We start from the raw sequence: 72,089 nt of genomic DNA on the forward strand, positions 1-72,089 counted from the left end.
GCATGAGTAATTCTACGCAGTAAAACTTGTATACGTAAACAGTAACAAAAACATTACTTAATTTTTACATAGTTTTACGTGTTAAATGAAGTGTTCAAAAAACTAAGATATATTTAAAAAAATAACTTACCCCTTATGGAGAAATGGTAACCATACACAAAAGCTAACTATACATATTGGACTGTATCTCAAGTATGTAGAATGTATGAGAATGTGCCCCCCACCCCTTCTCCCAGCTACGTGGTCAGCAATGTAGCAATTTGATTACCCCTTATACAATAGACCGTAACTGATCAATGCCTGCAAATTCTAAACTTGAGGTTCATTAAAGAACATAAAGAAGTCCAGTGAAGGAAAATAAGTAAAATCATAAACATATCTAAAACAATCATACTTAAATATTGATTGTGATAATATATAACTTTTTAAAAATATAAATAAAGACTCAAAGTATTTTGTTTTCATTTGTTTTGTTCTTTCGTGACTTTTTAGCCTTTTCTATGTCCCGAGAAAGGGAGAGGGTGTCCCGAAAATTAGATAATATTTATTGCTTGTTTTTAAACTGATTCCATACGCTAGAGTCTGCGCAAGTGAGTTAAGGATAAGTATAGACGTTTCTATGCAACTGAACTAATTAAAACGCATAAGGGTTATACATGTGCCTATTGTACAGAAAAAGCTAAAACTTGTTATCTAATACAAACTTGGTACCAACGAAATGTGACAGCCAGTGCAAGTTATGACGCCATATTATGACGTCATTGTTCTCCACTACACAAGTGTATAAGGAACATCGACAAAATAGCTTCGGCGCAAGGGCAAATCTTATTTTGTTTTACAGAAAGAGGTATAAATAGAAGCTGGATATTCCAAGGATTTATGATATTGCTGCAGAAATGTCGGCAGTGCAATTGTTTAGTTACTATTCGTAAAGTTTTGAGTTGAAATAGGGCAAAAATTCACAGTCCGGTGTAAGTTTCCTTATTTTTTTTTTTATCAAATGAGAATGTACACAGGATCAGCAATTGTATCATTTTTTCAAAATATTCTCTTAATATTATACATTATTTCTTAAAAGTTAAATAGGATATGCCCATGCGCCGACGCATAATATGACGTCATAATGTGCACTAGCTTTAAAATGTTGTGGGTAGTAAATACATATAAGAAAATAAATTCAGATTTTCTCTGTATAAAAAACATACATCTTATGCATTTTTTATTAGCTAATTCGCATAGAAAGGCCTATACCTAGCCTTAACTCACTTGTGTGCTCTTAGTGCCATCCAATTTAAAACTGAGGCAAGCTACTGACAAAAACGTTCTTCTTACAAGGAGTTCAAAAAGTCATTTAAAGTCAGCTTTCGAAAAAATTTATGGTCGTTTTTTAAAACCTTGTTTACAAATAAATAAAATTCCTTGGACATATTTTGTTTGGCTTCACTACGATTGATAGGTTGTTTTCTCTATCGAGACAGGGGATGTTAACTCCTCCATGGCACTTGATCCCATCTCTAATGATTTATATGCCATCGTTTGCTCTGATACTCATTTGTATTGTTTAAATTGTTTTCTGAGCAATATAACTATTTTATATCTAAATTCATTTTGCAAAATTTTACTTCAGATAGCTTTGTCTTCATGATGAATAAATGAAGCTCACGCCCTTTAAGTCCTGTCGACAAGGGAAGCTTTAACCTGATTCTACCTCTGGTGTTTCAAGGTGTCCGTGTTGAATACCTTTTAAAGACTGATACTCCTTCTGGATTTTTTTATTTTGATTTCTGTTCTCTATTTACGACGTTTCGCCCTTAAGTCCCAGATATATATTATTTTCTAGGACTTGTATTCCCGTCAGGACAAAATAGAAAAGAACAATGATTTTTATGCGTCAATGGTGTCGGTAAATAAACAAAAATGGAAGAAATATACAAATCTTGCAAAAGAATTGTATTACTTAATATATTTTGTTTGTAGGCTAATTTGCATTTCTGCAATGCATTTCTGATAGAATTTGGGTGTAAAGATTTCTCATCAACAATACTTCATTTTTTATGGTACATAAAGTCATTTACCTCTTATCATTTGAATAAATTCCGGAGTTACAAAAAAGAGATTTTCTCACAAACATATAAGTTGTTTCCGTTAAGGAATTTGTCTAAGAATCGATACCACAATTGGGGAGTGTGTAATCTTGTGTAAACTCATGTAAGCAAACCAAAAATTTGATTTCTTTTTTTTTAATTCTTTTGAATAAAATAAATAAACTCAATGCCCAGTTGAGTACATGGTCTTATCAAAAAAAGCATCTGCATCTTCTTCTTCTCCACCCACAGGGGATACAAAATCCAAAACGGCGTCCCATGCGTCTACAAGATCTGTTGCATCCCCAATTGCTGCAACTTCTAGAACATCCACTTTGACTGACAACAGGATCAACAACTCCCATTGAGAGAACACACAACACAAGAATCAATATGCATGCCCTCATCTGAAACATAATGCACATAGATTTTACATTTAATCTAGTCTTTGTCATTCTACATGAATAATACTAATACGCTTTATTTTAGTTTACAAGTAGGATTTTTATCATTTGGCTGCCACTCTTTTTTGTTACACTTTTGCACAAAAACATGTAAAGATCCATGAGAAGTATAAGAATGTTATGTTAGTGATAAAAGAAGGTTCGCATTCTTTTTCATTAATGAAAAACGGTGAAGATTACGAACTATAATTGATTTTTTTAATAATTAAAAATTGTGAACGGGGCATAATTCACATATTCTTGAAAATTTCAGAGGTAAAATTAGGTGCTTAGAAAGAGTAAGCGCCCCCCCCCCCCTCCCCGTCCGCCGGTCACACCCGCCATGAACCCTATGTTATGATCCGTTAGAAAGGAATAATCCGTAGGGAAATTTTGTTACATTGTAAGGACGAAAGGCATGGAAATGCAGAATAAATTTTATCAGTTTTTGTATAGCACACTTAAATGATTAAACTCTACATGAAAACCAGAAAATTGTTGTATCTTTAAATTTGTGAATACGTTCGATCGTTTAATAGTACTTATTTTCGTTCACATACTAATTGTATTAATCGCGTTGACCTAAAGAAGGACAATCAAGCCTTGCTGTAACTATGTCATGTTCTAATGTTTTACTAGAGAGAGCCATTGATGGATGTCTTTTAGCTAAAATTTATTACGAACGTAATGAGTTCAACTTTTAATCGTCAACTTATTTTATATATGTGACAATATTTGTATAATATCTGCTTTACTCAGGGCAGCTGAGCTGTGCTGGGTTTTTTATCATGCCAAAAGTATACCTCAGTTTCAAGGTCTCATTCAAAAGACCCATGACATTCACTTCTATGCCGAGTGATTGCTAGGAAACAGTCATACCTATGAATGCATCTTGAGTTTGAAGTGGCGCGGCAAGCAAAGATCAAACCTAGGGTAACCGATTACGGAAACAGTATACTATTAAGACATTGCGTCTTTTAAGCTATGACTTAGAAACTGCGCTTAAAAAACTTTCAACAGAAAGAAAACAGGATTTGAGTTATTTAGATACTCAAAATAAAAAGAGACATAATGCACAATAACGTCATGTTTCCAGTTAGAATAGGCATTGCCTGTTAAGCGTAATATTTAGAAACGTGTTCATAATTGTTAATCTTAATTTATTTATTTGAAAGAAAGTTTCTCCGTGTATACATTAATTAAAAAAAATCAACGTCTGACAAAAAAGTTTAATATACACGTTCTAATTTCTGCAAGCAGAAGTTTTCCTATCAATATGATTTATGCATATTATGTATAAATCAAAAGACAGAAAGTTGTTATTTTTTTCGAAAGAGACAAGGTATATAAGTTTTATTTTATAACTGCCACAAAAAACTAATTGTTCAATCAATCTCTAAAATCGGATTCCTCACCTTTATTTATCTATTTACGCCGGTTCAAAGATCAAGACTATTTCAGGGCAGTATCTTTTTTCTCGGTCTTCAAAGGCATAATATAGAGAAAAATCTCAGATTAAGGGAGAAAAATTGGGTTAAATGGGGTTTTATGTATTGAAACTCAACCTAGCAAAAAAAAAAAATAATTTGAGAATGTTTACAGTTAAATATAACAAAGTTAACGTTCCTTTTTTTTTAATGTTTCATGAACCTAACTTTTGTTTGTTCACTATTTGTGTGCCTTTCAAAGCATTTAAACATATAGATTTAAAATAAAACGTTCTTAAAATTATTTCTCAATAATTCAGTAATTAGAGAATGTTTACAGTTAAATAATTATATTAATATTTAAAACAAACTAAACGTTCCTGTTTTGAATGTTTCATGAAACTTGCTTTTGTTTATTCACTATTTATGTGCCTTTCGAAGCATTTGAACATATAAATTTAAAATAAAATGTTCTTAACATTATTTTCAATAAATTTCAATTTCATTATACTGTAGCATTCAAAGTAATCTTAACTTTCAATAGACTTGGTATTGAGATAAAAATATTTACCTTCTAAGTCGAACAATTTCAGATACAAGTGATATAGCAAAGATAATTTCTGTGAACATCTAGCTGTGCGTAATCTTTTTATACGTTTGGTCCATATATTTTATTGGCTAGTCAAAAGAAGAGGAAATTCCATTTAAATTCCTGATTGGAAATCACATTTCGACACCCCCTTTTCTTGCACTTTTTTACAAAAAGATATTATTTTTAAACTAATGAAAAAAATAAAGATGAATGATTGAATACAAATGTTAGTCATTTTTAAGTTTGTTTATATTTTTCAATCTGAAAATTCTGTTGCGATTTCCGTAATGTAAATATGTCATTCTGTTGAATAAGTTCAATTATTTATTTTTTTTTATACAACACAAACGACATGAAAATTTTTAGGCGTCTGAAATTATTTTCATATTTGTAACTTTATCAAATGAATTATTTGTGTTTTCATTAAACAATATTTTGTTGGAATGTTTCAAAATGCAAAGAAAAATGAAAATTAAAAAGCGTAAGATATCGAACAAAAGAAATAAAAAAAAAAAACACAATCAGTTTGATATAACTTAACCTAAATTTATTAAAGACATAAGTAATAAAACTAATATGGTATCACAAAAGACAATACAATTGTGTCATTATCTTTGTTCTTACTCTTGAGCAAGGAATAATAAATAAAAAAGGGTAAATATAACGGACAACGATCGATCTAATAAAAGACATATACAATACCAATTTGTTATGAGGAAATAAACACTGACCCTGGAAATTCCAGAGGTTGGACTAGGTGCCTAAAAGAAGTAAGCATCCCCTGTCGACCGGTCACACCCACTGTGAGCATCATGTATTGACCAGGAAGACGGAACACTCCGTAGTCAAACATGGTGATTAAGAGGGACATTGCTACATTAATAAGAGAAGTTGCGATGGAAAAGCTGAAATCATTTTGTGTGTCATAAAAATATCAAGTTGCCTTTGCTTATGTATAATTATTTATTCCTTAATTACTTTCGAAAACATACCAATTCTATTCGTTAATTTTGTCATTCGTGTTTGATAATTTTGTCATTCTTATTCGATAATTATGTGATTTATATGCAATAAACGTGTTCTTCTTATTCGAAAAATGTTATTCCTATTCAAAACAATACGATTCCTTTTCGATAATCTTGTTATTTTTATGCGATAACAATTTATCGACAACGAAATAACAAGTTATCGAATAGGAATCACAATTTATGGAATAGAAAATATATGTTTTAGAAAAAGAATAACAAGTTCTTTATAGAATAATAACAAAAAGTATAATAATGCAATTTTTTTTTACGCCATGTTCAAATATTTAATGAAATTAATTAATAAAGCTGTACTTTGAAGCTACGAAACGTAATTACATGTATATTTCCAAAAAAATAAAAAATAAAAAAAATTAAAAAAACATTGAACGATTTTTTAAAAAAAATATTTTTTAAATAAAAAAAGATAATGCGAGAGGTTTTATTTCTATAGCGGTTAATCACGGGCTTTTTGATGACCTCCTAAATAATGCTTAATTTTAAAATACTTTTTTTTATTAATAAATGGAAATTGCTATGGTTTATATAAGTTTTTCCTTGGACAGGCTGACATAAATAACATGTTTTATTGTTTTATTGATATCAAAAGTACATGTATAAATCAAACGCAGATGCATAAAATCTGACCTCATATTTCCTGATTGAATGAATTTGTGGTTGACAATGAAATGACTCTGATGTTTACCGTAAAACCTATAAACAAAAATTGGTCAGGCGGGAAAAAAGTAAAACAGTTTTTTTTTTCTTTTGTAAGTTTGTTTAAATGTAATACAGGCATCAGAATGTACAAATAAGATCATTGTTTTGAAGTACTCTGACCTAGATTGAATGAGTCACGTCTGAAAGGCTTTTCCTTTTCAACAATTCAAATATTAAAACAAATGTAATCTTTAAACACTGATAGTTGTCGTGTCTTCTTCAATTACCGTTAAAGGCACTTAACCTAAAGCTTAAATAGCTAATAATTTAAAGTTTATCAACCTTTAATCAATTTTAAGTCACATTTTAAAACAAAATACCATATTATATTAAGACATTCCACATGTTGAAATGTTTTTACAGTAATTAATGAAGGAAGCTAGAAACAAATCCACTGATGAGAATAAGGTTTTATTTTTAATGAGAATGAAATAATCTTGGGATGTACATAATTCTTAATTTCCTTTCTATTATAAGTTGCCTATTCCCCCATCATATGACATTAAAAAACTTTGTTTCAATTTTTGCCTTTGACATCCTTCAAAAGGCACAAATTAAAAAAAAATTAACCTTTTTAAAAATTTTGCAAGTTGTTTCAGCGGGGCCACATGGCTAAAACAAGATTTTGTGTCAGTCACCAATGTTTCAGACTTAATTTATATTTTTACATTAGATGTATTTTTTATGGCAATCTTTCATCATACAGAAATGATATGTGAGAATATTGAACAGTCTGTATATTTCAAAATTAGGCAGGAGTGGGTAGGAACACATCTTTATTCCCCGTACCTAAATGTCGCATCTGTGTTCATATGATTTTTATTGTACAGCGGAAATGCTGAGAAGTTTTAAATGTTGACTTAGCGCCAGTGTTGATATTCATAAAAATTACTACAAAAAAATTACATAATGAAGATATAAAAATAATCGTAAATTACTTTAAATGGAAGTCAAAAGATGAACAGATGCCAGAAAAAGGGAAAATGCCTTGTCTGTGCACTTCTCTCAAATCGGACGCTCCGATCCTTCTTTTACGCAGAGAAATAAATTAAAGTGCAAATATTTTAATGTAATAGCTCAAGAGTTGACGCCACAGCACCTGTTTAGATATTTATACACTTATTGGGATATTAAACAACATATATGTGAGAGAGTTCATGCATTCATAAATGAACTGAAAATCATTCAAAAATATATAATAACACCAGTACATTTCTGTCGTGCGGTGACAAACAAGACATAACACACGACGGGTGTGACCGGTCGGCAGAAGATGCTCACTCCTCCATGGCACCTGACCCCACCTATGATGATTTTGGAGGTCCGTGTTTGCTCCGCTCGCGACTTGTATTATTAATTGTTATCTGTATTGTTATTTGACTTTGAGCTTGAATAATGTTCGTTATCTCCATATTTCATATACACATGTGTTTATGTATGGTGGCATGATGCCAAATAAATTTTGCTCTCGATTTGTTAATAGACTTTGAGCTTGAATACTGTTCGTTATCTCTATATTTCATACACATATATGTTTATTATGGTGGCATGATGCCAAATAAATTTTTGTAATGCCCATTTATGAACATAAACATTAATGGGTGACCCTAACAATACATCTTATTAACCACAAAAATTTCTGATTCTACCGGGCATATTAACCTAATTTCTGGAGATTCTATTTTTATATGTAATACTTCCATCAATCATCACTTACAACTAATTTTTTTTCTGAGAAAAAAAAATACATTAATGGTTTAAAGGAATGGCCTAGTATGTATATATATATATATATATATATATATATATATATATATATATATATATATATATATATATATATATATATATATATATATATATATATATATATATATCTTAGCCTCAAAAATACACTTTGTCCATTTATCTTGAGCAAAGTCTATTACTGTATGATATTTTTCAAAAGAGTAAGTGCTGAAACCTGCTTGTTTAATTAAGCACTAGAACCTCTTTGTTCAAACCTATAAAAATTGGTATATAGTACACGTATTAGGGTTTTTGGAGTTTTGTTCAATTTTAGGAGTATTGTATCTGGCTGTATAATGGCAATATTTTTTGACTCGTGAATTTTTTTAATACAAATGTCAATTTACAACAAATTTGCAAAACTTGGAAAATGTTTCGTCCTCATGCAGTATTTTTTTTCTGATTATTTTTTCTTTCTGGATTCAAGCAACTTATTAATTTCTTCATTGGTTACAGTTTTGAATTTGAATAAATTAGGATGATTTCAAAGGAAAGAATTTATAAACTACAAAAGGAGTTTGGTCTTTATAAAATTGGAAATATTCACTAATATTTACTTTCCCATCAAGCGAAAATAAATGGGTTTTTTTTTTTTTTTTTTTTTTTTTTTTTTTTTTTTTTTTGGGTTTTGTCTTGTTTTTTGTTTTGTTTTGTTTTGTTTTTTTTTTTGTTTGTTTGTTTGTTTGTTTTTTTGTTTTTTTGTTTTTTTTTTGTTTTTGTTTTTTTTTTAAATGACTACATGTACAAAAGAAAAAGATTTGCGATTTTTACATGTAACTATCGGAGGAATTGTAACTGTTTTCTCAATGAAATTTAAATATTACAAACAGTAATCAAGCGCAAAAGCCATTGAAAACAAAATAAATTTGAAGCAAAGCAAACACGGAGCTCTTAAACATCAGAGATGGAATCAGATGCCATTAAGGAGAATGTATTCCTCGTCAACCGATTACACTCACCATGTGTTCCTTGTCATGATTGGTCAATCGAAAAAATCTGCATATAGTTCAGCGCGTAAACAAAGGCCAAATAACTTTATGAAAAACGTCAGTCAACATTCGAAAAGACGATAGATCCTTTCTTCCGACAAGTCATCATTTCACCTATAAACGAGACTGTGCTCTTGTGTCATCAACTTTTTTGTCGATTTTTGCTTCGTTTTAGAGCATGTTCTTGCGTATCGAAGAGACTTTTTTCATGTAACCATATTTTGCGCAATATCTTAACATCCGACGCAGTTTTTATGCAAGTTGAGGCTGATCATTTTCATTCCAGAGGTGGGATCAGGTGTCTTGGAGAAGAGACCATCAATGACACAGATATCACAGACTCTGTAAAGTTTTTTGTTTTTTTTTTTTTTAAATTTTAGATTTACTATGATATATCGATTCGAAATAAAAATAAAAGTAACCATTGGAAATGGATAAAATGTCATCGATATATCTGAATTTTTGTTTGAAGACTGCAACAAGTATTTTCTTTTTCTCATGTAGTAGATTCAGCTTCACTAGAATATTAAAACAAGTCGGCTAATAAAGGAGCAAAATTAGTGCCCGACGGAATTTATAGTTATTGTTTAAAAACCTTGGTCTCCAAAGACTACATAGATGTCATGAAGGAATCTTGCATCCCTTTATTATATAACTTTGAGTAATTAAGTATAGAATTAGTGGCATTTTTCAAAGTGTTTTGAAGATAACCAACCATATGCTAAAAAAAAAAAAATCCGATTTCCACTTTTATTAAATAAGCAATTATTTTTCACTGAAGAAGCCTATTATGTATATTTATCGTTAGAAATTGTTTGAAAAGTGGATTAAATAAATGTAAATAAAAAGTTAGTGACTTTCGGTAAAAAAAAAGGTGATTTTAAATTTTCTAAAAACTTGTTGAGATTCTTTTTATAAAGTTACATTTACATCAATCCTCGGGCAGTCCCGAAGCAAAGTACACCTGAAAGTTCTCCTTTTCAGCAGCTCAAATTTTTGTGAGGAGCTAAGTGGGGACATGGCAAAGCAATATGGCCTGAATTCATTGCAAAGAAAGATTAGTTGTTGCTTCACACCGGCAAAGAAAGACAAAACCATTTCAAAAATATTTATTATTTGATTGTTCAACAGATTCTTTTTTTTTTTTTTTTTTTTTGCTTAGAAAGTCTTTATCGTATTAACATCTACCGTGGGACATTGACGTTTTTAATGATATAATTATCCTATGGTTACGATAGAACATTAATGTCACTGTCTAATAAAAGAATCTTTTTCAGAGCAAGTAATGTGTATTTTTTTTTTTTTTATCAAATCGTAGTATTCATGTAAACATTTAAGTATTTTATATAACTGAAAAATACATTTTATCACTCAAACCAATACTTAATTTAATTAAAGTGATTGAAGAGGTTTCATAATAAATAGCATTTTGGTGTATTTTGTATGTCTGGAAAACAACTTAATTTTAATTAAACAAACATGATGACAAATTTTCAATCTAGAAAGCACAATTCTATTTTTAACTAGCAGAAAAAAAATTAAATAAGTCTGATTTTAATGTTTTAGTCTCATCATTAATCTTGATATATAATTATTGCTTTAGAAATAAAATAAAAATAGCATATGCATTTTCTTAATAAAAAATAAAGAAGATCCTTTTTCTTTGCCCAACCAATGAAATATCCGGACTATACATATATAAAGAATGAAAACTGTATGTTGTATACAGGGTCTTAATTTGCTCCATCATTTTCATCTTAGATTCACCAGGACTTTCAAGGTAAGATTCTTTTTTCTAAGATGGACAATTTAAACTCAAATTGAAAATTTTTAATGCCGTTGATTTTAAATTTATATTTATGTTCTATTTAGACAATAACTAATGTCAGGCAATTGAGTAACATGTAGTTTTTTTTTATTGATTTAATAATATAATTGTACTGAATTTGAACTTTTCTTTAATCTTTAAACTTCATAACAATTGTTTTGTGGTAGGATTTACGGTTCGTAATCGGAAGGCCCGAGTTTCATTCTTATATGTCGCTCTCCGTCAAACTTAAGACGTAAACATAAGTAGGGACTACATGTAATCCTTCACCAAGGGCCCGGAATTCGTAGTGAAAGTCACGGGTCTTTCGGATAAGACCTTAACACCGAGGTCCTTTGTCAGGTTTTCTCGATAAAGAACCCTCACTGATTAATGGCGTAGAACCTAATTAAAGTTCAAAGAACTTAATTTTAAACCGTTAATTGGAATTCGGTTGACGTCGCTATTTGAATATTTTCGAATGGGACGTTATATAAAACACAATCAATCAACCAAAAATCAATTCCTAATATAACTGCATCTTCGGAATTTTTAACACATTTAATAAAGTTTCAACTCCTATAATACCATTCATAACTGTGGTTTTTTTTTTTAATTTCAATTTTTCTATCATACAAAAATAAGAATTTGAATAATTATGATTGAAACAAAAGTGTTTATATTCTGATGACATCAAATATTGATTTTATTGTGTGTCTTTATCTTATATTTATTTTGTTTTAATTTAACATAACTTCACAAATTTATCCTATAAAATATGCATGAAAGACACATGAAAAGCACTATTATTATTAATCAATGTTATCATGTCTTCAAATACGTAACACGAATGATACATACAGAATATGGAAAGCTAGAGCAGACATGAGATCCCTATTCGCTATATTTTAGATGAGGACTTGTGTCTTGGTTCTTGTGCTGTGTGTTCTCTCACTGGGAGTGGTGGATCCCGTTGTCAGTCAAAACTTCCATTGTACGAGCAGTTGCTCTTTATTCCAGTGCACCAGGAATTGTAGGCGCACAGGGTTCCGTTTTGGACTTTGTTTTCCTTGCTTGTTCAGAAGACGTAGATGCATATGCTTTTAGAAAGGGAATTTGTTTTGGTGACGTTTGAAAAGTTGTCTCTTAAATGAAAGACCAACATGCATAATTTTTATTGACTTCATTGAATAGAAATAAAAGATAGAAATGATGTTTTTCGTTTTGTTCTTTTTAACGAATTTAAAGATGTTTGTATAGAACAGGAAAATAATTATGTTGAAAATGAAATTTAACTGATAGTCCAAATGTGTTGAATTATCTGAAAGAAATACTTTAATAATCATTTAAAGATAAAATGGACATAAATGATTTTAAACTATTATCAGATTAACTTATCTAGATCGTAGCAAATAATGATTATTTCATACTCCGTGACTATTACCCGTAATTGATTATGAGTGTACTATTTATCCTGCACAAAATGTCATTATCACCCACACAGGGAGCTTGGTCTTGGAGTGTATCAAATTATTTGTTATCGCCAAAAACCGTGTTTGAGATGTGTAATATATACTAATGCTGAATTTGTTCAGGCCATTGAACATTTTATGGTTTTATATTAAAGTACAGGGAAACCTCGTTATCTCGAACTCAATTGACCAAGAATCAGTTCAATTGTGCCTTTGTACCATAATATATAAGCTCATGTTCTCTTGTTCTCATCACAAACAAAATTCCTAACATATTAATGTATAAAATTACATAGTATGTCTTGATGCCCCCTTAATATACTGGAGAGCTTCCTTCTCTTTGAAGCAATATTGTAACGTGGTTGAGCCAGGCTATCTCCAAATAAAACTCAAGACAGTTCCAATTAATAGAAGCGTATTTACAAAAGAAAGAATTATATAATTACTTAAGCACACTCACATTCGCACACACTTGCACACTGTTCTATTTCACATATACAGTGTACTTATGCAAGAAAAATCAATAAACCTTATCATTTGACAGACAGACAGACTAAATGTTACTTTCTTTATATAATTTCTTATAATAATTTAAATTGTTGCCCGTAAATGTTCACTTGTACAGCTCTATGTATCTAGGTTTGCCACAATCACAAGAGCTCTAAATTCTAATTCCTTTTAGATCGACTTATCTAAATTGAAATACATCAACAGTTTCAGCATAGGTTCACGATCAATCGTCCCATCGCTTCTGGGGCTGTGGTCCCGGAACTTATGGACAGGAGATGATCACCCTTAAAAACTTGTTTTTGTTCCATTTGGAATCCTGTTCTCACTCAGCTACGTACTTCACCAATGTCATAACGCTAAAATTTAGAGGACTCATACGTTTTCCAATTAGGCAACATATTATAATGGCAACACTAAATGAAATTAAATTTAGATAAAGTATAAATGGTACATGTCTTTCAAAATAATTCAGCAAACAAGTTGAGATATAAAGCTTTCATTGTATTGTACATTCAAAAACAACATGGCGACAACTTCCGGTTATTCACTTCCGCCCAATACAATTAAAAAAAAGCCTACGACCGTAAAGCTAGCCTGACAAACAAGTGATTGTCACAAATATTATACGATGGCTGAAGTAGGGCATGGGACACGATTTTTTTCCATTAGTTCGTAGCCACGAGGGAGCTAAAAATTTCAGTTTGTTTTTTAAATTCATATTATTTTGATATATAATCTAAACATAAGACCATTGATATATATTCTGATCTTTTCAGAAAATTCTTTAAGCAAGTCACATTACGCAACTGATTACGTCATAGCCTTTGTTAATGTAGATTATAAATATTGTTTTTAAATCATCTGAATTTGTGCAATATTTGTACAACTTGTTATGCTTAATATTGAGTATAAAAATGTATAAAAGTTTATTACGATCATGTCAATATTCACTTCCGAAGTTATGATATAAAAACTCACACTTCTGTTTCTTTACGTTGTGTATCTTACAATTAGTGACGTCATAATATAATATCTGTTAGTGTAGGGAACTCAAGTACACATTTTTGCATAAAAGAGTCATGGTCAGTGCAGAGTGAGGGATATTCTGAAGTACGAGGGGTGATCAAAAAGTTCGCGAACTATCTCTATATTTACAAAACCACAATTCACATCAGAATGAAATTTGGCACACATATAGTCATGCACAAATTCTATAAATAGAGGTGTTATATAATGTTTTGATCCGTGTTTGTGACGTCACAGTGTGAAAATGACGTCATTATGTAGGTGACTTGTGACAGAAAATGGTTGACTCAGTGGTACTCGAGCAACGAACGGCTGTTAAGTTTAACGTATATCTTGGAAATTCCTTTGCAGTAGAATATGATAATTTGTACAAGTTTTATCAAGACAAAAGACTTACCAGAAGTTCAATCATTAATGGAATTGATTGTTTTAGTGAAGGCAGGGAGATGGTTAAAAATAATGTTTGTTTTGTTGCCCAGATGTGGCCTTAGTTGAGCAATTTGTTATGAAAGATGGCCAAGTTACAATTAGAAATTTAAAATAGTTGAATTTCTTAGCAATAATATACTTATTAAATCCCTAAAATATCGTTTACTTCAGACTTTAAACATATGAGATATGATAAAAAGAGGTCGCCCATACTTTATCCACATCGGATAAACGATGCTCCCAAGACAGAGGACTCGGGTTTTGATCACCATGCTAATTCTGGGAAGGGATGTCCTTATCCACCCATCCTGTTGCCGAGATTTGGCCATTTCTGACGGATGGACTGTTCTTGTTATAAAAAATAACTTGCATGGTAAGACATATAAGACTCAGAAAAATCTTTTAGCTTCTGTGAACAGAACGCCACGGAGCATGTCACGTGACCGCCTGGATCACGTGATTCGCGCATGGGCAGAACAATGGCAGTTGTGCATTATAATTGGAGAGGACTACTTTAAAAAAATAATGAGCACTGAAACCTCATTTTATTTTTTTGAAGGAAGTAGTTTAATTAGTTCGCGAACTTTTTGATCACCACTCGTATAATTTGTGCGTGCTTTTTAACAGCTTCTCTGTATATTTTACATTTCACTTGTTAAGTTCTCATATGACTTCACATTGTTGCTTTCCCGCAGTCGGAAAATGCAATCATGAAACGTTTTTATCTCTCGTATGTCTTGTTCAACTATTTTTCAATGCAGTATTTGGGTAAGTTTCACTTTTTGACATTGCTACAAATAATTATCGAAATGTAGTTTAGTCATAAACTTTAAAATATTAATTGAATTATTTACCAAATGATTTTTTTTGTCTTGAAAAGTGCAAAAAACTTTTGATGTTTACATTTTCCGGCTACGGGAAAAAACAACTACTTGCTTGACAAATTACTGTCTAAAAGATTATTTGGGATCAGTACTAACTTTAACTGAATATTTCTAAAAATAAATCTTACAAATATATTGACCGATCAAAAAAAGGCTTTCCCAAAGAAATTCAAGTCGAATGTAAACTTCCACCCCCTCCCTCCCACCTTTAGAGATTTCCCGAATTGTTGAAGCAGTAGATCGAGATTGACGAGAGATTTTCAATATTTGCAAGTGTGATGCGCCCTTCTGGTTGCACTGACCGTAAGTTGAAACCTCGAAAGACTGACCACAGAAAGAATATGGATGCAGGGAATTTATTTCACGGAGTTTCAGACGAAAATACAAGTTGATGTGACCGACCTAGAAAATTCAAGATGGCGTCGATGTGTACCTTGTGTATTATTAGGTAGGGGGTATATTTTTATGAAAAATAAGCAACGTCAGGTGCCTGTTCCTTAGATTATCCTCCAGTGTGCCTACATACAAGTTTTCGTTAATTGGGAAATGCACCGTAACAATATGAGCAAATTTGATAAGAGGGACATTGCACCCAAATTAATGGCCTCTTAAACATCTGCAAATAACAAAAATCACTGAATACTAACTGCGTTGAGTTTTACGGAATGACGTCATATCGACAAGTGCAGTGCGATCGGTGACTTGTTTAAACCTTGCTATGTGCGATTAAACTAACGACATGTTATAATACGTTTTGATGTAGTTTAACTTTCTTCTACAGTTTAAAATCTCAAATCACTTCATTTTGTGGTATTTTTAAGGATTGTGAGTTTCGTGTGATATCAAAATTGATATTTCCCGTAAGAATTAGAGCCCCCTTCCTTTTTGTACTCAGCTACGTTAAGGAAGGCCCGAGTTCACATTTGTGATGCACTGTATGGGAAGTTTCATTGTGACGTCATTAAAAATTTCACAAGCGACAAAAATCTATTTAACTACATGATAATGCGTAAATGAAAACTTGCATTCATTTATTTTATCAATTATTCATAAAAGAATGTAAAATCACAACATTTGATAACAATACTGCCGAGTAATTAGAAGCAAATCTTATGTCAGAAATGACGTCACTAGCATTGACTTGACGCAGTACAAGTGATCCAGAGGAGTGGATTCATTGGTTTAATAATTACAAAAATGCTTAAATAAATATAAAACCATCGCAAATGTTTAAATCCAATCAATAAAATTGAAAGTCAATAATTTATTTAAAACACATATGTAGATTATTATTTTATCTAGGTGCTATAGAGCTGCACAACGACAAAGAATGTAAAGAAAATCGCTAACACGATAATTATATTCCTAATTAACCTCAAAAGTGCAAGGGCATAGACTACACTGTTTGAGCTGAAATACGGAATATCAATTGCTTATATCATCATGTATATTTTAAAAAGTGCTGGGAGGTGATTATGGTCGGCGTAGCATTATTTTTATTCATGTCAGAATTAAAGCAAAGTAGGAATTTTTAGCTATTGAACGCATTTTCGGCAAAATAACGAACATTTCCGAAGCAGTTCAATTTAGCTCCCAGCACTTTTCGGGTAGCCAATGTAAATCTTTTTTAATGTGTAACAATTTTTCTCTCCAAAAACATGCGTATGCCCTTGCACTAGCGTCATTTTCTACATTCAGCTTATCAATTCTATTTTTATACAAGTCACGTGACACGCAGCTGATACATGCGATATAAATTGGTACTGTGTGCAGACCCAAACCTGTCCATTATGGATATCTATATAACCTTTCCTACATGTAAACAGTTACTTTGTTAAAAAGATTTTTAAAAGCAATATATTTTAAGAAGGTACTTAGATCGCATTTTCCATTTCCTTCCTTAACATAGCTGAGTAGCCGTAACTATGCTGCGCCACCTTATAATATCTCGTGCACTTCAAGGATGTTTATTACCTGTTTCCGTCTTTATATTATGGATAAGGCGTTACCCTAACTGAAATAAGGAATCCATTAAACTATTTTTCCTCAAAAAATAAAAATAATTATAGAATTTGAAAAAAATAATTAGATAGCGGCTAACTAATGAAATTTTAAAGATAAATGTTTCTTCTTCTACCTGCAGTACAGTCAATATAAAGCTGGAGGAGTAAAACATTCATCATCGATAATATATTGTGATTCATATAGGAGAGTGGCTTAACTCATTAATCTATATAATCCATTTTGTTGGATGAAAAGACTGTTCTTGCTTCACTGGTAGGATTGAATGACAGAAAAGCATTTGTAAGTTTCTACACAGGAAAAAAAAACTGTACGTAACTACTTTGAATCTGTGAAATATAAGTAGAAAATGGAAAACTATTTATCCTTCCTATATTTATTAATTTCAATTTATAAACACAAAGTATTTTGGTGTTTCTTGAAGTGAATAATCTTCATATGTCATACGCCAATGAATTTATTTCTAAAGGCAAATGCACCTTCTCCGCCCTTTTCTAAAGATACAAGGAATACAAAACCCAACACGGCGCCCTCTACTTCTACAACTTCTAGTGCATTGCGTATAATGGCAATTCCTCGAACATCCGACAACAGTATCGACAACTCCCAGCGAAAGAAAGCACAACAGAAGAAGCAAGACACACGTCTTCATCTGAAATATAAAATACAAGGAGATCACATCTATTCAAACTTTTGTCATTAAAAGCGTGACATAATATTGCCAAAACATAATGCAGAACGCTCCAACCTTGTTCATTTTTTTTTCTGTTTGGCAACAGCAAACATTTTGTCCTCTTATTTCCAAATGAGTTTATTTTACGTTTTAGAAAAAAAATTCTTTACTCTTAATGTTAAGTCAAAGTTTCAAAGTTCCTTCAAACGGTGTAACGAGTGTGTTGGGTAATATGTCCTATCTTTCTCTTATATCATGCTGCATTCCGATAATATTCTGTTTATATGTCCCACCACGTAACCTACTGACCACACATCAAATCAATATACGCCCTCCACGCGCCTTACTGTCCATATCAAATTCAATATTACATTTTATTTTCCTTTGAACTTGCAAGGAGTCTTATAAATGGCGTCACATAAAAATCAAACGACGTCACAATATAATCAATTAGTACAGAACCGTTTGCTTCGCTAAGAGAAATGAACTTTATCCAAAAACTTCCACGGGATAAATTCGCTATATAGAAGGGTAATCAGAAAATATATATCCTTACCTTAAAAATCAGGGTGATTCAGGAAAATAATGATACAACAGAGGTTCCAGATAAGGTTCTTCTTGTATAATGCAGACACCGTCTTTCCTTTATATGTATGAGACCAAGATATTTCATTGGCTTGACGTAGACAGACAGATTACATACCATCGTGAATTTTAATTTGAAAATCTTAATGAAATTCCAATTTCAATAAACACCTCTTTTGAACACATTTTATTGTAAATTCCTTTTTTTTATTCAAATGAATAATTTTAATTTAAGATGGATTTAAAAAAAAAGAATTAAAGATTAATGATCATACAAATATATTCTTCTGGTTTTCTTTACAAGAAAGAATATAATTGAATTTTCAGGGATATAAATATGTCATTTTGTCTACAAACACTGTGAATATTCTTTCAGTTTCTATAAAATTAAAAATTACAATCAACTATGTCAATTTGTTAGTAAGGGTTAAGAACTTCTATGTTTACTTCAGGGTAGGGTTCAGAAAATCAATTTTAATACAGATGATTCAGGATGAATAAATATAAGCTTTTTTTTCCCTAAACACTCAAATACTTTATTTTTTAATTAATAAAGTAAATTGATGTACAACGTATCTTGCCATTATGACATTAACAAAATATAAAATGATAGCTATTTGGTCTCCATGTACTAACTAAGATGTTTAATTTGAAACTCACAGGGGAGGCGTGGGTTAAACTATAATTGTAACTTATAAATATCAATGTTTATATAAAATAACTATCATCTTAACAGGTTGGAGACAATTTTTGAATGAATTCATCCATATTTTAAATATTTACTAAACTAAGAAAAATTTAGACCGAAAAAGGTGTAGATAACGAACAGTGATCTATCTCCAAAAATCTATGACAATACAAATCCGTGAACAGGACATAAAACACGGACCTCTGGAAAAGCCAGAGAATGGATCAGGTGCAAAGGAGGAGTACTGAAATATATGGAGATAACGAACAGTATTCAAGCTCAAACGTCCATTAAACAATACAAAATAGAAGCAGAGCAAACACGGACACCCAAAACATCAGAGGTGGGATCAGGTGCCATAGAGGAATGAGCATCCCCTGCCGACCGGTCACACCCGCCGTGTGCTCCTTTTCCTGATCGGGAAATAACGGAAATATCCGTCGACAATTCAGTGCGTAAATAATGGCCTAACAATTAGTATGAAAAATGTCAGTCAGCAATTGACTCAAAGATAAATTGTATTTGCTGACAAGGGCATTGTATCAACAAGTCAATGTGACAACAATGGCCTATCAGTCTGCATAAAAAAAAAAAAAAAAAAAAAAACGTCATTCAAAATTCCATTTAATGAAATTTTGCATTTGCTGACAAGGCAATTGCATCAACCAGAGAATTGTTGACTTTAAACAAGCTGTATTCATCACGGTTATCATAAAGTTCTGTTGTGAGGTTCCATTAACATCTTCTTTTCAATTAAAATATCTAAATATGAAACAGATGTGTGAGATTCTGTGTTATATATTATTTTCTAATTAAAAGGAATATATCAAATCAACATAGAAATAAAAATGAATATTGTTAATTGAAAAAAAAAATCATCGATGTATCTAAATATTGAACGAAAGTCATAGGAAGAAATTTCTTCTTTTCATGTAGAAGATTTTTTTTTCTAAATTCTTTTTTATATGAATACAAATAAGATATACTATTAACGGCGCAACTAGTACCCATAGGAAATCCGACATATTGTTGAAAGAGCTGGTCTCTAAAAAGCACAAAGATTGTCAATCAGAAACTCGATCATCTTTTTAATAACAACTTCGGAGTAATTGTGTGTACGATCGGAAAGTTTTATAACATTTCTTTTTAGCAAATGATCAGTGACAAGGTAGTTAAATCTACGATTTCCATTGATATTGAAAAATAAAACACTGCCTTTAATGTAAGAAAAAAAAGCCTGGATTTTAATTTATCGTGAAAAATGGTTCTACAAAGTGATGAAAAATTATTTTGATTTTATTAATTTTGATAAAGTTTTGTGATTTCAAATTTTCTAATAGTTCCTTGGAATTTGTAAGAGTCTGACTCGTGCACCATGCGTCAAACCCTGACTACTATAGTACATACAAAGCACAGCACTATAGTTGTTTATTATGCAAACTGTTTTATGAACACGACAGTTCAAATAAATTACTGTTTGCAAAGGTAAAATTTCTTTGATTAATTCTACTTACTTTCCTTTACTAAGATGTATACGATCAAGTGTTCTCAATATTCCCTAGACTCAGTTTGCGTATTGATGTGTAAACTGTAATGATTTAATTTTAGTTGTCACGGGTCATTTGATTGTATAAAAAAATAGTTTATATCGTACAACCTGTGTTGAAGACGTCACAATGACACGTCAAAAACGTATCAATCCGCGTGTCATTTAAAATACATGTATGTACAACTTGAAAGCGCGTTTGAAGGAGAACCTTTTTCTACACTTAATGATTGAAAATTAAATCATAAGGAATGAATTTAATTGCTACCCAAGTTATACTGCTTTAACCTGGTTTGGGACAGTTTACGGTTTGCGGTTTATAAAGCATAAACTGTCTCAACCCAGGTTATATGGTATAACTTGGGTAGTCTATTTATTACTTAAATAATCATAAGTACAAAATTATTTCTTATTTAAAACTGAATGTAGTGTTTGACCGTTTTTGTAATATTCACATGTCTTGAATATTGTTTGAAGCCTGGGGTGTTTAATTATTATTGAATATTAAAACTTTACTTCGATTAAATTCTCCAGATTTTATAATATAAGAATATAAACGTATTTAGAATTGAGTAAATTGAGTCTAAATAATTGTAAAATTATTATAATATAGTCGCTTACATACAAAAGACAACTTGAGTATGGCCTAATTCTTTATATTACCTGAAATCATTTTACAAATTTTAATGGTACCACCTTCCGCCTATAGGACTCAGTGCTTCACCTTTCAACACATGCCATAAATTTGGTGTAAGAAAGTATGCACCCAAATTTACTCACTTGCATTTGCTTAAGAAAGGTAAAAGCAATATGAGTAAATCAAGCATGTCCAATACTAACGTGAGGTCCATCTGGTTTCTTGGTTTTACAAATAAACTTTCAAACCAGGTAAATGTCTTCCTGGAGGTTCAAAAACATGCTATGACTTTTTTACAATGTATCTATACCTTGGGTTGGTTAGTAAAAGTCATTTGAATTTGTGTGGTCATGTTACGGAATTTGACCATATTTGAACTGTCAGATTGCATATGCATAACTTGTACATTCAGAATTACCATCACAGTTTAGGGGTGAGATCAAAGCATTCATGTCTGATATAAAAAAAAAAACAACTAAATCAAACAGAGTGGGGTGTCAAGAGAATCCAAACAAAATTTTTGTATACTGACATCATTAATAACAAGAAGTGCAAATTGTACATTAGACTTCATATTATTCGTATTTGAAATAAATCCTTTGAAAGAAAAAAAACCAAACCTAGTTATTTTCAGTGCTACATGTATTTTATTTATTTTCATTTTTTATGTTTCTATTTTTTTTGTGGGGCTAAGGGGATCAACACTGGTGGTACCACCTCTTGAGTCCGTAACTTATGCCCTATTCACAGATTTGGGTTAGGCTATTTTTTATCACTGCTTTTTTATTTACATCGATTCCATTCTTAATGCGTAGTAATTTTTTTTTTACATCATAATTATTTTCAATGAAAGATTACATTGCAAGATGGATGACAGTGTTTAGAGAAATATTCCTTTTGTTTGAAATGTTAATTAATCAACATTTGCAAATGTAAACAAATGCGTAAACTAATTTGTCAATTATTTTTAGAAGCCTATTCATTCATTCACTGTGGTAAATCTTGTTAGTCAAAAATTATATTTTTGGAAATTAACTCTTTTTAAAAAGATCTTCACTCTCTCCGTGACATCATTCCAGCTTCATAGAAATGTTAGCTTTTCCTTTAAGCATACGTACAGACAATCTGTCCAGTTGACACACGTAAACGCATACAATATGATCCTGTTTCTCGTATAGTAATTAATTTGAGGGACACAAAAACGTTCAATGCAATTTATTTATTTATTTTATAATTCATTCATTTTATTTATTTGTTTTATTTTGCAAAATGCAAAGGGCTCACATTTAAAACCAAGATTACATTTAAATAAACAATAAGTAAAATGAGAGACAAGGGTGAAATATGAAGATATCGAGTAGTAATCAAGCTCAAAAGTTCATTAGAACAATAAAAATTAGAAACATTAGAGTCGGGATGAGGTATCATTTAGGAAAGAGCACACCAACCGAGTGTTCCTTGTCATGATCGAGCAAATGGAAAAATCTGCAGACAATTAAGTTTGAAAATTATGGCCTTACGATTTGTATGAAAAACGGCAGTCAACATTTATAGGTCCCAAAATGAGAAAGTAAGAAAATATTTTTACAGATGTGAAGGCATCTCTGAATAATTTCAGGGCTAGAAAAAATGTTTTGTTGGTTAATAAATCATGAAATTTTAGCAATATTTAATTGAAAACAATTTGAGAAATTCGAAAAATAGGTGTTACTGTTCACTACAAACCGTCGTCGGCAACGATAAAGTTACTGGTTTCGATTTTGTAGGATAAACACTTATTATTAGATTCAAATAATTTAATTTACATAAAAGATTTTTAGATATTACTGTGAAAGACGAGGGTTGTCCCAAAATGTCGTAGACAGCTTAGGCGAATTAATATATTTATCCAAATAAAACCGATCCCGACCGGAATTATAGAAAGAAGAAAGCTACTACGATTTCATCATAAAATTTGATTGTTTTGTTTTAATACTGTTTACAAATTACCTGACTTATTTTTAAACATGTTTTCTAGGTGGTAATTACCATTAATTTGATTGCTCAATAATTTAATTTTTGCATTAATTTCGATCGGGATCGGTTTTATTTCAATCGGGATTGGTTTCCATATTAAAAATTAGAAATATTTTCTAAAATCAGCTATTCGTTGTATTTTATCATAAGAATATGTCTGTATTTTATTTCTTTTCTGTAAGTTACATGTTTTTAGATGATTTTATCCATAGATTACGTATATCTTAATTACTAAATGTTTTTTCAGGTCCATGAAGATCTTTTTAATTTCTTGTAAAACATCTGTTTGATTTCTTGATACACACCTTTTTAATAAGATATTTATTTCATGTAACAATTAAATGTAAATTTTAAGCTTAATAAAATATCTCATTTCCAAGAAAAATAATTTTGTAAATTATCTGGAATAAAAAGAAAATCCTAATAAATAAATAAATAAAAATAGTCCTGCAGTGGCGAAATTATACATGCACGTACTTTAATCCAACAAGTATTTTTTATGTGTACAGCCTCGGCTTTAATCCATTTTTTAAAACCCATTCATCATATTAAGGTCAAGATCTAGTAAATGAGTTCAGTCTGTCTTTTGGTGCTATATCCATTATGACGTCATAATTGATTTAATCTTTTTCCCCCGTATTTTACGGCTATAACAGAATTAAGTAGAAAATGACCCATTTTCATGGAATTCAATTTGAAATCATTTTAAAAGGAACCCCGATACCTATTTTTCAATTTAATATCGTTTTAAAGAAGAGGTCAAGAAGATATGAAAAACCGTTTACTGAGAGACTGTAAGCAATATTGACACATTTTGTTTGTCTGAGATGGAGAAAACGCCCATTTTTATACCTGATTTTTTTCATTCTTCATTAATAAGAGCAGTTAAAAATATGTTTTACGTTGAGCTTATCTAAAAAATTATGCCCCGATACACCTCAATTTATTTAGCTATAATAGTAATAGATTATTTTTCAATTCAATTTTATTGACAACACCATCATACATTGGCATATAGTCATTAATACAATAAACAATAACATACATAAAATCAATAAAATTATTCCAGTTAGCCTATCGGTTATGTTGGACTTTTTTCTTTTCTAATATTTAAGCATTTTTTCAGAAAGTTACATACTCTTCTAGCAATTTTAATACTTGGAGGGTTGATAATGTCAATAATAGGGATTTCCTTCATGTAACATTGAGCATTAAATATATCACAATATTGTAATCTATACTGATCATAACTAGGACAATAAAGTATAAAATGTTTTTCATTTTCAATAAAAAGTTTACAAGCATGACATACACGTTTTTCTCTAGGAATAGGTGGCCTTGAGTATCTCCCTATTTCAATATGTAGTGTATGAGCACTAATTCTTAGTTTTGTTAGGATTGTTCTTTCAGATTTCTTCAATGGTAATTGTAGGTAGTTCTGTAATTTATATTCATTTAAATTTATGATATTACTATAAAAAGTTAATTTTCCAGAATCTGATTTAGAAATGTTCTTTAACTGTTCGCAGATTTTGTTCCTATAGTGCTCCTTTAATTTATGTCTTAAAATTTTATGTGGTATGTCCAATGAGGATAAAGACAATTTCTGTTGAAGAGTAAAAAGTTTTCTTTACCAAGATATTCTAGACTCAAATGTTTTATCTTCCTTAAATGCAGACACCACTAATTGGTTCTGATGCTCATTCTCTGACTCTAAATTTTTCAATCTTGAATAAAATTTAAACATATTTTCATAACCTGAATAAAATAGTGGGAACTGTCCCAACTCGTATAGAACAGCAATATTAGATGATTTTCTATGAACACCCAGAATGTCTTTAAATATCTGGAGTTGTATTTTTTTTCAAATGGGAAATGATCTGAGGATAATAAATCACATTTGTAGTCAGCAATCCAAATTTCAGAACCATAAGTTAAAATTGGAGTAATCGTAGATCTATAAAGTTTTAATATTGTCTCAACAGAAAAATTTATATTAGCTGGAAAATTAGTTTTTGTAGCATAATAGGCCTTTCTAGCTCTTTCTGACAGCTGTTCTGCAGAAAATTTCATTTTTCCATCAGAATTAAATACAAGTCCCAAATATTTATACTGGTTTGTTATTTCTATAGGGCTATGATTGTAGTAAAAACCATACTCATTTTCATTATTTGTACTTTGAGAAAAAATCATAACATTTGTTTTTTCCATGTTCACACATAATTTCCATTCATGACAATATTTGCTTAAAATATCTATACATTTCTGTAAACCAGTAGGTGTCTCTGATACAAGAATAAGATCATCAGCAAAAAACATGTGGTTAATAGGTAATGAATCTAAATGAGCTGGATCTGTGGTTGTATTATTGAAATATTTTACAAAATTATCAATACAAATATTGAAAAGTGTTGGGCTCAGGTTATCACCTTGTTTCACTCCTCTATTTGCTAAAAATTCTTCACTCATTTGATTGTACTTTTTACAGGAGTAATAAGTATTTGTATACATATTGTATAAAAGTTTCAAAAAATTGCCACCAATGCCTTTTTTATTAATTTTATATAAAAGTACAGATCTCCAAACTGTGTCAAAGGATGTGGAAAAGTCTACAAAGCAGGCAAATAGTTTCTTTTTCTTTTTAAATGTATATTTGCTAAAAAGTGTTCTTAAAACAGAGATATTGTCCGTAGTTCTATGGTTTTTTTCTAAAACCAGACTGATATTGACTGAGAAGATTATTAGATTCAAGATAGTAATGTAAGCGTTGTTGTAAAATTCCAGTAAAAAGTTTCCCAAGACAACTTGTAACACTAAGACCTCTGTAATTGTTTGTATCGTTTGGATCACCATTTTTGTAAAGTGATGTAATAAGTGAAAGGTTCCAATCCTTGGGCATAACCCAATTTTTAAGTATAATATTGAACAATTTTGTGAGAACAGGCAAAAGTACATCACTACCTGCTTTTATAAATTCATTCAAAATCAGATCTGGACCTGGACTTTTACCATTTTTTAATTTCAGTATACTTTTTTTAACTTCATCTTGGGTGAACTCATAATCTAATGGACGGGTTTCTAGATTAAAATTCTCAAATTTGTACCTTTCATTTTCTTCAGGTGAATATTCTTTATTGAGCAGGCCTTTATAATGATCAACAAAATCTGAAGTGTTAATGGATTCTGCTTCTGTCATTTTAACTTTATTTTCTTTGATTTTATTCCAAAAATTTTGAGTTTTGTTTGGTGTTATTGAATTTATTTCTTCAGCAATTTTATTGTAATACTTCTTTTCTTAGTAATAAACAGTCATAATTAATCCACTTTGGTTTTTGTTTATTTTTCTTTTGGAGGTTTTTCTTATTTTTGTAATTTTTAAAAGGTACACTTTTGTTAGCTGCAGTAATAATAATATTAGTCATCCTGTCGATTAACTGATTTGTATCTCCTGTATTTTCTTTATTTGCATCATCAAGCATTTTGTTAAACATTGATAACTCCTTTGATATTTCTTTCCCAGAAAGATAATTTATGTACTGTATTTCATAGATGCTTGACCAGAGAAATTTCCCTTTCATAGTGTTCAAGTTATATTTTTCTTTACAAAACAAGTCTGTATCCATCAGTATTCTAGTGTTAATAAGGCAATGGTCAGAAAGCTCTGATGGAGGCAATATATTAAAGTGCTGAATTCTGTGGTATAAATGACTAGACGCCAACATATAATCAACTGTACTAGAGCCATTAACATTATGAAAAGTAAAATAGCCACAAGAGTCTCCAAGAAATCTTCCATTAAGTATGGATAATCCATAAGTTTTCCATATGGTATTTAACAATTGTCCATGCAAGTTTGATTTTGTATCAAGTTGGTAACGTTTACATGATATTCCACTTTCATATATGTTCTTAGGTAAAGGACAATCAGAAAAAGGTGTCAGTTATTGTATCATGTTTTATATAATCTTGAAGCCCTCCTGTCCTACCATTAAAATCTCCACATATTAATACTTCACCCTTGCATCTAAATCTTGCAATTTCATTTTCTAGAGCTGCAAAAATTTCCTCTGATTTAGTTTTTGTTACATTCGGTTTGATATAACAAAAGCAAAAATAGTGTGTTTTTATTTCTTGACTCTGATTTGAGATTTTTAAGTTGGTTTCAATCTATATGCTATTTTCACTTTGATGTATCTTTCTGCAATTTTTATAAATAGTAGGTGTAATGTATATGTGTAGACCACCTGAAGGTCTGCCTTTTTTCTTGAACTTTTTTGAGTTGAGCACAAAAGGTGGAGAAAAACCAGGAAGATTTCTTGACGAGTCTTTCAACATTGTTTCTGCTAAACATACAATGTCGTATTTTCTATACAAACTACTAAAAAAGTCATCACTTAATTTGTCATCATTTAGACCATGGACATTCCAATATGCAATATCAAGTGTTAACATGTGGAAAAACAGCAAAAAGTTAAGATATGTACTATATTTGACAGTGATACACAAAAAATAATTGATACGATATTTACAATGTTTAGTAAAGGAAAGGAAAATATCTTGCAAACATTTTGTAACCTGATTATGAGTAATCAAATGTGCAGGTATGACAAGAATAAATTTAAGCTTGAATGAGGAATGTCACTACCCAAGTAAAGAAACAAATCGCCAGTAATCTACACCGGGTAAGAAAAATGTTGTTCCACTTTACACGAGGTAAAAAAGTTGTTCCACTAAGTCTCTAAGCTGGGTTTTTGAATAGTGATTTCCACTGGGTTGCCTTGGGTATTTTTGTTCAACAGGCCTCTGATATTGGTCATAAGGCTTTGTGTCATAATGCGGATTTAGGTGTTTCTTCATCTGGTATTGATCATAAGGCGTCATGCCAAGATGGGGGGTTAGGTGTTGTTTGATAGCGCATACCAGGTTTTTTCTTCCGGCATTGGAGAAGTGGATGCCATCCTTGGTATAATTTCCCCTGTGTTTTGAAATTTTATTTTTTTCAATAAAGTAAACATGAGGGTATTTGGTTGCACACACATTCTTTAGATTTCTGTTGATTTCTTCTGCTTTTCTGTTGTACTCTGCATCTCCTAGTCTATTAAATACTGGTAGCAAGTGTAAGACACAGTTTTTCGGTGCCATTTCTATCATACTACCAAATTTTGTTAGGACATTTTCTAGGTTTTTTCATTAGAGAGAACATTGCAACCTACTCCAATTATTAAATGTTTAGAAGTTTTTATTCCTTCAATGTGCTCAGTTGCTCCTTTGATGTTCTTTTTCCCATGTCCAAGAACTGTTATCTATTTGTGTTTAATTGTTTGTGTTTGTAGATCCATTATTAAAGGAATTGTTTCTCACATTTGAGAAATCTGTAGGCACTCTACATTTACTAGATCTTGACCTTAAGGAATATTTTCCTGCTCTAAGAAATTTGATTTGAAATAAATAAGAAAAAAACCTGTGCACTTACATACATATAATCATGATAATAGACCCCAGAAATGATCGCACGAAAAAAAAAAGCGGGGGGGGGGGGTCGTTTGGGCGGCATCCGTTTTGCAACTGGTTTGATAATAATGAGGTATTTTTGAAATTTACCAATCTACTGACTTATTTTAACTCCTTATAAAGTATAAGGATATGTGGAACAATTGTCAAATTTTAAAAACAAAAATAAAAAAAGAATGTTCCATTGAATCATCTACCGTTTTAGTGTCAGCTTGAAGTGGGGCATCCAGCAGTAGTATTGACAACATTTTCCTCATTAAGTAGTAAATTTAAAGATTTCTATAACTTTTTTTTCTATTTCAGTTTTTACATTTTTTTTAAAAATTTAAGTCTAAACTACGGAAGCCCAAGAGGGACATTGACTTACTCGTTATGACTTATTTGTTGTAAATTATTTGTTGCTGGTTATAACCAAGTGTAACTTAGCTATGGAGAACGTGTGGCATGGCTTACGTGTATTATTAAAATGATATATTTAGTCCTAGTTAAACTGTGGTTTTTGATTGATTAATTGTAGTTTAATGTCCTGTACAGTTGTGGCTACTAAATTTTTATCAGTTAATATCTTGTAGCTTTGTTGTTACAACTTAATTTTTATTTGTTAATTATCATTTGTTATTTCTTGGTACTTAATAGTTATTTCTTAATTCTTATTTGTAACTTCCAGTTTGCATAATGATTGAATACATGAACTGAGGCGCCGCCCGTGAATATAATACATTCTCGATCACAATATTTAATTCAGTCTGAAGAGTAATTACACAGAAAAGAGAAATTATTGAACTTAACTTTTTAAAGATCTTTTCTTTGCACGTTTACATAAATTTATCAATTTCCGCGGAATATTTGCGACTATTGTGACGCAATATTAGATAGGTATTCGACGTAACTGATACATCAATGGAAACTTGGATTCAATCTGAATAATAAAGAAAATTTTAAACTAAATATTATGTTTGGAGGTGAAAATTAATTCCGTTTTTGAAAATAAACCAATTATTTTTGGTTGAATGATATTCTTTAGCGTATCAGTTCTAAATATCTCACAGGGGTTCTGATAGTAAGATGTTTAGCCGATTTCCCGATGGTACGGGAGATAACTCTTGCATCACAGAATTTCATAAAAATGACTGTCTATTTTGCAAGAAAACTAATATTGAAAAAATGTTTCCCGCTGATTTTATTTTTCAAATTGAAAGATGAAATGTTTCTTGATTTAGTTTGGAGTGAATTATACATCTGTTGAAAATGTATTAGAATTTACAGTTCTTCGTTTCCGACCTACATTCAGTGGTTTATATAGGGGAATTAAAAACCACAAAACAAAACGATATTTTAGTAAATAAGCTATTTTCAAACAAATCTTTACTTACAGTATCCCATAATATGGACTACATTAATATCGTTTTCATTAAAATATCAAATATTCGTCACATTCGATTTGCCGCCTATTAATACGATACTGCCTGGTTTACATATTTATTATCAGTAAAACAAAAGTTACATATACGAAAATTTTCCAGAATTTTAAGAGTGCGCAAACAGACCTACTGGTTGTCTTATAAATCATCATAGTATTCTGATGATGAAAAATCTGCATTTAAGAATTCATTTTTAAAGGGACATTTCACAATTGATAGGCATACAAAATTAGGTTTTTGTTGGTTAAATGCTTACAAAGTCATAAATCTCATCTACGGCTACTTGGTACATCCATCGTATATAATGTTATATATGATATTTTTAATATCAAAATATAGAGCAATGTATGTTAATGTACATGTACTGCACTGTGTCACTTTTACAATAATTTCTACCTCGTTCTATCAGACGGTTTCTTTTTTTTAAGATTTGCATCTTCATATGAAAAAATCCGCTTCTGGAATTCTAAAACACCAAGGATCGGAAAACATTCCCACGTGTACCAGACATTTATGACACTTTTTTTCTGTAGGAGTATTTTCAATTTCAAAACATTTGAGTCCAGAGCACTGCCTCGAAGGCAGCTGCCATTTTTCGACAAGTTAAACAAGTTAAAGCAAATACAACAAAACTGGAGAAAAAGTAGTAAAAAGTTATTAAAGATATAATGATAAGATCATTCGAACTTTGGAATACTTAATATTTTTTTTTAAGATTTTATATCTTATATACCGATTTACATGTATAATTATTGCAATTTATTCTGCCAAGCCTCCTCCTTAAGCATTTTTAGTCACAAAATATTAAAATCAGCTAATTTTGCTCTTTCTAATCTTTGTTTACTGGGGTTTTTTTTTGTATCTCTAAATGCATGTTTTCCATTCGAATGAAAACTAGGAAATTTACTCCCTTTTATCAATAAGATGATCCTTTTTTATGTCATACTATAGACCAGTTTCGTTGATGTGTTGGAAAAACCATGGAACGAGTTGTACTTAAGTATATTTAAGAAATAATTCCCGAATCGTAGGAATTATGAAAGAATATGCCCCGATAGTCAAGAGATTTTGTTGGCAAATAAAAACCGAACCCGAAGACTGAGGGTTGTGTTCTCAAACAAAATAGTTAACTATGATTTTTCTATAGTTAACTATAGTGATAACTTTGAAACTATCAAAACTATCGTTAACTATAGTGATAACATTGAACCTTTGATTTACTATTGTGATAACTTTGAAAACTTTGTTTAACTATAGTGATCACCATGACACTATAGTGATAACTATGAAAAATTTGAAATACTATAGTGATCACTATAAATACTTTGATTTACTACAGTGATAACTTTGAAAACTTTGATTTACTATAGTGATATCTCTGGCACTATAGTAATCGCTTTTAAAACTTTGAATTACTATAGTTATAACTTTGAAACGTTGCTTTACTATCGTAAATTATAATAACCTATAGTAACTATAGGTCACTATAGTTTTTGTGTTCCTCCCACGAAGGAATTTTTTTTCTGATACGGCGAATATTTAAGCTTCTATATAGAGAAATGCAGAATCTGGATTTGGACGTCATCATGTGTATTATGACGTCACAATTGAATGCTATCCTCGTTCATTTGTATCTCAAAGATTAGACCAAAAAAATAATAGTCTTCTTTCCTGCTTCCCGACCGACCCTATTTTTTTTGCACCCGACCCTAAAGTTTTGTTGTTTTATTTTTTAGTTTTGGAAAAAATCGGAAATTTCAGCAATTTCATATTCCAAAACTGAAAAAATATATATTCAAGGGGTATTTCATGAAATTGTATGTTTTAAATTTATGGACTTTCTTAAAATACCACTTGAGTTGTGCATCAAAAGACACTAGATTTAATTTCAAAAGATGATATTGACCTATGACATGTTTAATTTGGTTTTGTATTAGTTCATGTCCAAAAATTACAGTTGGAAAAAAATAAAATAATTTTCCTACCTACCTACCCTATTTTTTTCAGGTTGGTAGCAGGAAACAAGACTATTAATTTTTTGGCCTTAGAAAAAGTACGATATAATCCGAACTCAAAATAATTTTTCCATCCAATTTGTGTCACAGTCAAAAAATACCTCTATCCTTTTCCTAGTGAAGACAAAATTAGAGGAAACCTAATTAAATTATCGATAATTTCTTGATGATATTAATTTGTATTTTTTTAGGGAATAATGGCCGCGGCATCACTATGATCATTGCCATAACTGTAGTAGAATTATAATTCTTTTCATGAAAACAATCTTTTTTACGAACATCAGGCTTGTGAATTATGTTCCTAACAATATGGTTCCTTTATGTATACTATTTGCTGATGATTATTCTTAGCAGAATTCATCTCAATTTACAATTTAATTGCAATAAAATCAGAAGAATAAAAATCATTTAAAAAATCATTTTCAGTCATCATTCACTTCGCCTGGGTCAATATTGATTTCTGAGAGAGAGAGAGAGAGAGAAACAATAAAGCGGTATAGGAGATGCGGGAGAGGCTACTGTGTATGATTTTAATTTTATAAGAAAAAAAAGAAACTGACTAAATATTAATCAAATCTGACACAAATAGATAAATACTAATAATTATGATTACGATCGTACATTGTACCAATGAAATATGCCAATGAAATATATTGCAGAATCTGACACCTCTGTTTCATATTTGGATATTTTACTAGAAAAAGATGTAAATAGTGATCTAGCAACCAAGCTTTATGATAAACGTGATGACTTCAACTTTACAATCATCAACTTCCCTTACTTATGTAGCAATATACCTTCTTCACCCGTCAATAATTTACCTCAATTTAGAAATTGCTTATATTATGTAGAACGTGCTCTTGCGTATCGAATCAACTGAGAGATATAAACCATCCCTCAATATAATCATTCCATAATATCTAAATATGAAACAGAGGTGTCAGAATCTGTGGTATCTTTTATTACACCTCTGATGTTTTGGAGGTCCGTGTTTAATCTGCTCCTATTTTGTATTGCTTAATGGACTTTTGAGCTTGAATACTGTTCCTTATCTCCATATATTTCATTATTTCAAGCTCACTGGGATATATATCGAGTTGACATATGAATAAAAGTAACTATTGTTAATTTATAATACGTCGTCGATATATCGAGATGTCGAGTTGAAGGCCACAACAAGTGTTTTCTTCTTCTCATGTAGAAGTTTTTAAATAAATTCTGCTTCACATGAATTCAAACATTGGACTGCTTATTAAGGCAGTGCAATTGGTAACCATGGGAATTTCAACAGATTGTTGGAAGACCTGATCTCCAAATACTACATAGATATTGTCAGTTAGAAAATCAATTAAACCAGCTTCAAATGATTCTTTATTTTTATTGAATCAATTCAGTATATATCATGCATTTTTGTCTTTCTGTAGAAGAATAGTGTTCATATGTCAACGGAAAAGGCAAATGCATTTCTTTCTCCTAAAGAAGCAAGGGACACAGATTCCAATTCGGCGCCCTCTGAGCCTACATTGTCCTGTGCAATCCAAAAAATTACAGTTTCTTGAACATCCACGTTGACTGACAACAGGATCAACGATTCCCAAAGAGAGAAAACACAACAGAAGAAGCAGGACACATGACTTCATCTGAAATACACCATACAAGGATATCTTATAAAGTTTACCTTATATCATCTATCATGTATAAAAAAGTATCATACTTGGAGATAAAGATTTGATTTTTTCTTCCATAATGAAGTATTAAGAATTAAGATTATTTTACATTCTATTGATTTGTATTTTTCTAATTTCAAGTTTAGTTTGTCTTCAATAAAAAGGATGACACAATGTTGCAAAATATGATGTAATTGTTATAACCTCTGCAAAATACGTCTTGCACAAAATGTCAAAAGTAATTATTCATGAAACATCTGTAGACATAGTTTATTTTGAAATCAGACCAAACCTTTTTTTTTTTATTCTGAATTCAAAATGAATATCTAATACACATCAGAGAAGGTTTATAGTTTCGCTAAGCGATCCTCAATTCAATTCCTAATTACAGTAAAATTATAACATTAAAGATGGAAGCTGAATTTTGCAGAAAAAAAGATCAAGGTTGTTATATACAAGATTTTCAGTGTTTATTAAGTATTCGTCAAAAATAAAAATCAACGAATTGACTTTTGTTTCTATTATAAAAAAAAATAGGGAAAAATGTTTTCAAACGGAATTCCATACTTCTGTTTGACAGCTTCAATTCAATTAATTTCAGAAGAGCAGTTAGGAAGTAAAAGGAAATATATCGGTTCTTATACAATTCTTAAAACAATACAGAGAAAGAAACTGATTTTTTTTTCTTATACTTATGAAAAATGTTTTACGAGTGTTTAAAAATGTGGATTTACAATTTTAGAATGGCGACCTATTTTGCATCCTTGTTACGCAGAAAGTATTAATCAAAAGCCCACTATATCATAAAAAAGTTTTCCTCTGACTAAATATCGCCATTTAGATGTATATTTATTTTCATTCATTCGATGACTGGATATATTTCACTAAACTTAAAATAACAGAGTCCAAAGAGTCTACTACTTCTTAATCGTTTTCAAATGTTAAACAGAATTGGCAAACTAATGCCTAAAATATGGCAAGATGCAATATTAAGCTGATAGGGTGTTTATATGTTCCTTAATTACTTAGGAGCGTTGTCTATGTATGGTCCATTTATAATCTAGCTACATATTGAAATTGTTCTTCTTCTAATCTTTAATCTTTAATCTTTAATGAAATAAACATTTGGTGATTGGATGGCCGAAAAACATAATATTAAAATTAAAGTCAAAAGTTCTATGTATTATCTTATCTGCTAAGAGAACCTTTTCACTACTAGATAATTAAATTTAATTCATCATCAAATAAAAATCCTTACCTTTAAGTTGAAGTTGATTTCAGATGAAAATGACAAAACAAAGAAATTTTCCTTACAACACAGACAGTGTTTTCCCCTTTTTATGTACGTTCCAGAGTTTTCATTGGCTAGGAAAATTAGACTGATTGCATAACATCGGGAAAAAAAACTTTTTGGGGTGTTAAACTCCTTATGAATCATCATTTTATTTTCCTAATCAACAATTCTAATTCTAGTTAATAAAGAAAAATCTTTGGGTTTTTGTTACTACTATTATTTTCTCCTTTTTCGTTTTTAATATTTCTTAGAGTTGTTTTAATTAGGTTTTTTGTATTTCTTGTTCTAGCAATTAAAATACATAATTTTTAATAAATGCGATGTGACTTTCCTGGTTTACCTTTTAAATAATTGGGTTTTTCCTTCAATTTTATCTCTGTTGAATTTATAAACTTTTTTCTTTCAAAATGAGAGGCAAAATGAAGAAAAGAAATCAACTTATCATATTTATAAGAAATAATATATCTTTATTTATAGTATACTTGGATTAAAAATAACGTATTTGACAAAACATCTTTGCTCTCATCAGTTATGTTTTTGGTAATGAAAATAAACATTGAAATTGACTTAATTCTTTAAACCATTCTCTATTTTTTTTGTCATTGATCAGGGGTGTATAAATCAAAACTTGTCTTGTTATTTTCATCTTAGAAATACGATAATCAAATTAAAAATACAAAGTGATTTTGAAAAAAAAAGAATATCATAAAATGCACGATTATAATTTTGTCTCACTCGTGTCAACGTTTTGCCCCAGTCATTCGATACGCAAGAGCATGCTCTACGTATGAACAATTTCTAAAACGAAGCAAGATATTGACAAACAAGTTGATGATACAAGGATATCAACAGTCACGTTTGACTCAACAACAGTCTCGTTTGACTCATAATCATTTTTGCAAGTTTTATGGTCGATACAATGACCTTGTCAGAAAATATAACCTGTCATTTAGTCAAATACTGACTGACTTTTTTCATACTAATTGTTAAGCCATTATTTACACAATGAATTTTCTACGGATTTTTCTGATTTCCCGGAGACAAGGCGGGTGAGACCGGTCGGCAGGGGATGCTCACTCTTCCATGGCACCTGATCCCGCCTCTGATGTTTTTGGAAGTCTGTGTTTTCTCTGCTCACGTTTTATATTGTCTAAATGAGTTTGAATACTGTTTGTTATCTCCATATTTCATATAAAAGAGATTGCAGCCCATGGCTCAACTGGCAAGAGAAAACCTTGTTATTTCTTCTTCCAGGTACAAGAAATATTACGACAAGAAACCTATAAATGTTCTTGTGTTCATGTGTGGAAGACACATCACAGGAAGGGCAGCTAGATGACTACCCACAGTAGATCCTAAGCAGTGTTCAGAACTTAATATTAACGGATTGATCGACCGAGGAGAGGAATAGGTTGATGAATATTACATCCGAGTGCCAGTGGCACACCCAACTCGGAAGAACTAATATTTTAGAACATGACACAGATTGTCACAGATAGTCGAGGGATTTCAAACTTTCTTAATATTTCTAAGTTTAAATATAAGCCAAAAACTTTGTCCAGGGGTATGGACGGATTAAGTAACGAGAGAGAGAGAGAGAGAGAGAGAGAGAGAGAGAGATTCTAATGACTTTGTATTCAGAAAATGCGCCAAATATTATGCATGTAATTATATAAACGAATTAAACCTAAAGTCATCGTGGAAAAAAAGTGTACACTATGTCCTTTTATTCTCTAAAAATAGCTTCAATTTCAAAACTAATAAAGTTTGATTCACTCTCCCTCTCAATTGTGTAACGTTTTCTCTACTAGTTCGCAATGTAGAAGAGGTAGAGGTAGGGTTTGTCTTGTTCGTGATATTAAATTTCTCCATGTCTGTCTTTTCTTCAAAGTAGTATCCTCCGTGGAAGTCTTCTCTTCCAACGAGCGACTTAAACAGGGGAATTCATCGGGCCTCTGGTTTATGTGTGTGTGTGTGTGTGTGTATGTGTGTGTGTGTGTGTGTGTGTGTGTGTGTGTGTGTTTTGGGCTCTGTTGCCTTCTTTAGCCATCTTTACCAGTGTGTACATACATGTACCTCCGTTTTTGTAGGAGCAGACGATAATATAAACATGTCATCGATATCAAACGAAATAATTGTGATCATATCGATCAAAATATAAGAAAAAAATAGTTATAACAGGAAGTTGAATCCTATATTAATATGATTTAGATTTTCATTATTTTATTTCTTTGTTTCTCCATCAAAACTTGTGTATGTTTACATTAAAATGAAGTGACTTTATTGTCATGGCAACAGTGTAATTAAGCAGATTACGATATGCTTAGCTAAGAATCACTAAGCATTATGCTCAGAAGTTTTATGCAACGGAATCTAAGCATCTTACTTAGCTAAGAATGTGCTTAAGAAATTTAAGTATATACTTAAGAAAATTCTAGAATTTATGCATACGAATCCAGATAATGTACAAATTTAATTACAATAAATAAACGAATGTTCAAGATCCGTTGATGTTTATCCTAATGGGTTTTTGTCCTGTTGCCTTCCACTCCATAGGCTAGAGGAAGAACTCTGGGACAGAAGGGTGGCTTCTCTATTACACATCATTATTGGAAGGCGGACTCACTTCAGACACTTCGTGGCCTCACTTCTATACACGGGTTTGGAGCTATGGATGGAAGGAACCTGCTCAAACATACACATACAAGTTTTACTTACATGCTCTAGTGCTTAACACAAATACCCAATACACTCATTATCAAATTTATAGATTATGAACACGTCTTAGATAGGACTCAATTACGCACGTTGTTTAAACTACACAAAATTCAAATAGAAATGCAATATTGTGAATTGCTACTTTACAGACAAACTATTATGAAGGAAAATGTGCACCATACTTTGAGATATTCAAATACGTGTTGCTATTTATGGTAATCAAATTAAACAAAACGAGCATGCTAAAAACTGATGAGAAATGCGTGGACTGGGTGTTGTAGGAAAAATGAATGATACATAGAATTTTACTTCAGTAAAATTATAAATATAAACCTTAAAAGCTGGACCATTAGACTATTAAAAAATAGAATACCAGAGTAAGCCCTGCAAGTAATATTCGATAACTATTACTGCTGGATACAAAACATATAAAACATGTGAGAGGGGTAAAGCGTCCTCAATTCTGGACTGCCATGTCCAAAAATAACTTGCACAAACTGGTGGATTATGAGGTCCATTGAATTAAGGTTCAGTGAAGGATATTTAAAATGATAACATGTTTAAAAAAAAGGGGTTGCCCACGGGATATTAACATAAATTTAAAATGCATGTACAAAAGTATGACAAGGTAATTTTAATCTGACACTGATACAAGACAAAAACCGTTCAAATCCATTTTCTTTGGAAGGAACAGTCAACACAGAGGTGAGTAATATGTTAAAATTAAAAAATATTAGACCATCTGAGCCTCCGTTTTGTTCAACAATAGTTATTGTTTCAAAGAGGGATGGTACCAATCGACTTTGTATTATCTTTCGGCAAGTAAACAGACGCGGAGCCAATACCAGATGCAGAGGAAATGTATGCAAAATTTACAGGGCATAAATATTTCTCAAAAATTGACTTATCAAAGGGTTATTTGCAAACAAAACTGACAGACATCTTAACCAAAACAGCTTTGAGAACAAGTAAAGCGTTATTTCAATTTCGAGTTATGCACTTTGGCTTAGCTACAGCACGAGTTACTTTTTCCCGATTGATGCGGGAAGTTTTAAGTGACATGAAAAATGTTGACAATTTTATTGACATTTAAAATTATTTTCACGATCTCAGAGTACTTGACGAGCTTTTCTAGCGTTTACAAAGGGCATGTTTAACAGCTAAACAGGTAAGTGCTTACTTGCTCATCCAAGTTTGAATTGTCTAGCTCATGTGATTGACAATGAGCAATTGAGAGTCTTTGAATTCGTCACTAACCCATTCTCCTATTCTGAAATTACCAAACATGAAGAAGCCTTTTATACTTCAGACTGATGCATCTGAGGTTTCAGAGCTGTGTTGATCCAGAGAGAAGAAGATCAAAAGTTACCAGTGGCATACGCAAGTAGGTGGTTGAAAGAGTGTGAAAGTGATTACGCCACATTAGGGAAAGAATGTTTGGCCATTGTTTTGGCCATTCAGAAATTGCAAAAGTATCTATAGGGTCAAGGTTGCTCTAGAGACTGGTCCACTTTAATATCTAAACCAGTCAAAGATCACCAATCCTAGATTGATGCGCTGGGCACCCAGTCTCCAGCCATATAGATTTAGAATCCAAGTCATCAAGGAAAAAGAAAATGTACGAGCCGATTACCTAAGTCGATTATAAATTTGTGTAAATAGTTTTTCATTTGTAAAACTTTAGTTTTGTTTTCTCCTTTTTAGATTTTTATGTGTTTTAAAGTATTGCGCACTTTTGATAAATAGGAGGTAGTTGTCAAATTGAAATCTACATGTTCGTAATTGAACAATTGTGCAATTTGTATTCACCTATGGTGAGCTTCCACTTTTCATCATGTAAGGAGGGGTTAAATTTTTCTGCATTGAGAAAAAAAGAGACCCACAAATTCATGTTTACCTCTAAAATTTTATATAAACCATCATGTTTCTCCTTAAAACCACAAAATCAGATGCCCTCGAACAAATTTTTGTTGTTATTTTTGATACATTTATATTTTTTTAATGAAGACTTGGACGAGAGACTAATGTGATTTAACATTTTTATACCATTTATTTTTTTTTTCGTTTTGCTATGAGCATACATCTAATCTCTAACACATGTTTTTTTTTCATACATGAAGTAAGAAGAGAGTAGATACGATTTTTTTTTAAACTTTATCCGACAAAATGAAGAAGGAATAAATACATGAACAAATACAAATACAATAAACTTTTTATTTGGTAGAAAATCAACTGTTTTATACTGAAATCCCATGCGATCGAACAGATTGTACAAGTTTATTTTGAATTACGTTAAGAGATATTTCAAATTCGAAATCACTGGAAATATTTATATATATAGACAACGAATGTTAACACTTTCACCAATTATAAATTATTTTCAATGTAAATATCAATATTCATTTTTGTATAGTACCGGAAAGACCTTTATGGTTCTAATATGGAAAACCGTATCTATGTTAAACTTTACATAAATTCATCATAAAACACACCCTTTCCCTCCCCCAATCTATCCACATGCTCTTCACTTGAAGTGTTTTCCCTGCCCTTATTTCAGGGAGGGGGGTGAAATTGGTTTGCATTAAAAGATAGGATTAGATTTTGCAAATAAAAAGCCTTATACATTTTAAATAAAATGACGTGAATTTAGTTTTACAGTTTTATAATTCTGATAAACATTGTGCTTTGCATAATAATACGAATGCTTTTATTTGGCTTATTTCATCATTTTTTTTTTATAAACAAATAAATATTAAATATATCAATCTTACTATCAAACTATAACACGCAGAACTGTTAAGGTGTGCTATGATTGATTGATTGTATGTTGTTTGACGTCCCATTCGAGAATTTTTCACTCATATAGAGACGTCACCATATACCGGTGAAGGGCTTCAAATTTTGACCTTTACTCGGCACTCAGGGCCATTGAGCAGTGAGGGATCTTTATCGTGCCAACGCCCACCGTGACACGGGGCCTCGGTTTTTAAGGTCTCATCCGAAGGACCCGCAATTTTTACTTCAAAGTGCTGAGCGCATGGCGAAGGAACAGTTGCTACACATTTTTTATCGACTTAGGTCAGTCGCGGCCGAGATTCGAACTCACGACCTCCCGATCACGGAGCGAGCGCTCTACCGACTGAGCTATCGTGAACGGTTGGTGTGCTATGAAAAAATCAACGGAATAAAGAAGTAGACAAATAGATACTTTTTTTTACTGAATTTATAAACTGAATTTATTTTTGTACAGGTATTATGTTATCACATTATCACTTCAATATGAATTGAAATAACATAGTAGAACCAATTCGGTATTGAATTTAGTTTAATAACCTTATTTGACAGCCACGTGATAAATGCATATAGTGTGTACTGCACGGAGGTCATCAAAAACTTTCAATATCGGAAAGGCATACACAAGATAATTTTTACAATTTTAAGTGATAGATTGTTCCTAAATAACTTGTAGATTCTGGAAATGTCACTGTTTTAAATAGAATTTGTATATAAGTTTAAGATTGAAGTAATTATACTCATATTGAAATTTGTGTGACTTTTACCAGGTTTTTTTTTTTTAATGTTTTTATTAAATAATGCTCTCTCAGGAAAAAAAAAATCTGCACTTTTCAAGTTAAGTAATACATCTTTTATGTATACTAGAATATAGCCAAGATCTACTATGTGTATACCCTTGTGAATTTTTATATGAAACATGGATATATCAAACAGTAGTCCATTAAGCAATACAAATTGGGAGCAGAGCAAACACGGACCTCCTAAAACATCAGAGATAGGATCAGGTCCATGGAGGAGTGAGCATCCCCCGCCGACCGGTCACACCCGCCATGTGCTCCTTGTCATGATCAAGAAAATCCGAAAATTCTGCCTAACAGATAATACGGAAAATGTCTGTCAGCATTTGACTTAAAAATAGGTTGTATTTGCCGACAAGGTCATTGTATCGATCATGAAACTCGATCAAAATGATGATTTCAAATGTGGCTGTTGATATTCTTGGTTCATCAACTTGTTTGTCAATAGCTTGCCTCTTTTTAGAAATTGTTCATACGGAAAATATGCTCTCGCGTATCGGATCAACTGGGAGACATAAATCCCTATATGTAGGTGATGAGGGTTTATTGCTATCTCAGTAAAGGAAGATGACGAATGAAAAATTGAAGTCATCACGTTTATCATTATGCTTTGTTGTAAGGTTGCCATTTATGGTGTTTTTTTTTTTTTTTTTTTTTTTTTTTTTTTTTTTTTTTTTTTTTTTTGCTAGTAAAATATCCAAATATGAAAAAGATGTGTCAGACTCTGTAGTATATTTTACTTCAAGTTCTCTGGGATATATCAAGTCGGCATATGAAGCTAAGTAACTATTATTTATTGATAATACGTATGCGATATACATCAATGTCTAATTGAAGTCCGAGCAATTTTTTCTTCTTCTCATGTAGACGTTTTGAATAACTTCTGCACCTTATGTATGCAAAAATTGGTCTGATAAAAGGAGGCGCAATTGATACTTTTTTGTTGTTGTTGTTGCTTTGTGGGATTTAACTAGCGACACAAATGAATGCATGGTAAGTTTGGTAAGCTTTGCTGTATTTCATTAATCTTATACAATTTAAAATCGCGAATTATTTCATTTTCTGGCCTTGATAGGAATTGCCATGTGTGTGTGATGTCACACTAAACATTCCCAGTAAAATTAGGTCCAGCCCCCTTTATGCAGTCTTAACACTGCTGCACAGCTTTCAAATTTCAGCATTTTTTTTAAACCATAATTCTTGACTTTTCTAGTTTATTCTTTGTCAAACATTTAAGTTTTTGATTTCCAATAAATAATTATTCATTTATTTGTATATAATACTCATGATGCGAGTGTTGATATAATCACATTAAGTTTTTTTTTTCCATTTTTCATTTTTCCGTTTCTGTATTAACTATTCAAGTACTGAAAGCGTTATATTTAAAAAATATTATTCGAATTTTTTTTTTTTTTTTTTTTTTTTTATTTTTTTATTTCTAAATCTTATTCTGTATTTTGTGTTCATGGGATTACCTCGATTTTTTTTTGTTAGGAGGGCGTTGAAATAATATGCCTTTTGAATGCACGTGATAAACGAAAAAACCTGATTAACGGATACCAAGATCAACGTAAACGATATAAACGCAACATACGAAATAACAAACGAAATATCTTAAAGGATATAAGCAAAGTACGATAAGCTACACACGATACGATAGGATACACTCACAATAGGATACACCCACGATAGGATACACCCACGATACGATAGGACACGATACGATAAGACACGATATCTTTGTCAAGAATAACATAGTGGGTCCTGTTTTTTACATCATACGTTTAACATCTTTTAATAAAGGTTATAACATATTTGAGGGAATTATTTATGCTTATATGTCTTAATCTTTTCATGTATTTAATATGAGAGCAATTTCTCCATCATCCCACGAGCAAGATTTATAAACAAGTGGAGAAATAAATGATTGATGGAATTAGAGTCCTCAGACTTATTCAAAGCACTTAAAAACAACCCATGAGAAAACCTTGCACTAGTTGAAGAATATGGGCGTCTCTTTTGATTGTGCGTAAATAAATCATCGAAGAGGGAGTACTTTTAAATCTAAATATGTTTGATAGATAAACATAGCTATCGTACCTTTATCATTTTTTATATATTATTGCATCATCTAAGATTGAAGGCCTGTTCATCGTACTACTATCAAAAACACTTAATGAAACATTAATTACATGCATGTGATTAGATAATTAGTAAATAAGGACCTTTTGTTAGGATACTGCGTAAAAAGTATAGGGCGTTCAAGGAAGTAATGGTATTTCTTTTATTACCTAATATTTAAATTATACAGCAAATGCTTAATTATTTATTCTCTATCCAAAAATCGTGTTGTATTTTTTGGAAAGTCTTGAAAAATATTTAGAGGGTCATACGGTAAGATTAAGGAAGAAGGCCGAAAAGGAGAGACTTTGCTTTAATTTGATACATCAAACTGCAATGGTTTTGTTTTCCAATGCAGCGTTCAAATCTAACTTTTAAAAGAAAATCTACATGTATCTTTTATACACGTTTCATTTTCTTAATATTATCACTTTTAAAACATCATTTTTCTTCTTCTTTTTTTTCTTATCTTCTTAAAATATTCTCTTAGTTTTTAATGTCATGGTTCAAGACAAAATTCAAAATATTACTTTTTAACAATGTAAGCGGAATGATGGGAGCTGAAGAAAGTCTTAATCTTTAAACACAGCCATCTTTATATCAATGGAATCACAAGGAGCATCCAAACAACATGATATTGAGATCATCAGAGACTGGCATTTTTTTTAAACAATGCTTTTATTTTTCATTTCACTCCCTGTGGCAGATACATCTAAATAAACGATGAAATGTTCAACTTTTGTCCATTGCTTTTCCTCATGTTGTATGAATCTTCCAAAATACTCATGCAAATTTCGCATGATTTTCACATGAAAAACTTATAAAGAACAAGGTAGGGTTTCAATAACAAATCTTACCCAATAGTTTTTAAAAGCAAGAAAGTGATGTAAGACATTAAAACTCATGCTTATTGAATCATTGAAATTCCATGCAGTAAGAACATACAAATTGTTTTTCTCATCTTCCTAAAGACTAACTGAGACGTCATAAACTCGTGCATTTTCTCGTATTTTCTTAAAAAGGTGCAAAAGACATCAATTTTCAGTGAAATTTTCTCTCAAATAATATAGAGCACATGCATCGTCCACAAAGATTTTCAGAAATATGATTTTTCAGAGTTTTTTTTCCACAACATATCCAAAAATTGCAGTGCGCAACGGCTAAGAACACTATTTTCTTAAGGAAAATAACCACAGAAATGAGTCACTTTGAGGATTTTTCTGTTTAAAAAACTTAGAAATGAACCAAATTAATGACGTCATATTTCCAGAATGGTCCTCCTTCATGCCGTATTCTTTCAGGATTTACTACTATCACATTCATATACTCAATTCATAATTAAGCCAATGCCATAACGTTTTGAAAACATGTAATTTTTGGGGCATAACAAAGCCCAAACCGTACCTTCTTCTTAAAATTTGCATGTATATCATGCGAAATTATGGTCGCATGAAAATCGTATGAATTTCATATGAAAATTCTGTGACAACATTCACATGAAATTCGAATGTGGAACTTATCGCATGATTTTGGTATGATTTTCTCGTAAATTTCTAGCGAAAAAGGAAAACGCATGAAAACCATGCGAGCCTTTTTTCTCTGTGTAGAAATAATTGTTTTCTCTGTAATAACTCTTCGAAAGTTGGAAGAATTGATTCCTCAATAATAACACCTAAATGTACATTTTACCAAGTGAAAGGTCAAGTTCCTGATATGCATGTGAATATCGTGCGGCTGTCTTTGTGTCTGACGTCAGTGTGCGGGGACTATTGAAATAAACATGGGGTGCCTCGGGTATTTTAAATCTAATAGACAACAATTATCAATATATATTTACAATTTTATTTTACATCTATATGTAATTATAAGGAGTCGCTGTTTAGTTTGATGGGTATGCCAGGGACATCAACGACAGTTAAAAATGTGGGATAATTTGAGCATGACGTTTCGGGTGCTGTATATTATATCACAAGTTTTAAATCTGTTTTTAATTTGCCATCAAATTACAATGAAGATTTATAAAGAAGAGGAGGAATAAATGATAGATGAATTTGCGTCCTTCACATTTTTCTAAACTGCATCCAAAATAACACTAAAACTTTGCACTAGTTTAAAGACGGGGGCGTTTCTTTCAATTGTACATAAATTGATCACCAAAAAAGGTTGTATACTAAATATGCATGTGAAAAAACAAAGCTACCTTTCCATAATTCGTGTGTTTGTTAAATTGTTGGATCGTCTATTAGATTGAAGGCCACATGTTTGCTCATGGTGCTATTTTCAAATACGCTAAATCTATCATTCATTACATGATTATGATTCGATAATAAGTAAACAAGTCATTCATTACATGCATATGATTAGATAATAAGTAAACAATGGACGTGTTGTAAGAATACTGCGCAAAAGGAATAGGGCGCTCAAAGAATGTAGATATTTCATTTTATATATAGAATATTTTAATTATGTAGTAAATGCTCAATTATTTTATTCTTCTCAAAACCTCGTGATGTATTCTTTAAAGTCTTGAAAATATTTGGAGGGTTATACGGTTGAATTGCTGAAAAAGAAAAGGCATTACTGTATTAGTATAATACATTACATTTCAATGTTTTGTTTTTAAATGTAAGTTTAAAGAAAAAAATATCTTTTACATAAATTTTATTTGCATATTATTATCCTATGAGGTGGTGGCTAGAAAGCATTATTAAAGGAAAATCATCTCTTAAATAAAACTTTATTTTGCAAATGTTTGAAAATAAACTTGCTACAAATGAGCTAAGACCGCGGAACATAACCTGGCAAAATTGGAAATATGCAGCTTACGTCATTCCCATCTGTTACAATCAAAACATTTAATGATAGACAATGGAATGGGCGGGTACAATTCGACACGGACGTCCGAGAAAACATTGGATTGAAATTCTAGTTTGAAAATCATTTTCAATCCACCTCAGCTACGATAGAAGGCAATGAGTTACTGATTGACCCAGAAGAGAAATATATCAACTTCGGAATATTTTAAAGTTTAAATACATAAATCAGAATTTCTTATCGGTGTTTTTAAAGAAATATAAAGGGACAAATGTTTGATTTCTGTTAGGTATGTCCATGCATGTGTTGGGGGGGGGGGGGGGTGGAAGGGTCTGAACGACCTTGGAAATAAAAAAGAAAGTTGTTTTATTTAGTTTGGACAACCCCTCCCTGTTGTCAAACTTGTCAAACATTTTTCAGTGAAGACAAAACGAAAGAAAATACCTCTTGTCATCCTAGAAATAAATATATTTTGTCATGTGGAGGCATGATCTGACTCGACAATCCCCCCCCCCCCTTTCTAGAATCAAATATATATGAAAAAATAATCTCTGTCGTCTATGACTTTTACGTGTCCTTAAAATTATAAGTTAAAAACTCACATAAATAATGATAAATATGAATTTCAAACAATATGTATTTGGGTATTGAAATTGTTTGTCTTTCGCATCATACATTCACACTCTGCGTTTGATAACAGCTCAGGTGGATTGAAAATGAATTTCAAACTAGAATTTCAATCCAATGTTCTCTCGGACGTCCGTGCCGAATTATACCCGCCCATTTCATTGTCTATCATTAAATCTTTTGACTGTAACAGATGGAAAAGACGTAAGCTGTATATTTCCAATTTTGCCAGTTAATGTTCCGCGGTCTTAACATCTTTGCACTTCAATAAAAGAAATTTTATTGATGTTTCACTTCTTTGTTTCCCTTACTATATATCAAACATGTCTGCAAGTTTATAATATATGTACACTTCAGTTCTGAGTAGAGAGAAACTTACTATGCATTGAAAATTAATATCTTATACTTCATCTGATAAGGATAATCGACAAATATAGACTTGTCCAGCTTCATTCCTGCTGTTTTGCTGGATACATGTATGAATAATGGAGCATTATGCATTCTATAATGGCTAGATGCTAGGTAAGCTATAATGTGATGATTATAACATCATGCTTAATTTTGCATCAATCCGATGCCCAAGTTTTGGTCGGTGTTGGGCATATTTCAATTTATCCTCAAACCCTCCATTGGATAGTTTTGATGAAGTGTGACATTTAAAAGATTAAATAATCACAAGATAGATTGCTATTGAACGACTTGTCCAACAAAGCCGTGACTTAATATAATACATTCAGGCGATACGGATCAACAGAATTGGATATACATTTGGAACACTATGTAAACTATAATCTTTTTTACCTGTTTCAATGATTATGTTGTGCTAGCATGCTGAATTGAAATAAGTTCAAGTTAATTAAAAATCCTCTGCGATACTAATTTGTACTGCCATACTTGCAATGAGGTTAAGATCTAGTAAATAAATATAGATTTTTTTTTCTACATCCACTTTATCACGTCATAATTAAAATTTCCTGTTTTCAGTACTTTTCGGCTGCAATTGAATTCTGTGAAAAAGAAGCATTTTCAATGCATTCAATTTTAGACTCCTTATTCTTACAGAAATATTAAATGCTTTCGACATGTACCAGTGAACTTGATATAAAATAAACCACATAGCCTGATACATCTGTTCCATATTTGGATATCTTACTTAAATCTAACAACAAAAATTTATGATAAACGTGATGACTTCAACTTTTCTATCGTCAACTTCGCTTATTTATGTGCATGTAGCAATATGCCCTTGTCACCTGCATAGGGACTTTATATCTCTCAACTGATTCAATACGCAAGAGTATGCTCCACTTACAAACAATTTCTAAAACGAAGCAAGCTATTGACAAACAAGGTGATGAAACAAGAATATCAACAGTCTCGTTTAAAGTAATTATTTTGCAAGTACTATGATCGATACAATGACCTTGTTAGTATATACAATCTATCATTAAGTCGAGATACTGACTGATGTTTTTCGTACTAATTGTTGAGCCATTATTTTTACACTGATTCAATTTTAGGGTACTTAAAAGAACCACAGAGCTCAAGAATATTTTTGTTAACACTTTAATGTACATTTATAAGTGGGTTATATGAAAAACGAGAAACAAAGTTAAGTATGAAAATGTAAATAATTAGAGTATGAATGCTGCCTTTAAAAATGAAATCAGATCCAATTTACTCTTACAATTACACGACTTGCCAATTAAAGGGAGAATATAAAATTGATATTTTACAATTTTAAACGAACAATAAAGTTTGTAGAAAATATCTCTAATAGCAAATGTTGAAATTTTTTTTATTTGCATGTACTTAGCTAAATATTTAGTTTGAAGTCTATAATTGGACAACTAAATGTGTAATATAAGATATTGACATTCACTTTATATTGCTGTAATGAATACAGTTTTTTTTTTATCTTTCTTCCCTTATTTTTTTTTATTTTCGTTTTTTGTTTTTTTTTCCGGGGGGAGGGGGGGGGGGAGGGGTATTTTCTTTTTTTTTTCTTTTTTTTTTATTGTTGTTGTTTGTTTGTTTGTTTGTTTGTTTGTTTTTTTTGTTTTTTTTTTTGTTTTTTTTTTTTTTTTTTTTTGGTTTTGTTTTCACTACTGGCTTTCAAAACCCCTGTCCGTATGAAAATTCCCTGTCTTTCTCTGTAACCTACAGCATTTCCACAATTATCTACGGTATATCCACAGTATGGTACGGTGTGTCTCCTCTGCATATACAGTAATTCTCAGTATGCCACTGTATGTATCCCCAGCATGCCACAGCTATCTACAGTAGGCCCCAGTACGCCTACGGTAGGCCCCAGTATGGCTACTGCTTCCTACAGTGACCTACGGTGTGCCACAGTATATGCCCCAGTAGGCCTCTGTATTGTTGAATGTTCACCGAAGCAAAACGGAAGAAGTACACAATGTTTTAAGAGGCAATGTTTCTACAGTTGAAGCTATTCATCGCTAAAAATTATTTATGAAAAAGATTATGATGATTTATAGAATTGTTTTTGTACATTACATCTCTAAAGTAATGATATACTTGCTATGTTGTAACAAATAAAATTAAAAAAAAATAGTATAATAGATTTATTTCTGACGGGGATGATTACGATCAATATATTAGAAATAACGATAATTAATCACTATTATTTCAAGAAAAAGTGTTGTCCTGTTGTAAGTGGCTGAGAATCTTTATATCACTTTGAATCATCGAATCATCAACAAGGTCAGTCTGTTTTGACACATTGAATGAACATATTTGGACTCTCTTCGAACTTATTAAAAAGAAGAATTATAGTTCGTATTAAGCCCGCATGTTTTTCAATCAGATAAAATGAACTTGTTCGTAAAGAAGGTTTTTTTTTTATCTAGGAACATAATTCCCGATAAATATTGTTAAAAATGATGCCATTAATAAAAATGACAGTGGCTAATGAACTGAGGGACGTGATAACAAATTATTCTTCCCGACGCTTACTTGATAAAATTGAATTATAAGTCGTATTCAGATAATAGTTAATTTTTATGTATTTATGTAACGAATTCAGAAACAATTATTAACAGCACTGAAATGTTATTATTCTTTTCTCTTTTTCTCGTTATTTTAAAACGGCCCAGAAATCATTTGAATGTAATTTTCCATTCTTTTTTGTTGCATTTCTGACGAATCCTAATCTACAATTTGATTTACGTAATATTCTGCAAAAAGTCAATAAGTTTCGATTGTGAAATCGATCAATCATTTTCTTTTTAATTTATATGCAACTTTTATATATATTTCAAACTGCTGAGAGATCAAACTATTTATAATTGGAGGATTGTATAAAGCTATTGAGTTTATAAGCCACCCCCTCTTGTCTCCGTAAAATACGCTAAAGACAGGGCCTGATTACTTGTACACAGTTTTTGCCATTAATTCTACGTCACCTTTTTGTTTAATATCGTGATGAAATTCTGCATAATTTCGACCTTATCAGAACAAAATTTTCCGATTTCCGATCATAAAATTAATTAGTATGCTCTTATGGTTCTTATGGTGATACAGAATTAATTGAAATGAATTTATAATTTAATAATAATTTCATTTACTGTATTATCATCTAGTTTCAATTTTCAGACCCACTTATGATTAAGAATCATTGATCCGCCCCGCGCTTTTCTTTTATCTACTTCATTGTATGCACTGAGGCAGAACCAGGGTAGGTATCTAATGTAATTTGCAGTGATCAGCTTAACAATAGGTCCTAATTGCCTATTGTTCTCTGTCTGCGTCTGACCACTGGTGTTAGGACTAAATAAACAACTGACTGATCACTCATAACAAGACTGTTTTCACATTCACTATGAAATATCAGTTTAATTTATACATGTAGTATAGTTATGCTAGAAAACTTTAATTTAAAAAAATATCAAAAAAAAAAAAAAAAAAAAAAAAAAAGGAAAGAAAGAAATGAACACTGAAAAACAATATATTTACAATTATTACTGCTAATTTGTACTTTATCCTTGCTAATACTTTCAACATCGATGTTGTTTCTTATGCGCTTCTTTAAGGGGTGAAACGCATGAATTAAAAATATAAGTTTCGGCTACACAATTTCTGTTTTAAAAATATCATATATTTGTAATGTAAAATGCATTGAAAAGCAGGCACGAATGCCTATAATCCTCTTATTCACTGGTACATTGAAATAAGCAGTCATTAAAATAATTCGAGTCCAGAGAGAGAGAGAGAAACATAATTACACTTTAGATTATGCAAAATAAGTGGATAAGAAGTTATTTTAAACAAAGGTCAGCGAAAACAGTTGAGAAATAAGGATAAAAAAAAAGGATCCGTACATGAACCAAAATCTTTCGTCAGTTTTATAACAAAATCTACTAATTTAAAATTTACTCTGCTTTATATGCAGTTTGTATCGTACGCTAATTGATGTGAAAAAAATTCGGAATTTAAAACACCTGGATATATCTCTCAAACCTTTGGAAAAAAGGAAGAAGATAATTATAATTCAATACTAAGTCTTTATTAATTCCTGAAATGCTATAAGTCGTATCATTTATTTTGAAAATTTATTTTACATTGTTTCGTATCAAACTCATTCTTTCTGACTATAACCTCAAGAACATACTTAGACACAAGACAGGGCACTGAAATATGCATGACTAATTTTTTTCTCAAACAATTCAGAACGTCAAAAAAAAAAAAAAAAGAAAAAAAAAAAGAAATCTGACTTTTTAAAAAGCCTATTCCCCCATTTCCTCACCCTCAAAACGATACTAAGTGTCGGGGTTAGAAATTAAAAAAAAAAAAAAAAACGATAATGTTTAGCCATGGTCTATTCTGCATTACAGAAATCAGCATCATTTATAAATTCTGTTACATGTAATCATATACATGATTCCACAGTCGACGGGCTCCTGATCAGATCAAGATCCGGTATACAAATTGGCGCAACGAACTAGCATGTTATTTTCAATTTATTCTCAGAAATCAAACACCGAAGAGTTTTTTTACCTGCGATGATAAATTTCTGACTCTCTTATAAATACCAAGGCACTGCAGATGCATACACTTTTTTGTCCTTTAAAAATTGAAAATTGTGACACGTGCGAATATGAATTACGATTCTCCCGGCATGTAGACGGACCCGAAGATGTAAAAAATTATATTGTTTGTAAATACATGTAATTAAATAAAGACATGACAGTAATATCAAAATAATCAAACATTTAAAATCAATAATTTGATTATTCAACATAAATTAGAGCGGGTTATCAATTTTCCCATCACCAACGCAAGCTAAGCGAGATCGAAGTCTGATATAATTCTTTGATCTGTAATTAAGGACAAATTGATTGAAATTAAAGTCCCTTGCATAATTGAATTATCTTTTATTAGAATTCATTGAACTAAACAGTTAAAATAAGAATTAAATTCTGTTATACTGTAAAAGAAATTTATATTACATATATATAAGAGTGAATGAAATCTTTTAACATGTACGCTGCTTGGGGGGGGGGGGGGGGGGTTAAAAGTTATATTTCCGTGTATACATACATCTACAATGCAAAAACGCCAAACCAAACGGAGTTGTTCGCATTCGTTATTTGACACATGATACGAAATGCACGACAATGCTGGGGAAAGGACTTCCCCACCAATACCTGTTAATGTCATGTCAATGTGATACATGTACATTTATCCTTCGTCTAACAGTTTGCGATAAATATCGTAATATCCTAAATCCTCAATCTAAAATGCTTACTTAACGAACTTCTTGCTCTTTTCTACGTTATCATTATTCTAAACATAAGTATCGGCAGCTAGCACTATGAACAATAAACGAAGACTGTTCTTCAATCTAGTTATTTATTATAATTTTATGCGCTGATTTACTGCAAAGAGAATGGAAACACAAATTCTAAATTACAATTACTTTAAGACGAACAAATATAAAAGCAATTTTTTGTAAGCATGCATTTTTAGTGTATACACGTCATATATATGTATATTCATCCCTGACAATTAGAAATACCCCCCCCCCCCAAAAAAAAAAAAAGAAAGAAAGAAAATAATATCAAATACTGAGTAACTTTTTTTAATTGCCAGACATGGCCAAATAATTTTTAGGGTCTCCATTTCTTGAAATTGTCGAACGTGTTCAATGTATTTTTAACACAGCTATAGGCCTATATTGTGTTTCATAATATGAACATCACAATCACTGACACAAATAACGAATTCGTTTTAACTAATCGTCAGATTTAAAAAAAAAATTGTGGCTTGTTTGCTTTGCCCCCTAGGAAAACAAAAGACAGAAAAAAGAAAAAAAAAGGGGGTTTTCGCATGAATTTTGCTTTAAAATTATATTTAATAAGTAAGTAAGTAAATATTTTATCATACAAAGTGACTTGTGTATACAATAATTTTACGTTCATTAGACAAATAAGCATATATGTGCAACACCCGGCCCATCGGACCCAAAATCACTTTTAGCAATATATACTAATTACATGCGTGTGATTTTTCTTTGTCTTACAGTGTATGTTTTATGCATTATATTTGAAACTCGCATTTTGACGTGGGGAATGAGTTAATAGATATCTGAATAGAACATTTAAATCGTTATTTTGTAAATTTGAAATGCCAATATTTCTTTTAAAATCATGTCTACAGTTTTTATACAGATTACACAGTTCACTGTCCGTCGGCAATTACATGTAATTTACTTGTGCCTCTTTTGCATAAACTGATCTTGTATTATACGTTTAATATTGAATTTCTCCGATTAAAATTAATACTGACAGCATGCTCTAACCTGGGGGTGGGAGGATGGAGGGGGGCATTCCGAACCAAGTTATATTGAAGCAAATAAAACATGACTTTGACCCCCCCCCCCCCCGAAAGCATGGATCCCAACCACGAAATAGGTTTTTTTCACGTACGTAAAGGAAATGGAATTTGCGTTAATTTTTTTTTTTTTTTTTTTTTTTTTTGAATTGGGGTGGAATATCCCCCCCTCCTGGAAAAATTCTTGGATCCGCGTCTGGACAGCAAGTTATTATACGTAAAATATAATTGTCAAAAAAATGTTAAAGTTATAGATAATGAACAAAGGTCGATTGAAAAAAAAATAATCGGTTGACAATAAAGAAAAAGAGCTGTGTTACCTAAAGATACCATGTCATTAGATACTATGACAGACCCACTGCTGTCGTATACAGCTATGTTCATTTATTAGAATGGTTACATGTACCAAGATTAAAAGACTTTTTTCTCGCTGAGCAGGCAGAAAATCTAAATAAAATAAATTTTGCATTCCTGCATCGACGCGGATTGCTTTTCAGATATTTGCATCGGTGAGATTTACTTACACCAGGGACCTTTATACTAAGGATATAGGTCATTAGTTACACGAGGTGTTCAAGTTTATTAAAACACCAAGGAATATATTTTACAAGCACATGTAGCCACTAGCCAGGAGCATATATATTAGTATATACATTTAGGTCTCCAATGTAGCCGTACTATAAGTGAATAAAATCTTCATTGCAAAATTATTGGTCGTAATGTCTGCCCTTCCCAATTTGATGCTTTAAATTAAATTTTTTTTGAATGAATGAAGAAATAAACTAACAAACAAATAAATAAATAAATAAATAAATAATGAAAAAATAATAAATAAAATTCATTAATTGATGAACTTTTTTGTTTGTTTTTTTTATTTTTTGTTTGTTTGTTTGTTTTTTTTTTTTTTGTTTGTTTGTTTGTTTTTTTTTTTTTTTTGTTTGAAGCAATGATTTGTAAACTTTTCAGAATCACTGCATAACCCTATAAGTCTCTTAACAATTGTAAACATAATGAAATGTACGAATAAATTAATAATTATAACAGTTTTAATGTTTATAGCGTATTTTTGTTATTTTGTCAGCAAGAAATGTACACTTTAGATCAGTCAACATTATTGACCATTTTGATATTTTCTTTGTGGCAATAACATTTGCGTGAAGTTTTTGCCTAATGTGGACCACGAGACCCGTATCAGTTGACTTCAGTTGAATTACTATATGTATAAAATAATGTTCAAAAGTTTCTCAAGGAAATAATCCTATGTTTTGAACTGACAACCTCACATCTTAGATAAACAGCGCCTCTGGAAGTGTGTATACTTCTTCCGTTTTGCTTCGGTGAACAATACAGGGGCCTACTGGGGCATATACTGTGGCATACCGTGGGTCACTGTAGGAAGCAGTAGCCATACTGGGGCCTACCGTAGGCGTACTGGGGCCTACTGTAGGTAACTGTGGCATGCTGGGGATACATACAGTGACATACTGAGAATTACTGTATATGCAGAGGAGACATACCGTACCATGCTGTAGATATACCGTAGATAATTGTGGAAATGCTGTAGGTTACAGAGAAAGACAGGGAATTTTCATACGGACAGGGGTTTTGAAAGCCAGTAGTGTTTGTTTTGTTTTTTCCTTGTTTTTTTTTTTTTTCTTGTTTTTTTTTTTTTTTTTTTTTTTTGGTTTGTTTTTTTTTTCATCTCTGATAAAAGCATACACATATGTATAAGGTGGGAGGGGGCTGATTTTCTGACGATACCCATTGTAATCTTTTTTTTTTCCTTTTTGAAATATATTTTATATTATATATTACTGTAAATGAAGTACCCGTATTCGAGGGTGACCTGGCCCTCAATACAAGTGGCAGTTGGATTTGATGGACTCTTCTTTTATGAAATTCCCACTGCAACAAGGGTCATATATATACAAATATGAAATATAGAAACCCCGGATTTATTTACATAGGAATAATACCAGCCTGTAAGATCTTTTGATTTTTTTTCTTTTGTTATTGTGGATGCATGGGAATTAATAATGATATCATTTTCCTTGATTTAAACGTATGTATGAAATGGTGGTAGTGTAAAAGATTCTTTGTAAATTATGTCAGATATACGATGTGTGAAATTATTATAGCTAAAATTATTGAACCCAGCATGTATTTGTTTGTTCGTTTGTTTTTTTGCTGTTTAACGTTCCTCTCGAGAATTTTTCACTCACTTGGAGACGCCACTACTTGCGGTGGAGGGCTGCAAATTTTAGTCTATGCTTAGGGCCATTGAGCAGTAAGGGGTCTTTTTCGTACCAACACCTACTGCGACACTGGACCTCGGTGTCATCCAAAGGACTGGTCTTCACGGCATGTATTTGAATCTATTGTATAATATTTATATAAATAAATGAATTTAAAACAAAGAATTTAAGCTTCAAAATATTAAAAATTTTCTGAAGTAGAGTTTCATAGTAAATCAGAGTATCATATTCTTGATTCTGTTGTCTACGCTTTTTTCGTGCAGAGGATTTCTTTAATAATATCTACTTCTTACGCCAAACAAACATGTCGGCTTATATAAGGGGCAAAGTACTCATAGAAAAGTTCATTGTCAACAAGATATTTGTCTCTCCCCACTCTCTTCCATTATATTTCTTTCTATTGATGTCAAATCTATCCAATGATAATGAATGTGATTAAAAAGGAATTGAACAGCTCTATGCTTTCTCATCCCTGCTAGTTTATATTGAACCTATGCAAATCTAATTAGATCAATACATCTTGAATGAGTATTGATGAGAGTAATGCGGAGAAATTTACTCTCCAATTAAAAAAAATAATCAAATAACTTCTTTTTTTTCATTTTTAATTTTTATTTAATCATTGCCTATATAGGATTGTTCACTTGAAATATGATATTCTTGCTTTTCATATCAACCATACATTCTTCCATAACACTTGCACTTGTATTTTCTTTTTCTTGGACAGAGTAGTGAGCGTGAACAAGCACCACTGAGGTATCGATTTTCCTTGCATTTTCTCATACATTTTCTGTTTCTACATCTCCTCTGACATTGTTCACCAAAACAGGAAACGGGTTCCATGACCAATAATGACAGGAGACAAAACACAACAAGTAAGGTGCAAGTCTTCATCTACAAAAACAATATATTTTATACAGTCATCAGTCCATGCTCGATAACGGTGGGTGACTTATTTCAAATGAAATGTGCAGTTCTTTGTCTGAAATTCGGCACAACGTGATTTGATAACTTTTCACTACTTTTATTTATAAATGATACTATTGATCAACTACTTTCTACAAATATTTTATATTTAAATACATGAAACAATATATGGAAGAAAGAGAGAAAATATCTTAAACAATATAGTAAAATGTTTCTTAAACAACAGTTTTCTTCCATTTTTCCGGCTAGGGAATACAACTTAAGCAGAAAAGTAGATAGTATTGTTAACCTTAAAAATTATCCTTAAAACTAGTTGTCATTTTGTTTTCATTTTTATGCTGAATTAACAATATTAAAAACAAGGATTTTTTAACTATTAGTAGAATATTCAATTGTTGTATTTGGAATTGAAAGTACTTCACCAGTGGGACAAGATTTATTAAATAAAACATCATGAATGCAAAGCACGAGAAAAAATATCAAACAAATCTGTCTCACCAGTAAAATGAATTCCATATCCAACTTCAAAACACTGATTTTTCTGTTTATTGCATTTTTTTTAAAATTTGTCCGTCTTTTCGTAATGGAAAGTTATAAACTGTGACATCATAGATATGAGATTGCATATTAAGAAGTGCTAATATTGATTAAAGCAACAAATAGGAAGAAAACTGGCAGTTTCGCTCCCTTTCGGAGTATATATTCTTGCTGTGTATAGAGAAAATATACTTCATAACGCTTTTTACGAAGTTTAGTTTTGTCGCACTTTAAATATTTTCACAGCGAAAACATATTATTCATTTTTTATATTTTTCACCATAAGAAATGAAAATGTCACTTTTTTCAGTTGACAAATTTATTACATAACTTTACTGTCAAAAATGCATTAAAATTTCTATATTCAATAGGATAAACAAAAAAAGAAAACAATGGCAAATCCTTTCACAATATCTTTCAAAAGAGCACTAAGGTGGACCAAATGGGTTTTGTAGAAGTACATTTTTGTATAACGGTAAACTAATTCTTTGAGCTAAATGCATTTCACATGCACATGTTAATCAATTTCATATCATTGTTTTAATAATTTTTGTTTTTAAATATCTTACCTTTAAATCAGTTTTCAATTTCGATACTTCTTGGGGAAGTGGAATTTCACAACTATATCTTTGCGTATATATATATATATATTTTCGTGTCAGTGTCCTTTTATATTGATCATGCAAAAAATTTCCATTGGCTACTTTAATCATGGTACTCTGATGGATAACAATGTATTTGTCCCTTGGCATGATGATTCTATTTGTTAATTATTAAGTTCGCCATTAATCATAAACAGGGTGTGCAAGATATGAAGATAAAATTGAAAGTGAATACCTTTCCCTTCCTATTCATGCTAAAATATTTTATTTGCAGATATTCTCTTATTTACTTTATCCCACTCTTGGTTGTTTATAGTTATAAGAATAAAATTATTAACAATATTTTGTTTTTTCAGTATACGTATAAACATTCAGATAGTTCATTTGGTAGAGTCCTCGCTCCGTGATTGGGAGGTCTTCGGTTCGAGCCCCGGTCGCGACAGCCTAAGGCTATAAAAAATAGATAGTAACTGTTCCTTCACCAAGCGCTTGGCACTTTGAAGTGAAGGTGCAGGTCCTTCGGATGAGACGTGTCACGAAAGGCGTTGGTACGATAAAGATCCCTCACTGCTAAATGGCCCTGAGTGCCGAGTAAAGGTCTAAATTTGAAGTCCTTCACCGGTTTCTGGTGACGTCTATATATGGAGAAAAAATCTCGAAAGAGGCGTAAAACGACATACAATCAATTACTAATCAAACAATATACGTTTATAGGCACAAACAGTGGATAAGGTTCTATCATCAAGAAACAAAACGAAAACACGTAGACAGTACGGTAATTTTTGAAATGTTATCGATTGCAAACAAATTCTAAATTGTGAACACGAATCCTTATATTAATCAAAATGAATGGATTGTATCGTAATATTTCATCTTATAATTGTTATTAGGCTTTTATTTCTGAAGGAAGACCTTGAAGTAAGTCTACTGCGTTTGAATTCGATAACAATTTTATTCTTAGTGGTTTTTTCCACTATATTCAGTGATTATTGTTTCTTTATACAGATTTTGTGCATTGGCGTTAAGAAAAGAACTTGTTTGATTTTCATTCAATTTTCAGGTCTGATAGAACATAAAAAATCAGACTTTTTTTTTTTGATAACGTCAAATAATGGGATAACGTCCAGTTCGAAGGTTTCCATGATTTGGTTATATTTTTTAGGGTCAGGTTGTGCGGCGATTTTCTAATAAATCACTTAACACAGGAATGTAAAATTTTCTGCATTTTTCGACAGAGCAATATATACTGATGTGTATTACCTAGTTCACTTTCACCGAAACTGCCAAACTTTTGTACTCACTATGGTACATTAAAAAAGTTTATATCGGAAATTCATTTTTTTTTAACTTTTCCAACATTTTACAATATCCTTTATCTGTGAATAGTTCACTCAAATACTAGTATATGCAACAAAAATTATGCAGACAGACATAATCTTCCATATGATGTATATAAAAAAAACTTACTCCTATAATTTGGGATTTAGAGAGATGAAAAGTTTTTTATATATATCTTCTGAAGTATTGAGAATTTATTATAAATCAGAGACGCTAGCAAATTGCAGCTCGTGAGATCATCAAAAGTCGTCAAATTATGTCACTTTTAGTCCGATAGACGTCTGCATCTTATTTATTTGCGTACTCCAATGTTAAACCGGAAGTGACTAACGAAAAAAGGGAAGTAATTTAAAAAATCATAGATTTCGTCTCTAACATATTTCGAAATATATTTAAAAGATTTTAAGTAACTTTTCCCACATGTATAGCCGTTTCATCACCCTATCGATGTTCCTAGACAAGATCGGTCCTCATCAATCGTACGGAAGACCTACATGTAACTCGCAACGAGTTCTCATTTACTTATCAGAAATTTTGTGCTGTTTTAAGCCTTGATTATAAAGTTAAAAGTAAAACAAGTAGATCTTTTTTTTTTCAAAATGCTTGTCCATCTTTAACAACAACCTTAAACAGTAAAGTGGCATAGACCTATCAGGCTGTATTATTCTTAAGCATTTCTTCATCAATTTTTTATTGACATTAGCCTTGCCATGTGAAAGTTCAACCAGACGCTCGGCTTTCCCGGTAAACTTTAACTCTGCTGCTGGTCGGAGTTTACAGACAGAGCCGAGGGATTAAAAAGACAGTGTAAAACAAAGAAAAAGAATAAATACAAGCTGAAAATCTGACAAGCAATAAAGAACATGTCTGTTTACAAGTAATTTAGTAATTGCTATAAAAAATTAAAGTGTTATTCAGATTTATTTAGAGTCATTTTTCACTGTTCGTTTTGTCATTTTTTTAAGATTGAAAATCTTGAAAAATTGTTAAGTCGTACGAAAATGAGATTCCCAGAAAATTTTCACCCTTGCCCTGAACAGCATTTTAACCAATGAAATAATTTGAAATTTTCACATCATGTAATTTCTACCAATTTCAAAAGAGAGGAAGTACAAAGCCTGAAGACTAAAAAATACTTAAACTCTGTTAACAGTCTTCCAAGGAAGACGGTAACAAAAACTTTCTCAACTCTTGAATTATACTTGTAAAATCTTGTTCATCATAGTGTCTCAATATCAACGATAAAAATTTATATTGAATTCAAAGAACATATGGCATGCAGGGATGAAGAAAATTACAAGTAGAAATGTATTTCAATCACGATTTAGTGGGTCATTGTATAAACATCTGTATTTTCAAACAACAATTTAGAAAAGACATATGAGATTCATTATGAGTTATGATCACCGTTGGGTAAAATACTGTAATTATAACTTTTTTGACGTGTGTATAAGGTTGATAAATGAAATTTTCTCTTCCGCATTTTTCAGTAAATGTTGTTTTTAAATATGGCTAGAAATGTGTTCCAATTCAAAAAAGGTATTTTAGGACCATTATGAAAACCAAGTAAAATATGATTTCGTCTCTGAATAATTTCATCAAAATTTTATTATTATTATTTTACCTAAGGGTTGTTTTTGCCAGGCTGTCATCAATAAACTTAATTAAGGAAATATACCTATCAGCCTAACATTTAAAATAGACGAAATAAAGTCGTTCCTTTCATCTTATCAAACTTACTTGTGAAATGTGAAGGTAATTCCAAATTGTAATCATATGAGCACAGCTAGCATGGACCTCTGAAAACGATTGATTGATTATATGTTGTTTTACGTCCAATTCGAGAATTTTTCACTCATATAGAGACGTCACCATGTACCGGTGAAGGGCTTCAAATTTAGACCTTTATTTGGCACTCAGGGCTATTGAGCAGTGAGGGATCTTTATCGTGCCAACGTCTGCCGTGACAAGGGGCGTCGGTTTTTAAGGTCTCATCCGAAGGACCAACAACTTTCACTTCAAAGTGCCAAGCGCTTGGTGAAGGAACAATTGCTACCTATATTTTATCGACTTAGGTCAGTCGCGGCTGAGATCCGAACATATGACTTCCGATTAAAGAGCGAGCGCTCTACCGACTGAGCTCCCGTGACGGCCCTCTGAAAACGAGGTGGGGTCAAATAGTTGTATTCCATACGCTGTTCTAAAACATAATTTACAATATCATGTAAATCATTGTAAATCATATACGGTACCATTTTTGATGCACCAGATGCGCATTTCGACAAATTATGTCTCTACAGTGCTCAAGCCGAAACGTTGGAAATCCAAAATATTTAAATAAAAAAAGACTTCAAAGAGCTGAAAAAGATTCCAAAAACTGGAGTCAAATATCTCGAAGGATCAATGCTATGCATGAGGGAGATAATCCTTATTTTTGAAATAAATTTCTAAATATTACCACAGGATTTAAATATATATCCTTATTTTTATGCTAGTACCGAAGTACTTGGTTACTGGGCTGTAGGGACCCTAGTGGACTAACAGTCCACCAGCAGAGGCCTCGACCCAGGGGTCATAATGTAAATTATATATGGTACCAATTTTGATGCACCAGATGCGCATTTCGACAAATTATGTGTCTTCAGTGATGCTCAAGCCGAAACTTTGGAAATCCAAAATATTTAGATAAAAAAGACTTGGAAGAGCTGAAAAAAATGCCAAAAACAAGAACCAAATACCTCGAAGGATTAGAGCTATGCATGAGGAAGATAATCCTTATTTTTGAAATAAATTTCTAAATATTACCACAGGATTTAATATATATCCGTATTTTTAAGCTAGTACTGAAGTACTAAGTTACTGGGCTGTAGAGACCATACACGGGATTTTCTATGCTCAAATAGTTATGTTGTTCTTTGTGAAAGGCTTTAAGAATATATTACAGCTTGCAATTTTTCTAATCGTCGTCCGTGCGAAGTTCTCTTTCTGAAAAAGCATTAGTGTCTAAGGCATCATTAAGGAAAGAAAAACGACATTTCATTCTTAACAGATTTAAAAGCTTGTGTAGTGAAAAGAATGTACGCAGTGAATACAACGCAGACTCTGATCAAATCCAAATAAAATAATGTCTTGACACTATCATATATATTTAGACGTCAAATAAAACAATAAGATTTTTTATGAGTGGTTAACATAATTCATCAATATTCTGAAGACAATATCAAAACAAAAGAATAAGAAAATATTGAGTTCTTTTCATTATTTTATCTATTTACTACAGGAAAACAACAGGTGTTTTTCTCTTCTTTTCTCCATCATATTAGACATTACGTATCGTAGTTTTAAAAATGCAACGACAAATTTGCCTCATGTTTGCTAGACAAGCATCTGATCGTTCACACACGGCAAACAGGTAATTATTCGCTTGACAGTTGTTTTTACACTCTTCCCAGTAACTAGTCCGTAGGCAGACAAAACCATCGGTGACATAGACAGAGATCAGTAATGACAGGACCCCCAAGGAACATCCGCATGTCACAACGCTGAAACTGAGGATGGGATGTTTTATAATATAATGACAATATATATTAATCTACAATACCAAAATTATTTTATAGCAATCTCTATAATTTCATTTGTATTATAATTTAATTAAGACTCTTATAATTTTTCGTATGTTGTGATTGGTCTCTCTACAAAATTACTTTGATAAAAACATTCTGATTCTAGACACCAGTTCTCTAAATTTGATATTTAAAAAGAAGCTTGAGTTTCTTATCAACTATATCTATGTAGTCTTTGGAACTCCTATGGTTACTAATTGTGTCCATTTAAATGTAGACCGTTGTACTCTTATGAAACAAAATTAACAAACATTCTAAATGAAAAGAAGAAGTCTATTGCTATGGCCTTAATTTAACATTTAGATTTATCGGCGACGTGATATGAAATACCAATGTTTTAGGGCTATTGAACTTTAATTGGTGAATATTGGCACTCGTTGGCTGTACAATTGCACGAGGTTGCGAGTGCATTTGTACAGCCAACGAGTGCCAATATTCACCAATATAGGTTCAGGAAGTCCCCTATTATATACATTTCCCATTGGTGTTATTTATTTTTTCTATCAAATAGCTCGGAGTTAAGAGATTTTTTTCACTATCGGCATTTAAATTAAAACTGTGCAATATTAGCGTCTGTCCTGGAAAAGTCTTGACACTACCAAGCGTTATAATTTGCTTACTGAGGATTTTTGAGGTTTAAAGGAACTAATTTATTAATTCATAATTTTAATTTTGCAGGAAAATAAACATATTTTACTAATTTATCTAGTTGAGAGGTTGACCAGACAGCATTTTCATGTATAAATCGGGGCGTTCGATATCGACGGCTTACATTTGGAGTGTTTTGGGACACACTTGTATACGTATTGCAAACTCAGCGTTCAGTAAAACGCCGTTTTGAACGCTAAAATTCTCAATTTTTTTTTATTGCTACGTTAATTCGACACATACTTTTGATCTAGAAGTTAAAGAAACCACAGCGTCTTGTAAATACAAAGTGAGATATTTTATTTGAAAAAGACATTGATAGCAAACTGTGTACTATACTAATTAAAAAAAATGATGACATCAACTTTTCTATCGTCAACTTCAATCATTTAAAAAGCAAACATGCCATTATCACCTGCTAGAATACTGAGTACATGTTTCCCTGTTGATTCGATAAACATTATTTACACACTGAATTGTCGACGGATTTTTCAGTTATTTCCCGGTCATGACAAGGAGCACACGGCGGGTGTGACCAGTCGGCATGGGGTGCTCACTCCTCCATGGCACCTGATCCCACCTCTGATGTTTTTGGAGTTCTATGTTTGCTTTGCTTCCGATCTGTATTGTTTTAATGGAGTTTGTGCTTTATAATTGATATTTTTCGTTATCTTCATATTTCACGTAAAATCATGGTTTACGTACAAACAATGTCTAAAAAGAAGGAAGCTATTTGCAAATAAGTTGATAAAATATATCAATAGTCTCGTTTGAAGTCGATACGACACCAGAATATGACACAAGAATGTATGAATGTTTTCGCTTCTCTAGCAAATCAGCTCAAGGGCAAAAAACATAGCGTTTGTGGCATTTTGTTCATTCCAAAGACACGGACTGGATATTATAAACAATATTTTATAGTACGTATCAATTGCAATTTTATGGAATCAGCTGTCTGAGTCTGTCAGAACCTGTAATTTCCTCTTTTTTATAACATATTTCGAGCACTATACTTTAAACAAGTGAAATTAATATTTCAAATCACCTCAACTTTTATTGCATAGAACAAATAATTTACTCATTTCATTAATGCCATGTACATAATATCATGCATATGCATGTATTTTATACTATCTGTTTTCCATTTTTCTATTTATCTGTCTGTGAATATGTTTCATACAGGACTACAATGTAAACTTGTCCAGTAATTTGTTACTAATTCTGCTCTCCTATCTAAATATAAAAGAATTTATTATATTTATTATTATTAAGTCAACATTCCGCAAATTCTATTGTCGATTCCATGACCTTGTCAGCAAATACACTAAATCGTTCAGCCGAATGTTTACGGACGGTTTTCATTCAAACTTTTTCCCCACTAAACTGTCTACAGATTTTTGCGTCTGCCCGATCATGACAAGGAGCAAACGGCAGGTATGACCGGTCGACATAGGATGATCTCTTCTCAATGGCATATTACAAAGTTTCTAAGTTCCTACTTCTGGATTTTTTAAAAAGATATATTGATATACCTTATTCTGCTCTAAAGGAGAAATTACAATTAAAACTCCTACCAGATCGCTGTAATCGATTCAGTAATGTTGTGAACAAGGCTATTGTGTTCCATTTAATGTAACATGTCTTGCATCCGCTTCATTTAAATCGAAATATCATCAATAAAATATATTATGTAACCAAAATGATAATTTTAGCTCAATGCCACATACACATTCTTTGTTTAAACCAGCAGTTATTTCAATTGCTAATTGTTACTTATAGAATTAAGTTGCAATCAATTAAATTTTACTTTTTCATACTAATTCCATTTTTTTTTCTCCACACACAATTTTATCTGCTATTTATGTGTCTATTTTTCCGAATAGAAACGTGTTTTTCTCTTCCTTGTAAGATTCTTTATATTTACTGATTTCAATATGTTTTTGAGAAGGTTGGTTATGTTATTTTTTACGATCATAGAATTATTCAACGATTTTTTAACGTGTATTAAAGTAGCATTTTACCAAGAAATATTTAGGGAAACGTTTCAATTTCGGAATTGTATAATGACGAAAAGTTATTATATATTAGGTTGATAGATTTATTTTGATATACTTTTTTCCTGCAAATTAATCTCATTTGTTTTGTGAACAGGTGGAATAAACCTTAAGGGACAAATTAAATAGATTATGTATGAACAGTGTACCGATATTTTATTATCAGTGATGATAATGAGTGATTTCGAAACATGAACATGTGTTTTAGTCAGGACTTTTAATAAAATGATACATTAAAAAAATCAATATCTTTCATGGGTTAAAATAAAGCATATACCCCAAATATTAGGATCCATCATTATAGCACATTGTAATCGGCGATATTTATAAAAAAAATTGTGCAGTTTTGACAACAGTGCACATTTTTGCTTTAATATTTCAAATAAACTTGCTTTTGTAAATGTCAGCAACATAGATGATAAAATTAAGGTTTTTGTCTGATTTTTATCCAATTGCAATGTTTAACATGGTTGGTATTAATGAAGCAAAGGAAGCAGAAATATGACAAATAAATATGCAAACGATTTTTCGCTATCACTATGTTTGTAATGTTATGAAGTATATGAAGATAACGAACAGTATTCAAGCTCAAAAGTCCATTAAACAATACAAAATAGGAGCAGAGCAAACACGGACCTCTAAAATATCAGAGGTGGGATCAGGTGCCATGGAGGACTGAGCATCCCCTGCCGACCGGTCGGTAGATATTTAAGTAGGATTTACCCATGGTGATGTTGAGAGTCTTGAGGCAAAGAAAATATTCATATACAATACACAATTTTTATACGATGATGAAGATTTGCCTTCCTTTATATAGCAATGTCACATACGATATCTATCGATCTTATGTGGAAAGATCGACTACTCTTCCGTATACATGACAGTAATGGCCAAGGCTTAAAATATATTCCCAAACACTTTTAAAAATCTTGACGTACTGGGTTTTTTTTATGTCAATAGTGTCCAATCTGATTTAAGAAAAAGGATAAAAAGTTAAAAACGCGAATGTAAAACAGAAATTCCCGAATTTGACTTTGCCTCAAAATACTTAGTCACTAACTCTTTGGGATAAACATTTTCTCAGAAAAACAATTCTTCTTTATCAGCTTAAATGATTTATTTCTATAACAGGTGATACATGTATTGTTTTTCTTTGTCAAAACCTCTAATAAAGATCAAAAACGTTATTTTGACATAAATAGGGATTACAAAAAGTGCTTTGCTGTTCACCTTTTCTATTAACTACTTCCAACTATTGCAGGAATCTATAAACTAAGATCAACAGATTTTGTCGGAGTTGTCAGGAGCAGATAATCTCAACGTAATTCATAAAGATGAAATTAACCTCAATAAAGCAAAGTACCAGAAAATCAAGAATATGAGCCATGATAAACTTTCCCTACATGGCTAACTTGATTTACGACTTTGACATCATCTTCCCGTTTTAGCTTCAAAACAACAGTTCTACTTATCTGCATATAGGTGCCACTTCGATGAGAATGAGAATATGGTGAGATGCCACACTATTCTTATTGAGGTAAATGTGAAGCCATACTGTTTAGGGACAGAGGATGACACCGAAAACAAGTAACTTCCTGCCATCTGACACGTGAAGACACCTGTTCTGTCGTCATAACCGTTACTATCATTAGTTAAGAATCCATCGAACTTTACTCTCTAGCTTGCTCCGAGTTTCAAGGATTTTGCTTTTGCCACCACTCACTCCATTCAAGTACTTCCTGGATGTTGCTAAAAGGATTTTAATATTATTTATACAGAGAAAATTACATAAAACTTTTAAAATTACAAAACAAAATTACATGTACTTTTTGCAAGCATTTTTTATGCGTCTTTACCTTTGAAAGGTTCAGCAGAAAGGAAGGTGAAGAACAAACCCTACCCTTTATATATACATTTGATGTGTCATCCAAGCCCGACTCTTAAAAGCCAACGTACAAATAAACAAATATCAGGGACCTATATACTATTATACAGGTCCCTGCAATTATACTTTTCTCGTAAAATAAAGGCATCTATTTTGTATACACAAATACTTGCTATTATTTAAAAGAATTACAAGAAAACAAGAATACAATTAATGATTAATGAGATTGAGGGCAGTGTCCATAGATTAATGTTGAATAGATCAATAGACGAAGGACAACATATCAATTATCAATGTATTTGATTCCTTAAAAATACCTAGGAAAAAGTTAGCGAATATAACCTATCATTGGATGGTATTTTGCCTGACGTGTTTCAAACCAACTGTTTGGCATATGTTTTTATACTGCATTCGACTACGGAATGTTCCGTCTACCTGATCTATCAATACGGCTAACAGCGGCTGTGACCAGTCAAAAAGGGTAGCTTACTCCTTCTAGGTACCTGATCCCACCTCTGTCATTTCCAGGGGACCGTGTCTATGCCCTCTTCAGATATACATACATGTATTGGTTGTAGATTTTTGAGATCGATCAATATTCGTTATCTACACCTTTTTTTCATTTATGGCAGCTGAACACATAGAAAATGAGTTTTGTTTATCAATAATTACTGTGAGTAAAGATTTGAAGTTAATCATTTACTCTATCTAGGTGAATAATGCGCCACAATTTGTACTTACCAGTCACAGATAAACGGTTCAATGCGCTCAGGGCTGAGGAATTCAGTTGAATGATGGCTTGAGCGTTTTAAGAATTAAAGAAATTAGGGATGCCAGGATGGTCTTTGCATCATTTTTAACAAATTCTTTTGCACAGCACTGTAAAGTGATTATGAGTATGCACAAATTTATTCCCGGCTTCATCACTCTTTCTGCTGCTCTGACGTTTGCACATTCTACTCTTTCTGGTCCGTTTCTTTAAATGTATTTATGCAAAAATTCAACTTGCTGCCTCTCTCCTTCAGCATGTTTGATTCAAAAGATAAACACAGACCATATAATAAAAATGTCATGTCAAGTATTATAGAGAGTTTTTATTCAAAATATTGAGAACTGTAAATTGTGAAGAAATGTGGACCACAATATTGCTGATAACAAAACAATACAAATTATGTATAATGTTTCTGAATAAGTACATATTTTATTCGCTTTGAAGTACGGAAGCGTATTAGTGCTATTTTGCCATTTTTAATTTGAACACTTTGTTCTGTAAATTTTACGCTTTAATCTGTAAATTGTACACTTTAATCTGTAAATTGTGCACCTCAATATGTAAATTTTATACTTACATCTGTAAATTTTACACTTTAATCTGTATATTTCACACTTAAATCTGTAAAAATTACAGATTAACCTGTAAAAATTATATTTTAATCTGTATATTTTACACTTTAATCTGTAAAAATTACACTTTTATCTGTGAAATTTACACTTTAATCTGTTAAATGTACAGTTTAATCTGTAACACTTTTTTTTTGTCTTTTTAAGTAAATTGATAAGATTAAGGATTTGTTATAATTTCCACGTACCTTTAACAGAAAGTGCCGACCTTCAATGAAAAAAAAATATGCATTTTTGAAATGTTAACACATGGTTGATAGATTAAATTCATTTTCCGCTTTTATTAAAAACAAGAGGCCCATGGGCCACATTGCTCACCTGAGTAACTTTGGCCATGCTGTTCTTTACCAGATTTCCCCCCTTTTAATATACCTATTGTGGCCCCGCCCAACCCACGGGGATCATGATTTCAACAATGGCTGCTTCCACTTCAGTCTCAGCTTTTCTGGCCCAGTGGTTCTTAAGAAGAAGATTTTTAAAGATTTTTCTTATATATTTCAATGTAAAACTTGGATTCCCTATTGTGGCCCCGCCCTACCCCCGGGGGTCCTGATTTGAACAATTTAGAATCTACACTATCCCAGGATGCTTCCACATAAGTTTCAGCTTTTCTGGCCAGTGGTTCTTGAGAAGAAGATTTTTTAATGACCCCACCCTATGTTTGTCTTTTCTTGATTATCTCCCCTTGTAAGGGAACTTGGCCCTTTAATTTAATAATTTACACTCCCCTTCACCCAAGGATACTTTGTACCAAGTTTGGTTAAAATTGGCCTAGTGGTTCTTGAGAAGAAGTTGAAAATGTGAAAAGTTTACAGACAGACGGACAGACGGACGGACAGACGGACGGACGACGGACAACGGGTGATCAGAAAAGCTCACTTGAGCTTTCAGCTCAGGTGATCTAAAAAATTAAGCTTGGCAATAACCTTCGAATGGTTAGTACTAGGTGTATTCCTTGTGACAAGACCTTCCAACAATTACCGATTCCGATTTTTTTTCACACAGCCAACGAAATTCATTTCTTTGATAAATGTATTTTAGTTATCATAGCACAACCTTTTAAAATTCAAAATGAACACTTACATGTAAATTAACGTTCCGATGTATTTTCAAAAAGTACTTTGAAAGTCAAATGGATTGTAACACTGCTATTTTTTCAATATGTTTTACCACATCTGAAACACATGCTAAAAAGTACATACAAACCTCTTAAAGGTCAAGGAATATGTGTTTATCGGCACTGTGATGTATTTTCTAAAGTAAAAAATGTAGGTTAAAAATCATGGTCAAAGAATACGAGGTCAATAACAATGGTCATTTGCAAAGGACAATGCATGATCACAGTATCAAATATTCATCCCTAACCATTCTTAAGATATAGGATGTGATGGACGACTGACAGAGAGACAAACAGACGCCTGGATAAGTTATCCCTAAGTATAGCTCTGATCTACTCTACAGGAGACACAAAAGTTAACAGTTACAAAGGTATTTTTCTATAATATTTGGTATTTTGATCCCAAAGAAGACAAATTCTAAGTCAAAAGCAGTATTTTTTATGTTTATTACATTTTTTCGCGGATTTCCTCGACAAGTGTATCAAAAGCGCAATGCCACTTTTCAGAAAAAGTGTGGTCTTCTAAAACTTTGATCGTGGTCGATGTTCACAAATTTAATTCACATTTTATAAAAATAAAATTTGTGAACATTGATCATGTCATAGTATTAAGTACTTTTGTAAACAACTATTTAATATTTCAACGTTTATAATTGAGGGAATCCGTCACATTTAGAAAAGGACTTTATAGCATAAAATATGCACGTAATAGGTATGAGAAAAAAATCTGTAATTTATATTCACCGGATGATAATTTGATTAAAGTATGAAAGGATGAATTCATAAATACAAGCTGTGCAAAATATTGTCGAAATTATACTACAAATAAGTTCATAGAAATGCTATTTCTTTCCGTGGTAATTAACGAAATCACAATATTATATTTTGGTGCCTCATTTCTTTATTATTGAAGTCGCAATTTATTATTAATGCCTCCTTCTTACTTCACATCCAAACAACATAAAACACTAAATATGTTGAAAGTGTATTTTATCGATCAAATAAATCTTGAGCACCAATATGTAAACGGAATACATAAGAAAAATATCCTCCAAAAATATTCCTAAGACTACGTGCAACTATCCAGTACACATGTGGATAAAGCAAATACAAAAAAAATAATAATAACTAGTAGACTAATTGTTCTCGAACAATTAGAGGTCTTTCCACCTTCTTTAATTTTCTTTAATTTTATATTTTACTCTCTAAAATAAATTTTTATACAAAGAATCCATTAATGGCTTGAAAGATAGAAAGAATCAAAATTTTAAAAATTTTGAAATGACCTTGACCTTTGACCTTTACCACATATTGAAGGTCAAAGGTCAAGAGTCACATTGCATTTGGTTCCATGCTTCTAGGACCTATACTTTTAAAGTTGTAAGGCCTATTATTAAGCGCAAAGACGTTAAAGGGCAATAACTCATATAAGGGGTCATCGGATCCTTTTGCACTAAATAGATTGAAGTTGTGTCTAAAGACCCTGAAGACATTAGTGAAGGTTTGATGTCTCTACCGTCTACGGTTTCAGAGGAGTAGCGATAACAAGGTTTTTCACACAAGGGGCAATAACTTTCAAAGGGGTTAATCTTAGGGGACAAGAATGAAATCTTTGAAATAGATTTAATAGTACATATTCATGATGCAAAGACAGATAGTATATGTTGAAAGACAAAAGAGCTGTAAAAAGAGCTTAATTTCTT

At 31.5% G+C, this 72,089-nt stretch overlaps 2 long non-coding RNA genes across 2 annotated transcripts; both read right to left on the reverse strand.

The window, feature by feature from the left end:
* Positions 1-17,578: 17,578 nt before the first annotated feature.
* LOC133194366 (uncharacterized) lies at positions 17,579-18,550 on the reverse strand. The gene is made up of 2 exons (XR_009722064.1): positions 18,448-18,550; positions 17,579-17,870 (listed from the first exon to the last, which is right to left on the reverse strand). It is a non-coding gene; the product is annotated as an uncharacterized LOC133194366 (long non-coding RNA).
* A 15,118-nt stretch (positions 18,551-33,668) lies between these two features.
* LOC133194367 (uncharacterized) lies at positions 33,669-35,282 on the reverse strand. The gene is made up of 2 exons (XR_009722065.1): positions 35,236-35,282; positions 33,669-33,950 (listed from the first exon to the last, which is right to left on the reverse strand). It is a non-coding gene; the product is annotated as an uncharacterized LOC133194367 (long non-coding RNA).
* Between the last annotated feature and the right edge of the window lie 36,807 nt (positions 35,283-72,089).

The sequence above is a fragment of the Saccostrea echinata genome, unplaced genomic scaffold, assembly GCF_033153115.1.
Source record: "Saccostrea echinata isolate AGI-Se365-2 ecotype Australia unplaced genomic scaffold, CSIRO_AGI_Sech_v1 ptg000029l, whole genome shotgun sequence".
NCBI classification, from domain to species: Eukaryota; Metazoa; Mollusca; class Bivalvia; order Ostreida; family Ostreidae; genus Saccostrea; species Saccostrea echinata.